This window comes from Lycium barbarum, chromosome 1, assembly GCF_019175385.1.
Source record: "Lycium barbarum isolate Lr01 chromosome 1, ASM1917538v2, whole genome shotgun sequence".
NCBI lineage: Eukaryota > Viridiplantae > Streptophyta > Magnoliopsida > Solanales > Solanaceae > Lycium > Lycium barbarum.
This window is the reverse complement of record NC_083337.1, coordinates 165,049,028-165,120,501: the sequence shown is the minus strand read 5'-3', so window position 1 is coordinate 165,120,501 and position 71,474 is coordinate 165,049,028. Positions and strand designations below refer to the sequence as shown.

Here is a 71,474-nt window from a genome sequence, read left to right as displayed (position 1 = left end):
AAAATCAATAAACATAATGTAAAGTTTACTGAATATTTATTTAGAATTCCTAATGAGAGACTTATTTTGAGACTAAGGGAGTAATTAATTTGTGGCACTACATTATAATATGGTACAAAATTTTTACACTAGCAATCTTTATTGTAAAAATATATTAAAAAGAAACAACAGAACAAAAAAGCACGTGAAAGAGACATTAAAAAGAGAAGATGCTCTTTTTGTAACCATATTTTTCGCTATGTATTTATTGAGTTGGCATTCGTCAAATCTCAAATGTGCTACTCCACTAACCATAACTTTCCAAATTGGAAAACTAAAAATTAAAGTGTCGCTATCCATCTATAATTATGATTTTGAGCGTGTATTAGTAATCTTATAAGACACTTAGCTCGCACTTAACAAATTCAAATTGAAGAGGAATCTTGGACGCGTTTTTCTTTTCAAGGAGAAAAAACAAAAATTTTCTTGCCGCTATCCTTTTGTTTTCTAATGCAGCCAAAATTATTAATTTTAGTGGTAATATGTACAAGTTCAATAGTCACTATCTCTCTTTTCTTAAAAAGCTAAAAAAATATAAAAAAGGAAATTCTCAATTGGACCAAATATTGTGTAGAAATACACCGCATTCCTTGTTTTTCGGGTCAAAAAGTATCCATTAATCTCGTAATTGGACTCACACTTCAGTGTCACTCTTTCTTTCTTTCTTACTTCCACTCTATTCCACTAAGCACTCTTCTTTATTTCTCCCTAACTAATGTGAAGAACTTTGCTATATTCGGATCCAGGTTTGTACTCTTCATCGTTCACTAACTTTACTTGCTCTTTGTGGACTTCACAGTTGGAAGTTCGAGCTTACTTGCAGTTTTTTTGTGTTGTCATTTGAAGTGTTTTAAGGTTTTTTTCAGTGGTTTATTGGTGCTTGTTAGCATTTGAGTGCTTAAGCTTTTGGTTTCTCTCTCTCTCTCTCTCTCTCTCTCTCTGCTTGCTTTTGGGGTTTATGGAGTTAAGTGAGTTTAGTGTTCTAGTATTTGCTAAGATGTTTGTTAAAGCTGATAAAGTTTTGTGCTTTATGTATGCATAATGTTTCTTTAAGAGAAAAAGAAAAAAGAGTTCTTTTATTATGAGATTTTTTTTTTTTTGATTGATAAGGGTTTAATATGAGTGTTTTCATGTATATAGGATTTATTTATTGACATTTCAAGCTCATCAACTTCTCATATCCGGTTGTGTTTTTTTTTTTTTTTTTTTCAAAACTTAGTCTATGTGAGTTTCCCAAAGCATAGGAAAGGAGGAAGGTTGCTACAGGATCTAGTCAGCCTAAAAATAGGGTGACAGCCAGCATGAGAATATATTTTGACCACTGAACTTGTAGAAGGAACAGATATAGAAGGTTCATACAGGCAACCCAACTAACTTGGGTTATAGGTGTAGTTGATTTAAACGTATATAACTTTTTGCTGGTAGAACCGTTCTATTGTTGACTTCTAATAAACGCGATTGACCTAATTCTAGATCATCTTCTGGAATCGTATAACTGTTGAAAGTGAGTGACAGTTCCTTGGAACTGTTTATTGAGTAATATATTTTGGCCCTTTGCAACCACAATTGGTGTCGAAAGCACAAAAAGAGAATCTGTCCTGGTGCTTAAAGTTTTTCGAATGTCGTTTAGCTGTAGATGTAATTTATTTTCTGCTTTTGTTTTTTGTTATTCTTTCCATAACAAGCTATCTTTGGTGTTTGTTAATTATTGCTATCTTTACAGGGTTGGAAGGCGTTTTACAGAACAGGCAAAGTTGGTCTAGGGAAGAACCAGTTGTGATATCTTGATTTCCTCGTGAACCTTCAGCTCAGAGTTCCATTCCCGGAGTAGTTAGACAGAATTGGAGAATTCAAAAGAATGGAAGAAATACACTCTCAATCAGATCATTATATGTCTCCATCTTCTACAGCAAGTAGTCCAGCTAGTAGGGTGCCATCAAGTAATTTCTTCTACTTGCGGAAACCTGGCACACTTAGACAACCAATTTCATTTGAAGATTCACCTGTTTGGGATGAGACAGATATAGAGGTCAAAGAGGACGAAGGAGGTGATTCTATTAATGCTGCGACTACGCCACCCTCCCCTTCCCTGTCAAAGGTCAATAGTGGTTCCTCGCCGTCTCCTTCTTTACCGGAGAGGGAAGTTATTACAAGGAAGATTGCAGGAGCTTCTATTGCCTGGAAGGACTTGACTGTAACTATAAAGGGAAAAAGAAAATACTCTGATAAGGTGGTCAAGAGTTCGCATGGTTATGCATTACCTGGAACAATGACTGTCATCATGGGTCCCCCCAAGTCAGGGAAATCAACACTCTTGAAAGCCCTAGCAGGTTTGTCGTATTCAATTCATAGTCAGCTTATAGAAAAGCATCCAGTTGTTTATATGTGATTCTGAGCTAGTTTTCTTTCTCTTCTTTAGGAAGGTTACCTGATTCAGCGAGAATGTATGGTGAGGTGTTTGTAAACGGGACAAAAAGGCACATGTCGTATGGTTCCTATGTATGTTGTAAGCATTTACTTTCGCTTGTGGTCATGCTTGTATTCTTAATACGGATGTCTGGACTGTGGACTTTGATGACCTGTTTTATAGATTACATTAGCTGTTGTTCACTCTGAACTGGTTTTTGGACTTTAAAATCATAATCACTCTCCTATTAATGACTACTGGTTCAGTGAGTCAATAGCCCCTTCTTTCTCAATTTAGTTCATCGACCAATCCTTTGGCTCTCTGACATAAGGTGACCTGTGTGTTCTCTTTGGCAAGAAGATGTCCTTTCACATTTGAAGCAAAACATTCATGCAACTGCTTCTGATGATGTGGTATAATTTCACGTATCCAGTGTTTGGAAATCCCTTTTCCCATTTTTTATCCCATTTGAATACGGCAATGAGGCTTTTTCGCTGGTTGAGTTAGGAGTTGCTGGTGCGAATTTAGGCCTGTGAACCCCTTCCTATTCCCAACCTTTAGATTAAATAGTTCTTTCCATCTCGACAAATGGTCCTTCTTTCCCAAGGGGTTCTGTAGACCATATTTTCCATAGGTTTGAGCACACCTACAAGCATCTCCTCACATAATCCAATATGGACATTGGATAACAATAGCTGAAATATTTAAGGTGGTAGCCTAACCACCATGTTAATATTAAAATACATTACAGTTTACTTTGTTTGAACTAGGGTTAAGAAGTGTTGGTACTTTTGGGCCTTTTGGAAGAAAACTTCAATTGAATCAAGTAGGTTGGGAAGGGGGCAGTTGTTTTCTTTGTTTTGTCAGCGTGTGCCTGCTTGACATTTAAAGTTTGCTCATTGGCAGGGATATGTTGACAGAGAAACTACTCTTATTGGATCATTAACTGTGCGTGAATTCCTATACTACTCAGCTTTGCTTCAGCTTCCTGGTTTCTTTTGTCAGAAAAGGAGTGTGATGGAGGATGTTATAGATGCTATGTCACTGGGAGATTGTGCTAATAAACTTATAGGTGGCCACTGTTACATGAGAGGCCTTCGCAGTGGTGAGAGAAGGCGTGTCAGCATTGCCCGGGAACTTGTCATGAGCCCACATATTTTATTTATCGATGAGCCCCTTTATCATCTTGACAGGTTCTCTTCTTACTCGTTTAAAAATCACAACAATTTTTATTGATCGTCATTGAGTTTACATTGACATATTCAGTATCCGGAACTGTATTGGTGATCTTCTTAGTGACTAGATCAAATTGCGTACTATGTTCTGTAGCTGCTGTAGTAGCTAAACAGCCAAATATTTAGTATGTTCTAGTTTTTCTTTCCAATAAAGCGTAAAAAATACTAATGCTCCATGTTTATTTGACGAGTAGGCATAAAAATTGATTTGCTTGTCTTGTCTTGTATGCATGTGGTGATAGAGAAAGACCGCTTCATTTATTAAACTATTGAAGTATGTCTGTAAAGTTGGGATATATCAAACTATGCTGAAAGTTTATATGATTTGAAAGGTCAATTAGTAATGAAAAAGGTCAGTAAATATTTTAGCATTAATGGGTAAAAAAAAGGCTACAAGCTTTCTTTGGGAAAGACCCGCAAATGAAGCCTAGGGTTGCTAACTTAGGGAATGTAGGTCTCTTCGAGGACTCAGTTACCAGAAGAGAATGTGAAGGTTCTTTGATTGGCTTAGTACTGAAGTTCGTCTGTCATACATGAAAGCATCAATTTTAAGGGTTGAGGGAGTACATGTCATTGATGGTGATTTTCTTATTTGATGGTCTGGAAATTGATATTTCTGTAGCATATTCAAAATCAACTGTAGGGTTCCAACTGAATGGATATCTCTCAGTAAAATTTTCCTTATTAATTCTCTGTGTTTTTGACTTGCTATTCTTTGTGATTGAGACTTGATGCTCTTGGATTTCTTCTACTTATCAAAAATAATGAACTACTCTAGTTTAGCTGATGTTTAATCCTTGTTATGATTAGCGTTTCTGCACTTCTGATGATGGTTACATTGAAGAAGCTTGCCAACTCTGGCTGCACTCTGATATTCACCATTTGCCAAAGCAGTACTGAAGTATTTGGCCTTTTTGACCGAATTTGCCTCCTATCAAATGGAAAGACATTGTTCTTTGGTGAAACATTGGCTTGCTTACAGGTAATTTTGCCTTGGTATGCTTCTTTACACTGTCCATCAGAGGCGGATCCAGATTTAAACTCTATGCATTCAAACTTAAGATTTTTAGTGTAAACCCGTCGTATTTTAAAAGTTATGGGTTCATGTCTACTATTTATTGCAGTTTTAATAAATTTTTACACATAAATTTGCGCTCCGCGTCGAAAGTTGGGGGTTCAATGGAACCCCCACCTAGCATGCTAGATCCACCACTGCTGTCCATATTGATTCAGGTAAAGGGTTGGTTTTCTTAGCAATCATGACTGCATCAAACAAAAGCATTCAATAACGAATGATATTATTTTTGCTGCAATAAGGGAGACCCAGTTGTGGGTGTGGTACTGTGGTTTATCTGAAAAGAAGAAGTCAATTGTTAGTCAGATGGTACCCTATTTTAAGAGAAAAAATGAGCCCATGCAGTTGAATTGGCTGAAGTTCTTTATTTATTTTCATTTAAAGAAGCCAAGAATGGCAATATTGAAGTAAATATTTACTAAGTTAGGATGGTTACCCTGGGGAACATGATTTTCGCTGGAGTAATGATTTGCAGGATAAGGTTGTGTCAGTTGGACATATTTGAAGTGTGAGCCTCCGATTTTCAAAGTCCAATTGTTGCTTAGAAGCTTATTGCCCAATAAAGGTCCCTACATATAGCTTCTTATACGGTTTCCTTACAAACTAGAAGAAATCAGTAAAGTTCAGTTTGTTGGGTTTCTGACAAAGAGGAAATTGTCTAGAGAAATACTGGTGAGTGGTGACAAATTTTCCAAAATGACTAAATGTTTCAGAATCCATGGATAGTGGTTGGAAGAAAGAAAAGGAGTTCCTCTGAAAATCAGCCAACGTTAACGGGGATTCAGACAGGACAGACTTACTTCAGGGGGCATGGAGGAAGATTAGTTCACCAAGCGTGTGCACAATTATGAAATACTACTAGAAATTCATAGCACTTAAGATGTTTATTTTCTGGTCATTATGTTTTGAATCAGTACTCTGTTCTTAATGTTATTGATTGTTAGAGACTAACATATCATTTAATTGTGAAGCACTTCTCGAATGCTGGATTTCCTTGTCCAATTATGCAAAGTCCTTCTGATCACTTCTTGCGTGCTATAAACACAAAATTTGACAGGATTATTACGATGTGCAAAAGCTGGCAGGTATTTGCTTATAAGCATTCAAAGCTCTTTTTGTTGTTTTCTTTAAAAGCTCAATCATAGTGGTTAAAGATAGTGATTGTTGAAAAATAGTTAGGATGTTGGAACAATTATAACTCAGTTCATTGTGCTACCCTTTTCTCCATATTCATGCTATTATTTTATTATGCTGGGGAAAGCTCTTTGAGAAAGGAACAATTTTTTTTTTATAAGATGTAAAATGGAAGTTCAAAGATTCTTGTCTGTTCTCTGGCCACCCTATCTCGTACCCCTCCCAACACAAAAAGGAAAGATGTTTGTTCAAGTTTGTGATTTTATCATCTCAACAGGATAACCATGGAGACTTATCATCAGTGAGCATGGATACTGCTGTTGCTATACGTACCATTGAAGCAGCTTATAGATCATCGGAAGACGCTGCTGCTGTTGAGACAATGATAGTGAAGCTTACTGAGAAGGTATGTTTATTTATCATAGAAAAAGAGAAGGTATATTTGTAATAACGAAACTTACCGAGAAGGTATTTTTTTTCTTTGTTGTCACTATTGACATCACGGGTAGTTACTAATGACTATGCTCAATCTTTCTCAAGACCTTTTCAAAGTGTAAAGTGGAGATCTAACTGATGCACTCTTTAATGTGACCACTAGACACTAGGAAGTTTCCCATTCTTGATATGGACCAACTATATACATAAGCTATTTATACCTGTGTGGTGTGTGCTTTGGGCAGTGATATAATTCGAGCATTCTGTTGAAGGATGCTCTTGTTGGCTTTGGTTTTTTTGACAAACTAGTTGTCCTCAATTATCATATTCTTCTTGTGTGAATTGAAGTTTTTGGTTTCATTAGGGCTAGAATGGAGCAGAAGTCTTGTCACTGTCCATTTCAAATGCTATTAATATTAGTTCCTTAGTCATACTAGCCGAGGGTCTTTCGAGAACAGCCTCCCTACCTTCCAAGGTAGGGGTAAGGTCTGCGTACACTTTACCCCCTCAGACCCCACATTGTGGGATTTTACTGGGTATGTTGTTGGTCATACTAATTTCCTTATTAGTTGCCATGTTTTCTTCACTGCCGTATTTCCTTTTCATAACTACTTTGCTTTGCTGTACTGGAGCTGAGGTCCTTCGGAAACAACCTCTCTACCTCCATGAGGTAGGGGTAAGGTCTGCTTACATTCTGCCATCCCCAGACCCCACTTGTGGGATTACCCTGGGTATGTTGTTGTTGGTCATTGTGTACTAAAACAATTTATTGTCCTTGCTATTGTCTTAGTACTCCATAAAGAGTTATTTATGCCAATGTGTAAGTTAGAGTTTCCTCCAATCTTTGTTCCTTGCAATACCAAATTTCTTATAAAGTAGAGGCAATTTGACAACCTTATGAAGTATTTTTAAACTCGACGCATTACTCCCTCTATTCCAACAAGAATGACGGGATTTGGAATAAGAGGGTCATACAATTTAGTTTCCGTCTATTTCATACATTGATTTCTAATCTTTTTAGAAAATAATTTGTCTATTTAGAAACTACATAAAAAGTCTTTACGAAGGAAAAAAAAAATACACAAAAACTACTGTAGGTCACAATCTTTTATAATTAAAACTAGCTCTAGAAATATTTGATAAAATCATTCTCAAGTAAGAAAAAGTGGCTTAAAGCCTTAAGAGTGTTCGGTAAGGAAACTTTTAGTGGTCAAATGACCATACTTACTGCCCGAGCTTCAATATAGTCTCTTATCTCTTGTTTGTATTTCGTCCTTACAGGAAGGTCCATCTATCAAAAGAAAGGGAATGGCAGGAAATGCAACACGAGTTGCAGTTTTGACTTGGAGATCTTTATTGATTATGTCAAGAGAGTGGAAATATTATTGGCTAAGGTTGATTATCTGTATGTTTCTTGGCCTTTGTATTGGCACTTTGTTTTCTGGATTGGGGCATTCCTTGTCGTCTGTCACGGTAAGCTAATAACTAAAGAACCAAACGTGTCTCTTTCCTTTTGCATATGTCTAATTCAGTAGTACATTCATATGATGTTTGTGCACCAGACCCTCCAGGTTTTGCTGTTTACACAGTCCATGAAATAATCAACTAGTGACTTGATATTGTTGTTTTTTTTAACCTGATGGTAAATATTTGCCATTAATTGCTCTTGTTTTCAGTATGCAAACTATGACATTTTTTTTTTTTTTGCCATGCAGATAAGAGCAGCAGCAATATTTGTATTTGTTTCATTCACCTCTCTGCTGGGCGTCGCCGGTGTACCTGCACAGTTGAAAGAAATCAAGGTGATGTCAGCAACTTATTCATGTTTCCTCTGGATAATGCACAAACATGCTTCTATGAAACTATTATATGTGAACGTCATGTTCAAAATGAATCCAGTACATGTGTGTATTTAAGAATCAAGGGTTGTTTGGTAGGCTGAGAGTGGACTATACACTTTCTTATGGCCATATGGTATGCCCAAGGCATTCTCTTCACAGAAATGTGATCCTCATTCTAGGCTCTTGTTCAATCTGATGAACTAAACATGGGATTCAAGTTAAAGACCCCTTACCACATGGGGTGAAATGTAGACAAATACGAAGTTGAAGTGACTAAAATTCTCAAGACTAGGGTTTTCCAATAGCTGAAATATCTGTACTTATCACTAGGAATGTGACATTTCTGGCTGTTTCAATCTCATCAGTCCTTGCAAGTTACAAGTAAGCTTTTGAACTTGATTTCGCTGAACCAACCTAATTAACATCATGATGCCTTGCAGATATACACCTGTGAAGAATCAAACCAGCATTCTGGGGCATTTCTTTTCCTACTTGGGCAGTTTTTTGCCAGCATCCCGTTCTTGTTTCTCATCTCCATTTCCTCAAGTCTGGTATTCTATTTTCTTATTGGGTTGCGGAATGAGTTCAGCTTGCTGATGTACTTTGTGCTGAATTTCTTTGCGTGTCTATTGGTAAATGAGGGGCTGCTACTGCTTGTTGCTTCCATTTGGCAAAATATCTTCTGGAGCATCTTAGGTTTTCTGTCCATACATGTAAGTTCTGCCTTAAATCTTACTTGCAAGATATGATTTACTGTAGTATGAGTTAACACTACATTCTTTGCCTTTCTCTTTGATGTAATATTATCATATTCGATTGATTGGAAAATATGCAGTGATTGGGGCTTCCTACTTTGTCGTAAGGGTCAATTTTCTGATAAGGGGAGTCAGGAAGTTGGTCATCTGAAATGTTTGCAGTTCTAGTGTTATATAGGATTCTTTGAGCAGGAGTTTTATTTAATTATCATTTGATGTCATTCGAACGGCTATCATCTCTCGTGTTTCAGGTGATAATGATGCTTTCCACTGGCTTTTTTAGAATCAGAAGTGCTTTGCCTAGACCAGTATGGATGTACCCCATTTCCTATATTGCTTTTCATACCTACTCTATGCAGGCAAGTTTGAGACTTGGCTAAAATTCTCAGTGTATGTTCTTGATCACTGGTTATCTATCAGGGAAATTATATTAATATTTCGTTTACCAGGGACTGTTGGAGAACGAGTACGTCGGAACTTCTTTTGCAGTGGGGCAGGTGAGAACCATATCTGGTTACGAGGCTCTGGAAAATGTATATGATATATCTGATGATAGTAACTCTAAGTGGAAAAATTTACTGGTACTGTTTGTTATGGCTGTTGCATACAAAGTTCTTGTATTTATTCTGCTGAAGTGTTGTATCAGGAAAAATCTCTGTGTCCACAAACTTTTCATGTGTAACCAAAATTCAATGAATTACAATTAGATGCTATACTATAGCAACTTCTGTTTCAGTTTCTTGGGTTTTATTGCTTATAAATTTGGCAATTTAGAGCATGGATATCAAATCTTGGAACAATGGGAAGCTAATTTGTCTTCTATTCCTGGTTCAGTTTATACTCAGGAATCAGCAATACATAAAAAATATTTTCATTTAAAAAGGAGAAAAATGCCCAGAAATTATTTTCCTATAAATATTTCAATTTTGATTCCTTATCACTTTGTTTCCATCAACACTTGCAAACCTATTAAGGACTCCTTCTCGACTTGGTGTGAGACTGAGTCATACGTAAAAATAAGAATAAAAAGTTTAGTTGTCAGTTGTTAACCTCTAATGATGCTATTCTAGCTTGACCTACGCAGTACGCATCAATATAAATAAAATTGACATAAGTTATTATTGCACTGCAAGTATTGAGCTGTCCCAAAAAAAAAAAAAAAAAAAAAACTATTTCTCCTCTGGATGAAAAGATTTATGCATTCCTAAAGTACATACATCAGGAAAACAATTTGTTTAAAAAATAGTTCTGTTCAAATCATTTGTTTATAAAGATGCTGATTTTTTTTTCTTTCTACCAAACGTCATCTGAGAAAAGTGGAAACTACTCCACCAATGATGTTTTTCAAAAGTTGAAAACATTACCTCTGTTTGGACGAAATGATTTTTTTATAAAACTGAAAAAGTTTTCCTATAATTAACACTTCTTGAAACAAACGCGTGAAATTGTTGATGTCAGAGTTGGGAGGCAAAAATAGAAGCAGAGGCGGATCCAGAATTTAAATTTTATGAGTTTAATCTATAGATTTTTAGCATTGAACTCATTATATTTTTAAAGTTAGGGATTCATATCTACTATTTATTACAATTTTAATAGTTTTTTACACATAAATTTAGACTTCGCGTCCAAAGTATGAGGATCGGTTGAACCCCAACCTTATAGGCTACATACGCCCCTTTATAAATGTACCAATAATTCAGAAAAAAAAAAATACTAAGGAAAAAGGAGGAATATTCATTGACAACTTCAAAGCGAGTTCCACCAAACGGGAAGAGCCAAAATAACCAAACGTCCTCACGCCAGAAGAAAAAGAAGGAAAAACAGAAATCAGAAACGAGGAAAGGAGCAGATTAGTTGATATTTGGAAAAAAAAAAAAAAAACACTTAGGTATCAATAATATATATCAATAGACAATAATATATAGATTAATTATGCATAGTTTAGTCATTTATGTATTAATTATTCTATTTTATATCTTTTATTCATAAAATAATATAAAAATTCTTTCATAACTTATACTTATGTATTCTTATTAGTTATGCATGATCATAAGCTAGTATCAACACCATTTTTAGTGTGCTGAATTTATATATAGCAACTAAAATGTTACTCCCTCCGTCCCAAAATAAGTGTTATCGGAGCAAAAAAAAAAAAATTTATCTCAAAATAAGTGTCACATTAGAAATTCAAGACGAAAATTGGCAAGCGCTTCCAATTATGGCCTTAACATTAAAAAAGTAATTCTATTTAATATTGTTCAATTCTAAAAAAATATCTAATAAATAGGGATAGTTTAGTAAATTTCATATTGTATTTGTTAATTTCTTAATGGACGCGATATTCTATAAGGTGACTCATATTTTACCAAACATTGTACTAATTTTAATAGCACACGGATGATTACTTCCTAACCACCAACCAAACGACCCCTTAATGCAATCGTAAAAGGGTAATTTGCCGGATTGCCCTTCGCTGGGGGTGATCTTTAATTTTTACCCCTCAAAATGGTGGTGTTTAAATTCTGCGCTTCAGGCAGAATTTCGCTGGGCAGATTCTGCCTTGCGATTTTTTTTTTTTAATTGAGTTAGAGTTCAAACTCACAACCTTGGTATTAGGCCAATTTGAAGGGTAAAAAGGGCTATGTGCAGTCCTAAAAAAGGAAAAAAGGAGGAAAATCCGTTGACAACTTCAAGGCGTAGATCAGAGTTGACAGTTCAACAGCATATAAAAACCCGGGTGCGCGCCAAACCTACCGAATTCCCCCCAAGTTCACACGGTGGTCCACGCATTTCTTCTTATTTACGACACTGGTAAAAAATGGACGAATATTTTCAATTGAATTTCAATTTCAGCTAACTGATACGTCGGAATCTCATGGCTGCGTCGTCGTTTCTCACCGGCGAGAGAGCTGTAGTAGCACTCTTCATTGGTTGGATTGTCTTTTCTACCCCTCATTCCCTTCTCTTCGAATCCCTCTCCCTTTCTCTCCTTTCTCTCCTTGCCCTCTCCGTTGAGATCTCCGTCGACGCCTCTTCTTCAATTCCCCTCTCTCACTTCTTCAATACCAGGTTTGCTTTTTTATTTATTAATTTTATGCTAACCACTGCAATTATTACCCCGTGCACTATTTTTTATGGGCCGGGTCGGGTCAAAATATGAGAGATAGAAGAGCTTAGGAGTGAAAACATGTGAAGTTGCAATCGCTCTGCTGCATCTTCAATTTTACGCTTTTACATTGTTGTTTTTGCTTTGATTAATGTTGTCATTCGTTTGATTGAAAATTTGGGGTTAAGCAGGCCTAATTTCTGAGTTGATTTTTTTTTTGGGTTAAATGTGGTTTTTGTTTCTTGTACTGTTTATTTATTTATTTAGTGTTGCTACTGTTTTCCAGGCCTGGTGCTTCATCAGGGATATTTTTGGGGGCAGTAACGCTGCCTGGGCTTATGGTGTCGAAGTTAGTTCAAATGTCAAGAGCAGTATCTTTAAATCATGTTGGAAGTGAAGGTAGACCACTCATTTTTTTTAGCAAATTGAGCTTTTGTAGTTTGACTACTTACATTATTTTATCGGGAGTGAATATTTTTCACCTCCCCCCCCAGTCCCAAGAAAATATTACAAGGAGTGGACCACAAAATTGCCACAATAACAAGGCAACCTTAGTTGATCATAAATCTGGACTGTGTTTAAGGATTCATCCTTCGAGTATCACCTCAAAGCGCTCAAACCTAATTCCTTAGTTCCACAACAAGATCATAAACAAACCGGAAGAAAATTTGTTGATCCCATCGAGATGGTTCTCAAGTTTCTTGAAATGGATTTTGGTTGTGTTGTGGGAACCATTAGCAAAGGTGAATTCCCAGAAAAGGATTGTCTGCTTCTGCTAATATCCCAACTCTCCTTGGTTATGCTATTATTGCTGCATCCACCAAAGTTAAACTTCCTCAGATATTAAGAATTTTGCAATGGAAAAGTGTAATTGGTTATACCATTGCTTTAGCATGTTGTCTTCACAAAGGACTTCCATTTTCAGCTTTTTGAGAGCATGCTTTTCTTTTGATTCAAGCTATCATTTTGGTTACAATCATCTATTATTTTTCTCAGCCTTTCGGAGCAAAGACATCGGTTAGAGCATTATCATATTGTGCTATAGCCTCAACTGTTTTGGCAGGTCAAATTGTTCCCATCCTTTTTGAGATTTCATATTCCTCTTAGCATGCGATTTTCTTTTTGCAAGAATGCCGCAGATCTGGAAGAATTTTCAGAATAGAAGTATTGGGGAACTAGATTTTTAACCTTTTTTATGAACTTTGATGATTCCATGGTTAGAGTTTCTACCAGCCTCCAAGAAAAAGCTCCAAAGACACCATCTTGAGTCAAATTATATTGTATCAAGCTCCTGCACCTAAGAAAGGGAGGAAGATAGTTTAGAAATTTCAGCTTGGTATGCCGTGTATGACATTGACACTTGGTTCTTTTGCACTATGAAGCTCACTGAAATGATACTCGAGCATGTGATTCCCTTGAGAATCTGTCATAGATTTGCTTAGTTGAAAATATAGATTGATCCATGTCCAAATTGACTCTGAGACCAGTCCTCTTGAATTTTGTACTTGTTGCATGAAATTCAATGACACGTAGAAACAAAATGACTTCTTATTACTTACCCTCCATCTCTAAAATGCTATGTTCGAACCACAGAAAAATCATTGTAAACTGGTTCTTGCAAGGATAACACTTGTTGATGAGCAAATAAGCACTGTTTAAAAAAAAATTGATTAATTCAAATGAAGCAGTAATGACAGTGGAAGTGCAGTATGAAGAAGGATAATTGTTCTGTAAATTGATAAGTTTTTTAGTACTACTTTTTGTATTTATGTAGCTTACTATTGCATCTCCTATCTCGAAATATTGTTAAGTTATTTTCTATTTTGTGACATTCTACATGGAAAAACCCTGTCTAGTAGAGGAAAGGTATAATCTTGCTTCTGCTTGTGTAGCTGAGAAGAAGCGTGGTTGTTTTTTTACATTTATTCACCTAATAGGTCGATTTCCATCAGTCACTTCAAAGTATTGGCGAGTTTGTATTCAGGAATTATGTTGAATCCTATCTTGCCTCACCTGTATGACTGACTTGTTTTAGTTTTGACCTTCTAACAGAGCTTGAAAATCTGCAACTACTGTATTGGGTGACATCTGCAAGTTGCTACACTGTGCTAGCTTATCTCTGCTTCATTTTTTACCATCAATCAGACAGCAAGAATTGTGTCACTTCTCGCTGTAGCTTAACTTGTATAGCATTGTATTTTGGAGTCTGCTGTGTGTCTTTTGCTGTGAAATCTCATGGTGGTAGGTCAACTTCTCCTTCTTTATGTTCACCTTTTGATTCATTGGTCAACCCAAGAAGTTGCTGATAGCTATGCATTCCTAAACAACTCTTGGTGAACTTCTCCTGTAGGGTGGTATACAGCAGCTATCTTATTGTGGCTATTCTCTCATGGATTTGCAGCAGTAAAATTGATTCAGAATATTCTCCACACTTTTCCAGCATGCGCTTCAATTGGTTGGTCATGTTACTATATTTGTTACTTTACTAGATCCCTAGCATCACAAACTACTAAATTGCGCACTTGATATGAGGGTCCACTCTGTTGTGCAAGAATTCAGTTCACATTCCCTCTCCAGTAATCACAACAAAACTAAGATTTCTCGGGATATTGCTATAGACAATGTGAAGCAATAATTGTTTATCCAGAGCTTCGTTCTGCCTGTTTTCCTGCTCCGTTGGGTCATGGTTTAAACAATTGATGGATACAGTTATGTATCTGCTGTATCCATTCCGTTGGTACATATATGTTGATTTGTACCCATAGCAGATTCGTAGCGCTGACTATTGTAGTTCCACCAGATGACCAAAAAAGGTAGTACGTAAGACTGATGTTATCAAGGCTAGGTATAATATCATGTAAAGGCAAAATACCAAATATGAAGGTGTATCAGCCGATCCTTTTCAATCATTTAGGATTTCTTTTAAGCCTGTTTTTCTTATTCTTTTCTGATGATATCTTGTAGTTGATCTTTCAGAAAGGAATGTCTAAAAATAAAAAAAATAAAAAAGATTTAAAAGTTGACAAGAAACTTTGGGCTTTTTAAACTTTTCTTTAAAAGCAGTGTGGTTCGTGTCGAATTTAATATGCCTTTTTATTTAAAATTCCTATAATGGCTCTAAAACTTGATATTTATTTGGAAGCATCTCTTGCCTTTTAGAGAAGATTAAAGCAATTTGGGTATTATTGCGTCTTTATGTTGCAGGATTGGGTTTTATTCATTGAAATTATCTTACCTGACGTTTGAAATATAATTTCGATACATTAGATGCAAGTTTGAATGCGCTCTTAGCAGTTATCTACATTAAAATAATTATTCAAATAATCACGTCATAGTTCACAAATTATTCCTACTAATAGTTATAGGAATATTTAGAGCCTATATGTAGCTAAAATGCATTTTATCTCCAATCTGTGGGATAAAGACCCTCTGATATCATATCTGATTCCACGACTTTGAACAATGTGTCGGATATTAAGTTGCACTGTTAGAACATATGTTATTCCACACAATCTTGCACTGTTAGAACACGCTTTAATTCCACACAATCTTTATTTCTTGTTATTTCAGAGATCAGAGCTTCAAAATCATTTGATGTGTCCTATTTAGTTTCCTTGTTTGATGAATGGTCCTCTATACAGTAAGTTACATTCTTATTTCTCTTCTTAGGAGAAGCACTACTGGTTACTGTTGGCCTTGTTATCTATTTTGGTGACATGCTAGCTGGTACTGCTGCTAAGGTTAGTTTCTCACATTTTACTTTCTCTGATAGTAGATGATATAGATACCTAACAAGCAGTGATTTTTCCGTGAACAGTCCCATGGGTACTTTACTGCATCTAAGGTAGTGAGTATATCATATGGAATCCAAAGAAGTGAAGTTAGTGTCATTATTCAGGTATTGTACAAGCTGTTAGTTTTCTAGACTACCCTCTTCTTTCCGTGTTAATAGAGTAAAAGGTTTCTGATTCACAGTATTAATCACGAAATGTGGGATTCAACTGGGTATGTTGTTGTTGTTGTTGTTGTAATCACGAAATGTAACTCTATGTTCCAGGGATTGATTATTGGCCTTCTTCTTTTCCCTATGCTGTTCAAATACGTGCTTCAAATTCTGGAGCGGGTCGGCTTGGCATCTTCTAGAGATAGTGCAGATAATCATATAAGGCGATCTTTTGTGTTCTACATTTCCCTCGCATGTGTTCTCATTATAGCTATACCATCATGGATGCAGCTTGTTCAAGATTTTCATGTGCACCCTTTTCTATGGTAAGCTTCTCTTCAGAACCTATTTCTGTCGGATAATTGGATATATTATGCTGCATTTTCTTATTGTGTTGCGTGATTTGGTTAATGTGCGTTTAGTGGTTTGTAGGGAGCTATATGCTCTTTCGTTCATACAGTGACTAGCTCTCATATCACTTTACTATGAATTAAATCATATATCTTTTTTTATTTTTTTTATTTTTTATTACATAGCGGGTAGGGGAAGGGGAAATGGGGGAGGGGATTTGAACCCTCACCAACAAGGTGAAAGTTCAGATAGCCAACCAACTGAGCTACTAGGTCCCTACAAATCATATATCCTTTACCTCAAGACATATAAAATGTTACTGTCTTTTGTTTATATTTTGTTTTCTGTGTCTTCTGATTGCTGCAGGGTATTGGATTTTGTTCTATCAGAACCACTTAAAAGGTTGTCGCTGTGTATCTATTGGTTGGTTGTTATTTATGTATCAGTTATCCGATTTTACAACATATCTAAGAGCAGTAAGATTGAGAGGATTCTTCTTCGAAAATACTACCATTTAATGGCTGTTTCAATGTTTGTTCCTGCTCTCATATTTCAGGTGATTTGAGATGAAATTCTTTAGGCTGTCTTATTTTTTATTTTTATTTTTATGGGAGTTGTGTTCACCATCTATATCTTTCTGCAGCCGAAGTTTCTTGATCTAGCTTTTGGTGCAGCTTTGGCTGTTTTCTTGATGTTGGAAATTATACGAGTAAGGTTCCACTGCACTCTTATCTTGTTTCTGGATATTGTAATGCAAAGAATGTTCGATGAAAAAAAAAAAAAAACAATAAGAACATTTCCAGTGTTAATTGAAAGAAGACATAAAAGCAGAATGTCTGTCACATAGATCACTGAGGGTGGTACATTGTATTCACTTTCAAGCTTGTGCACACTTTTCAAATGAAGCAACCTCGTCAAGTGGACAATAGCTTAAATTCACTTCATATACACGTCTTTTTGACTTTGATGGAGCTTTCTTGACACTTGGAATATCAATCAATCAGTATATAACTGAAGTCTGAATAGTTTGTTGCACTTACATTTCAGACATGGAAGTATGTATAATATACTTGTAAATGCGAATGTACTAATGTTCTTTTTCTTTTTCTATGTTACCTAAGTTCTTGGTAACTTCTTATAATTTGTGGCAATGCTTAAACAATTTATGACGCTGTTGACATGATACTTCACAATATTTGTCATGCCTTTTGGGATAGATATGGAGAATCTGGCCCTTGGGACAGCTTGTGCACCAATTTATGAATGCATTTACAGATCATCGTGACACGGATCTTCTTGTTGTCAGGTTTGGAATGGTTCCTTCTAGCATGAAACTAGGTGCAGCATATACCTCTTGTTAACTCTAACCATTTGCCTTCCTTCCACTTTCAGCCATTTTTCACTCTTATTAGGATGTGCGCTTCCTATCTGGTTGTCCTCTGGTTTCAATGACCGACCATTAGCCCCTTTTGCTGGGATTTTGAGCCTTGGAATTGGAGATACAATGGTAAAGTTACTAGTCCTTGCTTGTCCTGTACCTTTCTCGGTGCACTAGTATAATCCACTTCGACAGAACCCACTTTATGCTTGCTTAGAACATTGTGAATTGTGCAGGATAATTAAAACCTACCTTTAATCTCTCCTTATCTGCTCATATCTGAAAATTAGTTTTTTTCCTGGACCCTCAAGAAAATTAATTTTTGATATATTAGCTACTTCCAAAGTACGAAGGGATACTTGGGTAAATTTATTACTAGTGGAAATTTTAAGAAGTTTATGGAATACTCCACTCAAAACTTGTAAGACGTCAATTATTGTGAATCTATATAGACATTCACTTAGTATAGATACTTCTGTAACAATGCTTATATGCTTGTGAATACCTTGTATACTATTCTTGAATGATGCTGTAAACAATATCTCTTGTACTTTTTCTGCTATCTTTTAACTTTGTCAGATGCCACAGCCTTTTTTTTTTTTGGGTGTTTGTACATGTTGATGTAGTAGTCTCAATTAGGAAGACATCCTGCTAAGTTCACCATTTTATATATGCTGGTGTGTGATCTATATATTCCTTCTGAAGATCTCCTGAAATTTTGGGGTTCAAGCATGAGAGGAAGTCATAACTCTAACATGCTTGAAAAGTGATAAAATCTGGACAGGCAGTTTTCCATTAGATCACGCCTTAAAAAGGATTATATTGATGTAAAAGGATTGGTGTCCCCTGATCTCTTGGTAGAAGGCTGTCCTGCTGTTGGCCTGTGGCTGGCAGACCTTGCTTCCTATTGGCATTCTAGAAGACTAGAACAATCAAATGTGGTGAACAACAAATTCTTTTACTTCTGCAGGGGGGAAAGGAACTGCTATAGTGAAAACAGGAAAAATAGTTAGTTTGTGCAGTAGAGAATGAACTTAGAGCTGCTGGCTCATTATTGGTTGTCATTTATGCACTGTTAATTCTAATTGTAATCTTCTATCTAGGCATCAGTGGTTGGATACAAGTATGGGGTCCTCCGCTGGAGCAAAACTGGCAGTATGTCTCTGTTCCCTCTCTTGTTTCATCATTGCTTCTTTTGTATCCCCTCACCATCTGAATCTATAAATTCTCTTTGGTAGAGAAAACAATTGAAGGCACTGCTGCTGGCATAACGTCTGTCCTGGCTGCATGCTCCATTCTACTTCCACTTCTAGCTACAACTAGATACATCTTAGCTCAGGTATCTCTTCACCCCCACCCCGCCTGCTGCCCAAGCACATGTACGAATGGGAGTCTGCATGCATCCCCGTTCCGACCAAAAATTGCTCCTAAATATGCGTATTTATGAGAAAGGAAATTATGTCGTCATGCTTCTATACCATTTGCAGTTATGCAGCTTAAATCCTTTTTTGGACTGATGCTGAAGAGGCATACTTCTGTGATAACCTTAAAATTAATCCTTAATGGCCCGTTATTATCCAAATTCATGTAGGTTTCATGTCTACTTGGGGCTGAGTCCTCAAATTGATGTAGGCACTGAAACCCGTGAACTTTGCGCAACCTCACAAATTTCCCTTATATGAAATCCAACTATTGATAAAAATCTCGTTCAATGAACTCTCTGGTTGATCTTTTGATGCTGTATTGGCAATTATGCAGAACTGGTTCTCTCTTCTTTTCGCGGTGACAATAAGTGGTCTGTTGGAAGCCTATACTGCCCAGCTGGATAATGCCTTCATACCTCTGGTGTTCTATAGCCTTCTCTGTCTGTGAACACCTAATTTGCTGAAACTTTAAACTATTTTCCTGAAAGACAACATGGTGATCTTTCAACGGTATTCGTTTGAGCACACATTCTTTTTGTAGATATTACCGCTGTAGAGTTACTTGAGATATACAATAGGCTGATAGGAGAAAAGGCAAAAAGCTACTCTTTTTGTTATCTATACTAGATGTAGAATTTGTTTCGGGAAAAGTACAAGTAAAACTAGTTTTGAAATGTTGTACAGTTGTAACTTTTGCCTTTCATACTTCATCATCCTCCCATGGTATGGATGTAAATAAATAGTAGTCAATTAGAGTTTACAGGCACTACGAGAGAAGTATTTGTCGAAATTTCCATGTTAATTACTGGTATTTTGACCTTAACAAGCAGTACTTCATGATTGAGAATTCTTTCCCCGTCAAATGTATAATTATATTGAAGTGGATCATTATCTTCAGTCAATTTTGTTTTTTTCTTCTTCTAATTAAGCTGCTCACCTCTTGTTAATATGAACATGTGAAGTCCAGGATACAAATTCCTTTCGAGAAGATCAGTCATTCATTCTTGTCTCACATAATAATTTTGTCTTCGAATTAGTTTAATTTCAATCTACCGACAATTAACTGAACTATGAAATTTGTTCTCTTCTACCTTTCTTGTGTTCTTTGGGTTTCAGAACTCGGTGCTAATGCCTCAGATTTGTGCGATTTTTTTGACGACCAACTAAGAGCTGATTCTCACTTGATTTTGGCTTATCTGAGACAGAAAGTACGGGACTATAGTGAAGTTACGTTGCAAGGTCAATTATGTCAGCTCAAATTTAGTAGAAAAATATAGACATAAACCGAGGACATAGCTCATCGTGTTGAAAATATCAGAGGGGCAATGTCATCGTCCTTCCTAAACAGAAAATCGGAACATCCAAATTTGTGCCCAAGAAACCGCACACTGAATTTTTAAATGGGATAATTATATTTTTGGACTCTCAAAAGAATAATAGTCAGAAAATGTATAGGTTTTATATATAAAGTATAATAAATATACATGTATATTGTATACACAAAATATGCATATAATATTACATAATAAGTGTATAGCTTTTGTATATTTCGGCTAGCGCCCGTAATTAATTTCGAGGCAAAATAATAATAATAATAATAAAAAACTCTTTTTAGAATACTGCAAGGGTAACTTAAGCGGTAGGGAACTTGTTGCATAAGTGCCTCACAAAATATGTACGTTCTTTACCTTCTACAACAGCAACAACAATAACATATCCAATGTAATCTCATAGTGGAGCCTAAAGAGGGTAGTGTGTCCCCAGACTGTATTCGTATCTTGTGGAGGTAGAGAGATTGTTCTCAATAGAAGGTTGGTTACCTTCTCTGAGGAAATATAAAGAGGAAGAGAAATAGAAAGGGAGAAAAGACAGTTCCCAAATAGCGTCTCACCACTACCCCAACCCCAAGTAGGGCTGGACATAAATACCGAAAATCGAAAAATCGAATAGAACCGAACCGAACCGAAACTTCAACAAACCGAACCGAACCGAACTAGTTTGGTTCGGTGTTTGGTGTCCACCTTCAAAAAACCGAAACCGAAATAGCCGAACCGAAGTTTGATAAAACCGAACCAAAAAACCGAACACATACCGAAATTTAATACATTACCCAAAAAAATTAAAATAGTCTAGGCCCATTAAGTTTAAATCCGCAATTCGCAGAATTGCCCTTCTTTTGGGGTGGTCTTTAAATTTTGCCCCTCATATTTGCGGTCTTTAAATTTTGCCCCTCATATTTGTGGTCTTTAAGTTTTGCCCTTAGCTTGGATACCTGAGGTTCTGGGTTTGAACCCCCGCTCAGGCATAAAATAAAAAAATAATTTCGCAAGGCAGGGCTGGAGGGAGTGTATGCCGGATCCGGCATAAAGTCCTTAAGGAAAAACTAAAGTTATGCCGGAGGGGCCATAACTTTTCCTCAAGGCATAGTTTAGTTATGCCTTATGGGGCAAAAATTTTCCTTAAGGAACTATGCCTTATGGGGCAGACTTTTAATTAAGGCATAACCAAAAGTATGCCTCATAAGACAGAACTTTTCCTTAAGGAAAACTTTTAGTTATGCCTTAAGGAAAAATTCCGCCTTATGGGGCATACTTTTAGTTATATTTTATGGGGCACACTTTTAGTTAAGGCATAACTAAAAGTATGCCCCATAAGACGGAACTTTTCCTTAAGGCATAATTAAAAATTTGCCTTGAAAAGTAAAAATAAAATAAAAAATATATATGTCTCAAGGCAAAGTTTGCCCCCTCCGGCATAACTTTAGTTTTTCCTTAAGGATTGTATGCCGGATCCGGCATACACTCCCCCCAGCCCTGCCTTGCGAAATTATTTTTTTATTTTATGCCTGAGCGGGGTTCGAACCCAGAACCTCAGATATCCAAGCGAAGGGCAAAACTTAAAGAACACAAATATGAGGGGCAAAATTTAAAGACCACCCCAAAAGAAGGGCAATCCGTGCAAAAAAATGAAAAAACCCAATTGTAACAAGCCCTCTTTTACATTTGTATCCCTAATTTTCTACTTCAGTTGAGAAAATCAAATATGTTAAGGAAGGCAACTAGGATGTGTCTTTAGGATTAATGTATGTCCTTTATGTGTTTTCTTAATTATTCTTACGGTATGTATATAACACCTAGTAATCCTATATCATGGTTATAGTTTTCTATTCTTGTATATCCTGTTTGTTTGATTTTGATTTCAATTTATCAGTTTTATGTTTTATTGCTTTTGAGAATATGAATTAGTGTCAAGGGAATCGCTTCTAATATCATATCAAAAAAACCGAATTGAAAAAACCGAAACCGAACCGAACCGAACTTTAAAAAACCGAAACCAAAAGAACCGAACCGAACTAGTTTGGTTCGGTGTTCGGTGTCCACCTTCAAAAAACCGAACCCGAAATAACCAAACTGAAGTTTGATAAAACCGAACCGAAAAACCGAAAGCCCACCCCTAACCCCAAGTAGGATATTTGATGATACTATAGGTTTTGATAGGCCCCATCCCCAGTTGCATGCATTAAGGAAACCTGGCAGAAAATTAAAAGAGAGAGCAACTTCTGAGAAAATAAGAAAGCAACCACTGAAAAAACACAATCACTATCCAAACAAGGAAAGTGTCATAGGATGTTAACAGCTTATGTCTTTTTGAGTAATTGGAGACCCACAGTAAAGACCAAACAACAAAATATCAAAGCTTCTTGACATTTTTGCTAAAGAAAAGTTTCCTAGTTTAAGTCTTTTTGAGTTTAGAGACCCGCAATAAATACCAAACAAGAAATATCAAAGCTTCTTGACATTTTTGCTTAAGTCTTAGTGACATAAAGAGAAATATTTACCCATAGTCAATTTTTACACTAACTTAGCTTATAAAAAAATTGAAAATAGCTTTCTCTGGTGTGCCACCATGTCGGAGTGCTACCTAGAGGAAAGACTACTACACTGCCATTCCTCGTGGATTACGCACCATTTTTCAACTATTTGTTTGCTCATTCAACTTCAAAATAAACTAATTAAATAGTACTTCTTCTAAAATATGTGCATACATTAAAGTATCACCACATATCTTCGACATCAAGCATTTGATCATGAAATTTTTGCCCTCTTCCGTCCAATTAATATTCATACCTAAATGACGTTTATCAGCTTAGTAACGCACTACAAAAAAAATGACAAAATTTTGCGACAGGGAATTTCTATCGCAATGGATTATCAAAAAATCATGTTAGCTATGAGCTATTTAACTATAGGTTAACGATGAATTTCATAGCTAATCTTTTTAGCAATATTTATTTGAGATTTTGCAAGTATAATTTTTATTGACTCATTGTTTTGAGATTTTGGAGAACTACTGAGTTTTTGTAAGATTTGAAAACTTGAGTTTGGAAATTATTTTAAAAAAGCTTTTCCAATAAATACTAACAAGAAATTTAAAATGTGCGCCATGAATTAGTACATGTTCTTTATGTTCTTTGTCTTTTCATTAATGAACAGGTTATTGGGGTCGGGCCGGTCGGCAAGGATAAGAAAAGAGAAAATAATTGAAAGCAAATGGGAAGTGGAAATAAATTAAATGTCGTTTAGAAGATGAAACACTTCATTTTTAATCAAATTTTATACACGTGCCTAATTAAAATGTTTTCAAAAAGTCAAAAAATATTAGCTGGTTAGAGATCTTTTTTTCTTCTAAGATCTTTGATTAGATAAGTCATCAAACAGGGCGGTCAGGTTGCAACACGCTTGTCTAACAAAATTATTAAGATTAATTGTACTGTGGTTCCTATCCGTAGTTACACCAATTTATAAACACAAAATGTCACTTCAATTTTTAATTATCTGAATTAAATTATTTTATTTGTATAAATCTAAACACCGAGTGCAAAAGTTTCTCTCTAGGAGCCACTTTAAGAGATTGTATGATATGTTGAAGACATAATTAAGTAAATTAAAATGCATTCTTTCTAATATCTCATATTTTCTAAAAGCTTAAGCTATCAGAACACAGTTTGTTTAGAAAATATGAATTATTAGAGATAACACACTTTTATTTATTTAATTAAGTCTTCAACAAGCACCTCTCATGCAAACCCGAATTTTTTTTCATGAGCAAGCACATAAACATTCTTTTTATTGTTGTTTTTTTATATAATAGATAACTGTGACACTCAAACCTAGAACCTCTAACTACTTTGATACCAACTTGAGTTTGACTAATATGATTTTCCAACCCAATAAATTCATTCATGCATTGTAACATAAAGAGTTTCTTCAGTTCATCTGTTTGGAAATGAAGAGTCAAATTACTAAAAAGAAAGTTACTTTTAATTTAAATTTCATAAATAAGAATTTCTTATATGAATAATCTTGTCCTACAAAAATCAAACATACTTTGGAGAAGCCACCTTTTTCGGCTTAATAACAAAATCTCTACTACTATTTAAAAAAATACTTAATTCTTTCATCAAAATCTTAACACCTTCCTTCTTTAACTAAATAATATACTAGAATTTCTTAAAAAGCACATACTTCACGTTTCATAAAGTTTGGCTTGCTCTGAGCTAGAGGGGTTATTTATGATGATAGAACTATACATGAATATACTGGACCCTTATTTCTTTATCATGGCCATGGCTTCTTGTTCTTTTCCTTAATTTGGATCTACTACTTCACTCATTTGACTTGTCAAGTATTTGCTGATATTTTAAAGAGACGGTACTTTTTTTGTTCCAAGGTGGTTATCTCCCCACGCCCAGCAATATAACTCCCTGGAGGAGGTGATAATGAAGACATTTTACCAATAAACATACCAAGATCAGCTAAATGTTTTATTAATAACCAAAATACGAGAGACAAACGGTTAGAATATACAGTTGGTGTTTGATGGGAGTATTCGAGAGAAGGATATTTGTCCCTCGTCGGTAAGATAGAAGAAATTAGAAGTGTTTTTGAACACTTCTTATTTTTCTTGGTTTGAATAATTTAAGGAAATTTTGAACTTTAATCAAAAGTCGGTTATATTGTTAAGTAGTCTGAAATTAACAAGTGTTTTTAGTCACTTATCATATTTATTTTATTAATTTAAAACAATTTTCTTAATTAATTATTCCAAATGTTTTTTAATTTTTTTTTGTTGAATACACATGGGTGATTGCTGTCTTTTAAAATCTTTTAGTTCCAGCAGACTCCTAGAGGTATTATAAACATTTATATCTTCTCCAAATACGATATAGCAGGAATTTATCTCTTCTTCTCTTTCTACTCACTATAAATCATAAATTTTATCCGAAATTCGAGTTAATTGCTGAAAACTCATATTTTATTGACTTTGTAAAATTTTGGAGAAGTTCTGCCATCAACATAGTTGGGAGGCTTAACTTCTTTTAAGGACAACAATTGCACTATCAAAATCAATATATTTGTTACTTGAATTTAATTTTCTAAAAACTAAATGGAGTTGGGCCAAAAACTTCGGAAAAATATATTTTGAGAGAAATAAAAAAATACCAGTATACTTTTCAACAGTGTTTTAAAAAGCGAGGGTGTGAGACGGGGCGTTTTATATATGCCTCGGCGAGGCGTAAGCCCCGAGGCACGCCCCATGCGTGTTTAATTTTTAGTATTTCATAAAATAATATAATTACATAAAATATTTTTAAATAGGTAAAATTACATAAAAAAATAAAAGAAAATTGTAAAGCTATATATACACACACACACATAGATATATCAAAGCAATCCATTATACGCCACTTACAACTTGTAATTAAATATAAGATAATTTTACGAGTATAAACAATACAATGAAATAAAAGCTATTATAAAATGTAAATCAACTCTAACATCTTAACTTTCAAACAATGAAAAATCACAATTTCTCAAAACAATATTACTACCATACTATTCATTTTATCTCCCTATAAGCAAATAATCAATAAACTTTATCAGTATTATAATTAAAACATAACTCCTTCATGAATAAAAATAAAATTACTTTCAAATAGCGAAATAATAAAATATAATAATTTTGATACATACGACAAAAGACCAATGACAAGTAAAAATGTACAATTCGGTTATGTATTTTAAGAGAAATATAAAATGATATTCACCCTCACGATGTTCTCAAATAGTAAATATGCAATACTACGACTTGTTAATTGAGTTAAACTTGATCTTCTTATTTCTATAGATGAAAAACTATTAAGTATCATTCATTTGTTAAAGAATTATACGGATCAATGATTTTAACTAAGGAATTTAACATATAATTTGTGTAAGAACTGTTAGGCGAGCCCCGAGGGTTGGGCGTTAGGCGTGTTTAGGGCGAAAAGTCGGGTGCTTAGGGCGTAATCCTCACAGGAACTAAGCCCAGCACGTGAGCCCCAGGACGTTTTTCCAGGGGCGAGTCCTGAAACTGCCTTTTAAAACACTGCTTTTCAAAGATGCTAATTAAGTCTAAAAGCATCTTTTTTCTTTAATTTTTGCCTGAGATGGGTTCTATTGCCGTTCCTCAATGTTGTCACGCTAGTTGTACGATACGTCGTTCGGTTAGAGGGATAAGAGATAATAATTTTTGAATAAGTATGAAGTTATTTTATTATATATTTAAGTGAGTTTTGATTTCGAGATAAGCAATTTCAGAAATTGTTATATCGCAATTGTAATATTATTTTATATCATATTTAATGTTGGCATACCTAGCCAAGTATAAAACTTTAAAATAACAAAGATGTCATTCTCCTAAGCTCTTCTTCCAAAGTCCTTTAAAAAACCAAGGTTAAAATTATAAAATCAAAATTTATTTAGAGTACGACCAAATACATGTTTTATGGAGTATATATATTATACTCGGGCATATCTAATTTTAATCCAATAAATCAAACATTTATCAAAATAAATAGTAAATATTTTTAAAAATTCCATATTATAATTCCGCTATTACTTGTTTGCAAACCAAACAACCCTCAGGGTATACTTCAATATTAGCTCTTCGTTCAACCGTAAATTACTATTAGCCCTTCGTTCCACAAATAATATTCAGTGATTAATTCTCAGCATCTTTGGAGTTTTCAAACCGGAATTACTTAAGATGGAGAGTGCGCTTGTAACAGTACCTTAGCTTAGAAATTAGAATACCAACAAAACTCTGACATGCATAAATATATAGACAATAGAGATCGAGAGGTATCTAAATAATTACACTACATGAAGGATATAGATCTCCGCAACTCATATCATATAAGCTTGAGTAAAAGGATATTATACATCATATGTTTCAGTACTCACCGTCAATTATATTACAAGGACAAGGAATTGTAGAATGAGAAAGTGGGGTAATAAGTAAAGGATATTATACATCAATGTGTTTCAGTACTCACCGTCCATTATATTACAAGGACAAGGAATTGTAGAATGAGAAAGTGGGGTAATAATAAGAATCCGGAATCAAAATGACCCCAAAAAAGTGCTTTTGAACCAAAATATCCCAACAAAAAAAATGTTACAAAACTGTCTTTAGCGCAGTAATTTACTGCGCCAAAGGGTACCTTTTTTTTCTTTTTTCTTTTTTCTTTTGGTTAACCCCTCTTTCATTACACTTTTTAACGTACTTTGACCATAGATTAATCATGCTTCGAGATCCCGAAACTTCAATATTTTATATAGAACCCTACTTATTTTTGTGCGATCAATAAGGTAGGCTCAATACATCAAGGATAAGAAAATTTTCGGATTGCCGTTTTAGTGGTTGAAAAGTGCTCGAACTCCATTTTTGTTTGAAGACTTGGTGTCATTAGCTTTAAGTGTACTATGAAAACTACTTAAACTTGTTCATTAATAATAAACCGAAAGTAGTAAAAATACAATAATCAAAAAAAGAAAAAAACTTAAAATACATTCATCAATTCATGCCCTTGAGTTGATGAAAAACTAAACATACTAATATTCTTCAAATTAACAACATCATCATAAATTAAACTTAAAACTAAAATCACAACATTCTTAATCATCATCAGAATAGAAGTCCTCCATATCGTCCTCAGAAAAATATTAGCGGTTTCTTAAGACACGTCTTTTTTCAGTAGATGTTAGTTCTCTACCGGTAGATGATGCTTGTTCTTCGGCCAACTTTAGCATGTAAAATCTACATCGTCTTGCCAGCATTCTGTTGTTTTCTTTTCTAACCCTTTGTACGGTACGCTCGCAAGTTTCTGGACCTACTCGAGGCATGGTTATGGAGTACCTTGTTGGGGTTGGAGCGTTGAGATTTTCCAAGTCACGAATAAGACGTTCTAATTCGGCAAGCCGATGTGACCATTCTTGACGCAAACCGCAATAATATTCTCGCAGATCTGAATATTTCACACTGCAGAAATCATCATTACGCTCTATAAGAAGGTGGGGTTTAGCTCGTCTAGTTTGAAATCACTGGTATCACTCGAAAAACTGCTATGATTTGAACTCTCATCATCACTGCTATTTGATTCTTTTGGAAAGAGTAAAGACCAAGTTGAGTTTCTACTACTCGACATTGAATACGTTGGTAGTCTAATAACAAAATAAAGTGCTACTTCTATAGTTGCAAACCCCCATGTACCCCTAGTTTGGGGGGGGGGGGGGAGGGGTGGTCTTTATGACCCTACCTACTTACTTTGTATAAAAAAATATTAATCTTCATCGGACATCTCACAGTTCGAATCCCACATGTGGATCTAAATCTTGTGCTACCATGTACACCATATTCTACCCTAAGGAAACGTATTTGCATCCGATTGTTCTCTTCGCGAAAACGGTTAAGAGCAAAATTAAACTCTTGTGGTGTTCCACGAGGCATTGATATGACACGTTTTTTTGGGCGTTTAAGCCCTACTGACGCTAACTTTTGCTCCAGTGCTACAGCTTCCCTAACACGCCAATTCCACTCCTCTGTCATCATATTGTTGTAACGTTGGTTGTATCTCTCGTTCGGGTTGTTCGAGTATTCAAAATCTTCACCCAATTGCCATGTCCTACCCATTGCGTCAAATATGTCTCCTAGAGAAAATGATATAACATGACTAATATCTCTAAATTGGTCAAAAAATGACATAGTTACTCAAGTTTGTGTGGAATTTTGTGTGGTTGGTAGTTATTCGTCAAATTACGTTATATAACACTTGCTGCATGAAACCCAAAGTTTGATTCGAATTATGACGTTTTTCTGTATGACAGCTGAGGGTGACAACATACTGTAGTGATATAGCGCAGTAAAATACTGTGTTATGTCATAATAACGCAGTAATTTTACTGCGCTATTCTGCCAGCCACTCACATAGCGCGGTTAATTCATGCGTTATGAAACACTCCGTACTTAATTTGATTTGACATAACACTGCAAGACACACTAATTGCATGCATGTATTGGTTGAATATTCAAACTTCAAATCTTATTAATACAGATTTCGAATGAGAGAAAAAATTCTAAGTTTCATCCAATTTTTAACACAAATTCTAAGTTTCATCCAGCTTTTACATTTTGTACTCCTCCTAAATTAGTCAAAAAATGGAAGATGTTCCAAAAATTAGAGTTTCTTTATTCTGGGAAGGACAAATTATATTCGAGGAAAAAAAATTTGCGCTATGATTCTCCCCGAAAATACTATGTTAAGTTTCCACTTGACTTAAAATTCTCAATGTTGACACCCAATTTTGTCCCTCTTTTATTTAATTTACTCGGGTTTCTAAATTTACTGACGAGCTAAATACTTTATTTTTTACAATATTTTATTGCTACTACTATTAATATCACTACTTTATTTTCAACATTATGAGCATTACTTTATCACAAATGTTAAACGGTTAGTCATCGTTTCGTTTTCGGGTTTGGACTCGTTAAATTAATTACAAGACAACACTTTGTAAAATCTTTATTTTTCTACATATTAATTATTAATTATCTCCACATAGTATATATTATTAAATTAGAAGCCCAAAAATAACTAAATAGAGGAGGAAGGATCAACAATTTTCAGCCAAATTAATGGCCCAAAATGCAAATACAATATTACTTCCCTATCCAAATAAACAACCCACATTTTAATTCCCAACCCACATTATATCAGCCCACACCACAACACCCGGTCTAGCCCATTCAATACCCGACCTGGTCCGCTTCATTCCATTTTTTTTCACCCTTAACCTAAAACCCTTCAGCCGCCTCCTTCTTTCTCCTCTTCTCTCTCTTCCCCCACGTTCCTCTCCACCTTCATCTTTTCACCCACCTCTGCCACCTCCACCTCTCCTTGTCCCCCCACGCCTGTCCCCAACGTCTCTCTCTCTCCACCTCTCCTCTCTCCTCACGGTCCTTCCACTTCCCCTTGTCCCCCACACCTCCACACTCCCCTGCTCCCCACGTTGTCTGCCGATCCTTCGTCTCTCTCCCACGCTCCTCTCTTTACTCTAATACCAACGAAACCCTATAAATGTAATCCAAGTTGAATCGTTGAAGGGGGGATTTTTTAATGGTTGAGGGATACGGGACCCGAAATCAAATAAAAAAAAGGGGATTGAACACGATTTGAAGAATTTCTGGGTTTGGAATTCTGTTTTAGCCACTTATATTCCTCTGAAAAACATTAATATTCTTAAGCCTTAACACTTTCGGGTAGCGATTCAAAATAGCAAACCATATTTTTGCTCTTTTTCTCCCCCTGCTACTAAATTCGAATTCAAGCATAGACGAGTTGAGGTTCGCTCGTGTTCGGGTCTATTCATAACGAGAGTGTAGATTCGACGACTTCGACACCCCAGTTCACTGCACACAAAAGAGGTAAACCTCGATACATTTATCACTCATAGTCTTTAGTTTCTATTTTGGCTAAGACTTTTGGCTTATACTGCTATATGTTTAGTGGTTATGTAATTTCTTTGTCGTCGCATTATTTGTTTGATGTTTGGGAGCTGATAGGATAGGATATTAATCGTTAATTGAATTTGAAAGATGCCTATTGTAATTTGGATGTTTAGACTGAATTCTCAGAACTTAGAACCCATTTAGAGCCGAATATACATATGGTATACAGTGAGCTATCAAGGTAAGACGAAGGTATACATTCGATATACATCTGATATACACACCATGGTGTGTATATCTTAGGTATATCATGTATATGATTAAAACAGGCCAGAACTGCCTCTCTTTTACTCTGTTTGTTTAAGTAATATACCCTGTCATGAATGAAATCTGCTTGTTGTGTGTATCTTGGCATAATTTTGTGTTATGGGCTGAAGATTTCAATTGACTTCTTGTTCGATTGCTCATTGGATTCTCCTTTTGACTTCTTTAATTATGATTCAATATTTTTGCTCCATGAAAGAATTGGCAGTGAGCATATTTTCAACCTCTAACTAAAAATAATGTTTGCTTCAAAATATTTGATTGCTTTTTGTATGTCCATGTTCTAAAAGCTTCTTGATCACTGTTTGTTGTCATACTTGGATTTTGTTTAAAACCCCTGCATTATAGTAATGTAACGAATCCATGAAGTCCACAATTTGCTTATCCAATCTCTGAAGCCTGTCAGCTTGATCTAGCAGCCTGCACATGTTTAAAATAAGTTTGATATCTTAGTTTTTCCTAGTTTAAACTAGAATGATTCTTATCCTAGCACATAAATGTGATGGTATGTGACATCTTGACTATTCATTCACCATAATTCAGGCATAAACTCAATGAGTGAAATTGTGTTTAAATAAGTTAGCACTTCTTTGATACTGTTTCTGTTTGCTGGAAGGGATACCAGACATCTCCATTTACCATGTTTGTCATTGCCTCATGTTTGCCTTTGCATTCTCATGTCCCATGTCACCTTGGCTTAAAATGTGCTCATGAATCATGTCCATCTATGCCTTCTTCATAGTTATGAATAAAATGTTTATCATGAACCAAAAGATCGACCTTGCACTGCCTGTATTACACTGCCCTTAGCTCTGAAATCTGATTTCTTCAGATCACATCTTATCTCTTCTTGCTTATCATTGTTTTAAGCTATCTCTGCCTGTGACCAAACTGAAATTGCTCCATTTATGTTGGGCATACTTTATTCATTTCTTTGTTACTTGGATATATTATTGGCTGCTGCATATTTTTAGTAAATGTTTACTACATTTGTCTGGGTTAGTTCTTTATTTGGTACCTGTTTCGAAGGAGGATTGCTGTTTATCTGGCTGAATCACTGTTGTATATCACTTTGGCTAGACATTGTTGACTAGTGTTGGTTGTTACTTAATTGTTATGGGTTGCTGCTCAGTTACTCGTGTGGCTGTTGAAACTCTTTTGTGGACATCTAATCTGAATATGGACCCATTACATTTGTTTAACTTCTTTTTCTCATTACTCATTTAATATACTAATCACAGGCAGTCCCCTGTTTAGTGCCTATTTTAGATTTGCGTTACATATGTTGAGTTTTACGGATTACATACTAATCCTTTTCTTTTGTTCTTATGCATGAACATCGCATACGAGCCCAAGCGACTCGTCATCTCCTTCCGCACTTGGCGTTGGGCAAAAGCCCAACACAACTCCTCTCGAGTCAGCCCCCATATAGTAGTAGCCAATTCGCAGCCAAACAAGGAAATAAAAAATCTGGGCCGATGCCCAATAGGCGTGACAACAGCAGCAACACATAAAAACTGTTACTGGGCCGAAGCCCAGCTGCAAACGGATCACAGCAATCCAAATGGGCCAAGCCCATTTACATTATATCTATCCCTCTATTTTTATTTATGTGTGCATTTAACATGTATTGTATGACTAACATTTATGCTTGTTAATTAAGATAAACTTTAATAACATTAAGGGTCTTAGTTTGGTTATGGGTAGTTAATTCCACAAATTACATTCACTTCTATTTTTAAAACTATTTATAGTACCTATAACATTTATTTGAGTAATTGATTTTCAAAATAGCATGACTACATCTTTTGGCTAAGGGAATAATAATTTATGCTTACTATTTTAGAAATTTAAAACATCACAAATCTTACACTAACGTTAGCTTATTCTAAGGAATAAAAAGGCAAACTAATTCAACGAATAACTCTTTCACTTTAGTTTCTTTCCAACACTTAGAAATACATATTTGTCTAGAACAACCTTTAAAACTTTTTAACTCTTTTAAATTTTAGTCATTTCCTCCAAATATAAACATTACATGTTTATTTTTTTAACTAAACTCTTTATGCAACTATCATTTTCTACAAGTTTTACTTTAAATAACTTTAGCAATACTTACAAGGTATTTTCTTAAATATTTAAATATTTATATCTACATTTTAGCCTTAATTAAATAACATAAGTCCGGTCGGTTAACCATTGTTAATGGGTCTTAAAGGATGCCTAATACCTTCCCTTTAGATTAATTGAACCCTTACCTAGAATCTTTTGGTTTCGTAGACTTTACAATAATATCAACTTTAGATAACTACTTTAATAAACTTTAGGTGTCCTAATTCACCGTAAATAATTAGGTGGCGACTCTTTAAAACAAAATAAACAAAAAATAGGAATCACCAATATGTTGTACTTCTAATTTAACCCGGTTAAAATTGGGTATGACACTCAAAACTACTCCAAGTCTTGTATAATAGACTACAAGTTAGTAGGAGTGATTTTGATTTAAATATAATTGGAAGATATCCGATGTCATTTACGCCGCAAGGTGTAACTAGCTATGGACAGTGGTACATTCAAGACGATGGTTCTTTGACGGATTCTTTGAAGACGCCTTATGATTATAGAGAATGCATAACTTTAAACGTCCTTGAAATGTACATAGAGAAGGTCCCCATTAACCGACTTGAATTCATGGCTAGGGCTCCTCGGGGAATCCCGAAATAGACCTCGTCGGGAAGCCCCGTCTAGAATTCAGGCCAAAGTCACTCAAGCGGAAACTACTTATGAACACAATTACCCTGACATGAGTACTAATGAAGGCATTTTGATTAGCCAAATGCCTCTGGATAGTTTAAGTCAGCAATTGATGGGCAGTGATAAATATTCATTTTTTACATTACTATTATTATGTGTAGTGGCACTTGAATGCTACTAATGATGTTGATTATATTAGGGGTTATACACCTGATATGGATCATATCAGACAGTCCTCTCAATCGGGATGGATGAATCAGGTTGGAACATCCTCAGCCTATCCAACTACTCAAAACGATGGTCTTTCCTCAAGTTTCGGTGCAGTTGATTACTATCGGTACGTCTATTTTTTTTAACATCAATAGTATTATTTGATGTGTAGTAGTTAAAATACTCTACTTTCTTATGTAGGGAAAATGTGGTGGTTGCACCTAATTATATGGAAAGACCTGCTATGGATGGTTCGGATTATCCGAATTATATAGTGACATCATCCAGTTATAGCGAGGAAATACCTAATGCGGAGGAAAGTGACGATGAAAAAAGTGAGGATGAGGTTGAGGTTGGAACTAATTCTCAATATCAAGTAGAACTGTTGCAAGACATGATGAACAGTCTGGCATACCAGGAGAAACTGAATTCACAGCAACCATTTGAACAGCAAGAGTCGACCCCGATTCAGCCGCCAAGCCAATTTCAACAGCAAGAGTCGACTCCGGTTCAGTGGCATTCCGATGAGATCCCCTATCTTGATCATCTTCAAGATCGCCCAGATGTCTTTGTCTTTACTAGGGATGATGATCATATTCGGCGAAGTTTGTGGAAAGAGCCAGTGGATCTTTTAAAACAAAAGGCTAGTACTAAAAAAGGCATGATTTTCAACTCGAAAAAATCATTGCAAAGGTTGTTAAGATTTATTGCATCCAGGGGATGAGGGAGTTCAAAATTGACGATTCCACACGAAAACTTTGGCAATTGGTCTGCAAGCGAAAAAATCAAGGTTGCGAATGAATGCTCCGTGGTAAGGAAACTGCTGAAAAGATGTGGACTCTTTCAATGTTCTACACAAAGCACACTTGTGACATGGGTGACCTCCCAGATGATCATTGCAATCTAGATACCAATATGATTGCTTGTGTGTTAGTTGGCGACATTGGAAAAAACCCAAGGTATCCCCTTCGCCTAAGTTTATTTTATTTTTGATGTTAATACGATGTTCCTCGTTGCTATATGCTGATATTTCAACTTATTCAGGTTCTCTATTAAAGATTGTATTACAGCCATCCTAAAAGTATATGGCAAAACCGTTAGTAGGCGGAAGACGTATCTTGGGCGTAGGCGTGCACATGAGATAGTCTACGACAATTGGGAGGGCTCTTTTAAGAAGTTGCCGAGATACATGACGGCTTTACAACACTTCAATCATGGTACTGTTGTTGAATGAAAGCTCAAATCGAAGCCTGGTGTGCCCGGTAATATTTTTGAGTTTGTGTTTTGGGCATTCAAACCATGCATTGATGGTTTTGCTCATTGTCGGCCTGTAATATCAATAGATGGAACAAATGTGTATGGGGTATATGACATAAAGCTGCTAATTGCAGTTGGAATGGATGCAAATGAAGCTATATTCCCTCTAGCTTTTGCAATTGCAACTAATGTTTTTGGACTACTTGAGGAAACACGTTATTAAGGATCGCATGGGAATATGTGTGATCTCAGATAGAAATGCTGGCATATTGCACAATATGTTTAATTTGCAGAAGTTTCACCTGCAGATGAAGATTATTAAGCGGGCGGATGAGGAAGCCTTCCACTGGTTGAATGCAATTGATAAAGACAAATGGACATTACACCAGGATGAAGGTAGGCGATGGGGTATGCTGACAACAAACAGCTCTGAGTCATTCAATGACTTGTAGAAATCTGCATGGGGACTACCCGTCACCGCAATAGTGAGAATGACTTTTAAGCAGGTTGTGGAGCGGTTCGTCAATAGATCAAAAGAGACCAAAACACTTGCTACAGAAGGTCTAAGATGGATGCCAAAACCGTTAAAATTGTTCGAGTACCACAAATTTAAGGCTTAGCAACACGACCAGATGGAGTACAACTCTGTAGAGCGCATATTTGAACTCACAACAAGTGTGCACCAAGGTAAAGGAGGTAACGTCCACACAATTTGTGAGATTCCAAGAACATGCACATGCGGCAAGTGGCAATCATATCACATACCATGTTCTCATGCCTTCAAGTGTTTTATCGCAATGGGAAAGAACGCCTCCCCGTACATGGCTGAGGAATATACAATTCAAAATTGTGCAAAAACGTATGCTGGAAGGTTCTACCCACTTAGTAGTGAGAGCTATTGGCCACTGGATCCATTTTCAATGGTTGCAAATAAAGCATTTATTTGTAAATTCAAAAAGAAAGCATACTCCCATATTCATAATGAAATGGATGTTCCACCAGGGAGATACACTCGAAAATTCTCATTTTGCAATTATGTTGGTCATGATAAGCGCAAGTGTCCCTTACGGCATGGCGGTCAAACTACATCTCGTGGTGGAAGTACCTCTCGTGGTGGAGTAAACTTTCGTGGTGGTGGAAAATCTAGTGGTGGTGGCACATCTCGCGGTGGTGGCGGAAGATCAACTCAAGAGCTTTAATTGATGAATGTTTTTTAAGTTTTTTTCTTTTTTGATGATTGTATTTTAAAAAATTTGGGTTTGTTATTAATGAACAAGTTCAAGTATTTTCATATTGTTATGAATGATGCAATTTAATTATTTTGAGATTGGTATGAATGCTGCAATTTTGACTAAAAAATAGTACACTTAAATCTAAACCCTAAATCATAAAGAACTTAAAGTTAATGACACCAAGCCTTCAAACAAAAATGGAGTTCGAGCCCTTTTCAACCACTAAAACCACAATCCGAACTTTTGCGTATCCTTGACGTATTGAGCCCACCTTATTAATCGCACAAAAATAAGTAGGGTTCTATATAAAATATTGAAGTTCCGGAGTCTCAAAGCATGATTAATATGCGGTTAAAGTACGTAAAAAAAGTGTGAAAATGTAATAAGAGGCTATTTTGGGAAAATAGGGACTCGTATAGCGCAGTATTTTACTGCGCTAAAGGGGAGACAGAATAACCTTTAGCGCATTATTTTACTGCGCTATAGGCAGTTTTATCACTTTTTTTTTTTTGTTAGGGTATTTTGGTTCAAAAGCATTTTTTTGGAGTCATTTTGGTTCCGGACTCGTAATAATAAGAGGCTGAGATGCATGCTTGTATCTTCCACACAATTTTTCATGTGTGTGCCAAATAATCTCTTAGTAGTATTTCCACACAGTACGTTACTGCTCCTGTGTGGTCTCTTCAGAATTAATGTATCGGGTACACTAGGCACTAATAATTAACTTTCGTTCAATAGAACCATGGAGTGAGTCATCTACATGAGTTGTCCCTCGTGATCAATGCGAAGTGCTAGCTACTCACCTTTCTTAATTATTACTATTAATTAAGAATCAAGTAAATTACAAAAAGGTTCACATCATTAATTCTTGCGCTTAAGACAATCTGTTCACTTGCCTTGGTTTTGCCTTTCGATCCTAAAAGTATAGAACAAACTCATTTGATAAAGGGATCAGAGAATGAGCTGCTTTGTAACAAAAAATTGAGGCGAAAGGTTAGAAACTAGTTAGATGCTAGGAAATGATCTCATGACTGCATATGTGTAATTTTTCAATTAAAGTTAACTAGTACTGTTCCATAAATAGAGACCAATCTTAACCAAGTTGCAGTGGAGTGATAATTAGTACTCTTGCATTTCAACCACAAAGCTGCTATTACTTGTTTGCAAACCAAACAAACCTCAGGGTATATTTCAATATTAGTTTTAAATATGTAATCCATCCGTCCTAATTTATGTAATACTGTTTAACTAGAAAAAGAATTGAAGACTTTTGAAATTTGTAATATGAAAAAAGCTTTAGACATTTCTGAGGCTAGGAATATCTTATTGAGGTAAAATAAAAAAAATTAAGTTAAATCATTTTTAATTATAGAAAGATGACATTCTCTTTAGTACAAACTAATAAAAAGAATACGAATCACTTTTACATGTAACATGTTTTATTTTCAAGATTACAACTCCCATTTTAATGAAAGAAATCTGGTTATAAAAAATTTCTTGTAGACATAGAATGACCCGTTATTTCTTATTTTCATGAAGCAAATATCTCATCAGCTTGCTGTGTTTCCATTTTTATGCTTACAACGACAATTGTTTTTTTTCTTTTTCTGCTTTTGTAGAATTGTAGGTTCTTTAATGACAACAGTGATAGTGATTTATTAGTAAGGCTATAACTAGGGAATTGTAGAAGTTAAGTTCAATTATTACACGTAATTGGAAGAAAAGAGGCAGCGATATGCCGTTAATTTAAAAGAGATGTACTTTCAGAGATGAATTGGAACTCCATTTCTTCATATTTCACATGCTCTTGTCTCACAATATTTACACCAACGACACTCCAACCATGTCAACTTACACCTATCTTATCTCTGACCCTAGCAGCTTCTCATACTACAACAACAACAACAACAGCTTCTCATACTCACCACTATAAATAATACCCATAACCTACGTAACATTCTCAACAAAACGTACCCCCCAAAAAACCGAAAAAAAAACCTAGTAGCTTATTTCTCTCCTTTTTTAAGGCAGTTAAGCATCGGATCTCTTTGTTTGCTGGCTAGTTCTTAAGCATTATTTGAGTGTTGGAAGTACATCAGACTCCTTCCAAGCCAAAAAACATACTATCATAATGTCAAAGGGTAGAACAATGGGGATGAAAAAGAATGGGCTAGTGAGGAAACTACAAAAGAGTCTTCAACTAGGGAAGAAATTTTCCACGGACGATCTGCCCGAAAGGGACGTGCCGGAGGACGTGAAGCAAGGGCATTTCGCGGTCATTGCGACGGACGAAGATGAGCTCAAGAGATTTGTAGTTCCATTGAGTTGCTTAACGCACACTTTATTCTTGAGGCTATTGGAACAAGCTGCTGAGGAATATGGTTTTGATCATGAAGGTGCACTTACACTACCATGTAGCCCATGTGAGATGGAGAGAATTTTGGCCCTGATATATACGACTGCTTAGGTTAATAGCTTAACTCTCTTTCTATTGGTATGATGCTTCTGGTATTCTGATCAACAGAATAAAAAGAGAAATATATTTGAGTCGACCATTTCCAATATCTAACTCGATATTCCAGTTTTTTCTTATCTTGGCTATGATTGTGAATTTGTACAATATCATGCCTGCAGGCTGCATGTGGATGTCTTAAATATGGTGTGTGCTATAATAATAGAAGGGAGAAAGAGTTCTAGTTCGATTTTGAAGTGGAGAGAAAAGAGAAGAAAAACTAGATGGAGGGATTGATTTTAGCTGTGGAATAAAGCTTTTTTGTTACCCTAATTATTTAGTTCATCCTTCTTTTACTTTCTCTTTAACCCTTTAATTTGTTTGATAAGAAACATTGTTCTATTTGTATAATTAAATTGATTGTACTCAAAAGTTAGCTAATCGACTTATTTGAACATACAAAAAAGATCACTTAAAATTCCAACATCAAATTTACATTTTAGAACCTGTTCATTCTAAATATTACGTTCCTTTTTCTTTTTTTCCATTTGGTATTCAGTATCCGCATTAGACCTAATTAAATCCGGATCACGCGGTGCAGAGTCCATTTCGGGGCAGTGCTCCCAACATTGTTTTTTCATTCCCAAGGCTCGAACACCAGACCTCTAGTTAAGGGGGAGGATTTTGAACATTTTACAACCTATTCATTCTTAACTAAAAAAATAGAAATTAATTGTGATTAGATGTTTAAAATTAATGAAATGGGTTTGATAGCTAGCTCATTTGGCGAGTTCTCTGCCTTCCATAGTCAAGGTGGAGGGTTCAAATCTCACAATCCTTATTAGTTAATAATCCAGTAATTGGATTTTTATGTTTAGTCTGATCAGAAATAAGATATTCAAATAAATAATGTTATAGTGAATGACTATTCATCTATTGTATTTTCAAGCAAATAGGAGGCAAGAGGACCATTATAATTATAGAGATTAATTGCTTAACTAAAAAAATAGAAATTAATTGTGATTAGATATTTAAAATTAATGAAGTGGGTTTGATGGCTATATAGCTCATTTGGTGAGTTCCCTGCCTTCCGTAGTTGAGGTGGAGGGCTCAAATCCCACCAATAGAATGGCATCCCCCCACCCCCACCCCCTCCCCTTCCCTCCCTTTCTCCCTTCTTCCCTGATCTAATTCAAAAAAATATTAATGAAGTATTCTATGAAAAGAAACTTGCAATATGTATAAGCAAAGAAGTACTACCATTTACTGAGAAAACACATATATACTTCATTTTCCGAGATGAGATCAAGATTTTATAAATTATTTGAATTTTTTAGTCACAGATAAATTGATTAGTGAAATTGGCCTGGAAAGCACATTAAGTACTGAAAGAAAGGATATCACTCGATTATTTTAGAATTTTTAGGTACGAATATCATTTTGTAAGCTGTATAAGCTGATTTATGATCCAAGACTCAGAAGCAAAATACAGTTGCTCAAACAATAATTACGTTCTCAAATCCACTAAAGGCAGAATAATACTATGCAAAAGAAATTTAAGACAAACGCTGTTAATGTTTCAACTGGTACGTCAATAACAATTGACCAACCAAAGTATATATAATACGAATGTTATTAGCTACTCTTTCCGTCCAAATTAAGTATCATCTTAGTAAAAAAAAAAAAAAAACTGTCACCGTAGGAATTCAAGACAAAAATTGGCAAGTGTTTCCAACTATGCTCTTAGCATTAAAGAATTAGTCCTCTTTAATATTGCTCAATTCTAAAAAAAATCTAATAAATAGGGGTAGTTTAGTAAATTCTAAATTGTATTTATTGATTTTTTAATGAGCGCGACTTTTACTAAGATGACACTTATTTTGAGACGGAGGTAGTACAATTCAAAAGAAAAAGGGTGTAATTAACGTACAAATAGGTACAAGTACGAACAGCTAAGAAAGCTAACAGTGGAACAAGGTACTATTACAGGTACAAGGCCACAATTATTGACTTATTATTATTGTAACAACAGGAGTTGCCGACATGAGATGGATGTGTGGGCACACCAGGAGTGACGGGATTAGGAATGAGACTATCCGGGACAAGGTGGGAGTGGCCTCAGTGGAAGACAACACGCGGGAAGCGAGACTAAGATGATTTGGACATGTGAAGAGGAGAGACACAGATGCCCCAGTGCGGAGGTGTGAGAGGTTGGCCATGGATGGTTTCAGAAGAGGTAGGGGTAGGCCGAAGAAGTATTGGGGAGAGGTGATTAGACAGGACATGACGTAGTTACAGCTTACCGAGGACATGACCTTAGCTAGGAGGGTATGAAGCACTCAGATTAGGGAAGAAGGCTAGTAGATAGTATCGTTTATCCTTTCATATTAGTAGTCGCATTATCGCGATATAAGTTCTTGTGCTTTGATTTCTGCTACAATCTGTTATTTCCTGTACTTTGATTATCTTATTTTATCTGTGATAGCTACCGCCCCTTTGCAAACTGCTTCATCATGGCTTAGTCGCTTTCATTATTTTCATTTTCATATCGTTTTGAATTTCTTGGCCTTATCTGACCTCTTTTTGTGCTTTCTATTGAGCCGAGAGTCTTTCGGAAACAGTCATCCTACCTTGGTAGGAGTAAGGTCTGCGTACACTCTAACCTTCCCAGACCCCACGTTGTGGGATTTCACTGAGTTGTTGTTGTTGTTGTTTTATTATTGTAACAACAACAATAACATATATACCCAGTCTCACAAGGTCTTTGAAAGGTAATATGTACGCAGGCCTTACCCTTACCTTGTGGGCAGAGGCGGATCCGGGATTTAGATTATGTGGGTTCAATCTTAAGAATTTTAGTATTGAATTCATTATATTTTAAAAATTATGGGTTCATATCTACTATATATACAATTTTAATAATTTTTTACACATAAATTTATACTCCGTATCGAAAGAATTGAACCCCCACTTAATAGGCTAGATCTGCTCCTGTTTGTGGATACAGAGGTTGTTTTTGATAAGACCCTGGGCTTGAAAGAAATGCGATCGATGCAATATTAATTTGTTTTAAACAATATACTGGATCTACTTCCAATATTAGATGATGGATCGATGATTATGTCAAAAAGATTACGTAAAGTGAAGAATTAAAATCGAAGTAGGAGAAGCTTAAGTAGTAGAAATTGCATTGCAATTTGCAAGTAACAACAATGAAAAGATATATAAATTGATAAATATGAAAACACGAGGGATACTCTCCCCTTCTCAATGCAACAACCTTAATTCAAGTTTTTTAAATGTGAAAAAGTTGCAGTGTCGCATATATTTTGTAGTTGCTTGATGTTTTAAGTTTTCTGGAAAGTCCAGCCATATTATTTTTTGTGAAAATAGTCAAATTTATTTTCGTGAACTTAATTTGATCAAGAATAGATAGAAATATATATAAATTGGAAAAGCATTATCTATAGATCAATTAAATAAGAGTCGTTGACACGAATTTTGTCCCCTGTACTTTTCTTTCCTTTCCTCCTTAATTAAAGAATGTTCCCATTAATATATGTCTAACACAATGCGAATCCCTATTAGTAAAAGTCTTGAACAAGTACCAGATGTCGAACAAAAAATAAAAGTCCCCCTCATGTAATACCCAAATTTTCAATTATTGTACTGAGAAGGGTGACTGAGAAGATGTTTGATTGAAAACTGGAATATGATCTTTGCTCATTTAATTTGACAGACTTGGCTGCTGAATGTACAGACACCGTAATGTGGGGGATCCACTTTGGTTTTTGGTTGTTGACAAACCCATTCCTTCACTTCTAAAGGAGTAATTGTTCCTACGACTACTTGAATTCATTTTCATGTTAGACGTTTAAATTTTAGCTCCGACTTATTGGACACTTGAAATTGTTATATATGTGTCTAATAAGTCCTTAATTAACCGTCATTGGATCAATCAAACGTGTGAAGTTTGTACATTAGGTAATGAAATAATAAAACGAAGATATGTCAGCAAAGAAAAAAGACACGTAAAAGAAACTCGTGGGAGAAATGAATGAAACTTGAAGGAGGAGGACGAGGATGAGAAGGAGAAGCAGGGGACGAGGGATTTGGCTGTTTTGTGGTATGAGTCACCAAAGACTCAACAGGAGAAGTCCACATATGTGAGTTCGGTTGAATTCAATAATTTTTGTTTTAATTTTGTATTTGTGATTAAAAAACTATTAAATTTATATGTATATTAAAATTAAAATCCAATTACTAATACTTGAACTGATCATTCTAAGATCCATAACTTATAAAGTTGAAATCTGGCTCCGCCTCTCAACAGGAAAAGTGACTACAAAAAAAATGAGGAAGACAATGACCAGATATAGAAATATGGCTATTTAGAAAAGAAAAAGAAGAGGAGAGGAAGATAATAGTGGAAATTCATTTTTTAGATAATTTTTTTTTATAAAGGTATTTACTGTACACACTAGATTTTTTGTAGAAAAGAAAAAAAGATTGTCCTATCAGCTTTAAGGGGTTCAATAAACATGTACTGATGTGACAACTTTAAATGTTTAAAAGACCGGAATGAAATACTGATGATGCTAGAGTATAAAAGATGGATTTACTCTTAGTCGGAGTTCTAGTCAAAGAACGTCACATAAAATCTAAAATGTGAACCCAAAATTCGGCACTTCTTTTAGTGACCTCGTCACATATTTTCTTATCTAGTTGTCTATTACTCGTCTCCTATTTTAGGATGCTATTGCTATTTGAAGATTCAAAGACATTTTATCAAACTATGATATTTTCACATTCCTATAAGGTACTTTATAAGTAAATTTTATGAAAATTATTAACTAATAACTTATTAAAAATGATAAATAGCATATTATATATCACATATTAAACTATACTAATAATGTCAAAAAAAAAAATATATGGTAATTTTAAGGTAAAGTTATCCCCCCTCCTTTTATCTCTTTTTTTAACCCTGCATGAGATAGTTCTAATCAGTGCATATTATTGATTGTTAACCTGAGAAGTTTATTTAAAAACCTTGGTTTACATTTGTATTCAATCAACGAAATTGCAGTCGAGCTTTTATAGTTAGAAAATTCATGCAAAATGATACAAAGTTAACCAAAAAATGGATGAAAGGTTTCATCTTGAAGGTGAAGGGCGCTTTTTTTCCCTTTTGTGGTGCGTTTCTGAGTAAAAAGAAAAAAATTACAGCTATTTGTTACTCTTGTCTCTTTCCCTTCTATTAGGCGTTTGTACCTATAGTGTAGAAATGAACTCAAGGCACTAGAGGGGAGTCGATTTTCTTACCCCCAAACCTCCATGGGCTGGTGCAAGAGCATTCAGCAGAGGCTACTATATACAATGACGAAGTATCTTTGCAGGTAAAACGGTTAAAGCACCACTCAGTTTATGTTGAAACGACCACTTTGAAAACATACTTGGCAAACATATGTAATGCTCTTAAACTGAAAAGGTAAATCCATAATATCAGTTCAATCCCAAATCTGAAATACAACATACTTATAGCAATAGCATGGATAGCAAAAAAAAAAATGCTGATGTTCATGTAATGCATCAAGCTGGCTGCTATTTCTCATCTCGCTTCATGAACCATATGGAGAAAAGCCAGAATGAATTGGACAACAAAAACATTGCACCAAGCAAAACATCAGCCAGTGCAGTCATTCGGTGACCACGATCACTTCGTCTCTACGGCATACAGCTCTAGGAGTGGTGTCACTAACATTGCTAGCTGCTGATGGCCTACTTCTGATGTTTGACCAATTTCTCATCGGACTAAACAAGCCAGGAGAAGCAGACATATTATCACTTGCTAGTAATACTAAAACTTGGAATGTCCGCTTCAATCACCTAATCCGGCTCTCGCCTTCAAATGTAGCTTGAAGTCCATAATGTCACCCTTCCATCGTGTCACAGTTTGATTTTCACATACCCATATCTCGTGGGCAACCTGGTTTATGAGCCTGAAATCATGACTAACAAGAACCAACCCACCATCCCATTCATTCAAAGCCTCAGCAAGTGAGTCAATTGTCTCGAGATCGAGATGGTTGGTTGGCTCATCCAACAGCAGCATGTGAGGTTGCCTAAATGCTAACCACGCAAATATTACCCGGCTACGTTGACCGTCTGACAAGTTCTTCATAGGCATTACTTGAGCTTTACCAGTAAGACCAAACTTCCCAATTGATGCCCTCATCTTTTCCTCCTCATTCCCAGGATACTCTTTTATCATGAATTGGAGAGCAGACAAATCCATGTCAAGCTTCTCAGCCAAGTGCTGGTGGAACTGTGCAATACGCAGGTGATTATGCCGCCTAACCATACCATCAAGGGGAACTAAATCCCCTGTCATCAGCTTAAGCAGTGTGCTCTTTCCAGCTCCATTAGGTCCTACCAGTGCTACCCTTGAATCTAGATCTACACCAAAATCAAGGTTCTTGTAAATGAGATTATCAGGTGTGTATCCAAACGTCACTTCCACAAACTGCAGAACAGGAGGGGGAAGTTTGCCAACATCAGGAAACCGGAAGACCAAGACCTTGTCCTTCGCCACCTTCTCTGTAAGCCCTCCACGCTCCATCTTGGCTAGTGTTTTCTCTTTGCTTTGTGCTTGACGGGCTAGTTTGGCCGATCCATGCCCAAAACGAGCAATGTACTCCTTCATGGAAGCAATCTGCTCCTGCTCCCATCTATACTGCTTCATTTGATTCCCTTCCAGCTCCTCACGGGTTTGGACATATTGGTCATAATTACCCGTGTAGGGCTTCAACTTCTTATTTTGCATATGGATGATGTTAGTACACACACCATTTAGAAAATCTTGCGAGTGTGAAACAACCACCAGAATTCGATCGAACTTCTTCAAGGTTTCTTCTAACCACACGCAAGCCTCTAGGTCTGCATTCAGCAGAAGAATATCATAAGCATGTCAAATCTAAGAAATTGCGAATGACGATTCTAGCAAACCTTCCATTAGATGTGTAGTGTGAAGAAACAATATGTTATAGCATCCCTGTATTTCCTTTCAGTTAATAGGGAACTTCGCGTAACTAATTAGCAGAGTGAAACACAAAGACACGCCAGGAGAAATTCTGTAACCAGAGTGATATAACACATCTAAGGTCCCATAAAATTCTCTAATGTCAGCTATCATCATATTCTATCGTCCAGAATGAAGTTTACCAGTGAAATTCATTCATCCAGTTGGGCCTTTAAAAGACGGAAGAGAAGATTCAGGGTGTGGGATATTGCTCCATTAGCTCTTATATGGGTGGTTTAAAGAGAGGAATACGAGAGCTTTAGATGGAAATGAAATAAATGTTTGTACAGTTGAAGAATAGCCTTCTGGCCTTAATTTCCTTTTGGTGCACTCATGAGGTTCCTATTTATATTGAAGGATGGAAGTCTTTCGTAGAGAACCATGTAGTATTGTAGGTTCTCTCTTTCTTTTTTTTTTTTTTTGCTAAAACTCTTGTCTTCGGGAGTTTTTCCCCCATTATTAATAAATATATGGGTTCAAGAGAGGTAGAGGTAGACCGAAGAAGTATTGGGCAGAGGTGATTAGACAGGGCATGGCGCAGTTGCAGCTTACCGAGGACATGACCATAGATAGGAGGTTGTCGAGGACACGGATTAGGGTAAAAGGTTAGTAGGGGAATGGCGTGTTGTTTCGCATATTCTTCTTTTACTAGTAGTCAATAATATTTCCCCCCCCCCCCCCCCCCCCTCTCCTTTTTTCCCTGTAGTTTGTCTTGTCAGTTACTATTTTCTCTCTTTTGTGCTTTGCTTAGCATACTGTTGTGTTGCTGTCACTATTTCCCTTCCTATTTGATTGGCTTTTTTATTGCTATATTCTTAGCCGAGGGTTATCGGAAACAGCCGGGAGGAAGAGGTAAGGTCTGCGTACACTCTACCCTCCCCAGACCCCACTTGTGGGATTACACTAGGTATGTTGTTGTTGTAGTATAAATAAATATATTCCTTGATCGTCTGGATACACCAGACCAAGCATGTTGCAACACAATGTCTTACATACTAGATAAAAAATGCAACAAAAGATTTACCAAGATGATTGGTGGGTTCATCAAGCAGCAAAATGGTCGGATTCATAAACAGGGCCCGAGCAAGAGCAATCCTCATCCTCCAGCCACCAGAAAAATCTCGTGTTTTCTGTTCTTGCATTTTCTTGTTAAATCCAAGACCGAATAAGATTTCAGCTGCACGCTTCTCAGCGGTTGCTGCGTCCAATGCTTCCAAACGCTCATAGATGCGTTCAAGTTGCTCTCCACCACCATCATCCTAAAAGTGGACACAAAATGAGTCATCACATTTACCCAGAAAAAGGTGATCAAGCTCATGAAATGGTATCAGTTTAAAATTCACGGCAAAATACCTGTGCAACCAAGAATTCAACTTCTTTCTCCAATCTCAACCTCTCTTCATCGCAACTAATAACAGCTTGAAGTGAGGACATGTCAGACGCTTCAATCTCTCGTGTTAGATGAAAGATATCCATATGATCTGGGACGGGTAGTTCACGACATCCTATAGCAGAAAGAAGAGTGGACTTCCCACAACCATTAAGCCCAAGCAAACCATAACGCCTGTGAAATTAATAGCCCAGAATTTGACCACCAGTTATACTAAGGAAACAGCCATATAAAGAGATGAATAAAAATTACCTGCCATAGTTGAGCTCCAGTTCAGAATCAACTATAAGATCATGTCCATGGAAAGTAAGTGACAAAGATTCTATCTGCAAACAAAGAGTACCCAATAAATAAAACTTTAGGTCATGCATGAAAGAGAACTTTGTGTAGGTGATAATCTTTTTTATAGTTATACTAGGTTCAAAAAAGCATAAACAGGGGTGCTTCTTGTTCATGAGAAATAACAGCATATGCAACCTCACCAATCAAGACCACTGTTCTCTAACTAAGTGAATATGGGATATCTTCAGCTATTGACTGATTCTTTTTCTAACAGAGAAATCCCCGAAGGCTAGTGGCACATGGCTTGAAACTCGGTGGACAATGGGCCCAACTCACTACCTTATCCACTTAATACCAGGCTTTTTTTGGGTACGAACACGTGAAATGCGCCTAACCCACACATCATGCATTGTAATCTTACCACTAGACAAAAGCCTCGGGGTTTCGGTTATTGACTGATTGACGTTGGAATATCACACTACGCATGAGCCAATAACACCAAGCAAATTAATTGTTCTAGTGCAAACAAAATCAAGGAAACAGACAATCAAAGGATCATAAGCGTCATTATATCTATGCATGGACAAGTTGTCAGGATTAACAAAAATCGAGACAAACTCCATAAACACAAAACCAGCGAGCATGACGGAGCAAAAACCAATACGAACTTTGTAAAAACAAAACCAGAGAGCATGACTGAGCAAATATACAGTTCTTCACTTGATATTGACTTCTCATTTTGTAACAAAGCCACAACGAATCACTAAAACCTACCTGCCATCTCTTGCAGAGTAGAACCACAAGTGCATTTATTTAATCATTAAAGGGTATTACAAAAATTCACAAGACCAGGCATCGGAGTATTCATAATTCAGGTTGGTTGTTTATGTTTGTGGGTATTTCAGAGAGTCTTGCACTTCATTTTCTTTGTGCAAATTATTGAAGCAATTAGGAGTCAGAAAAAGGCTGAAGCAACAGAAACCAAGCTGGAATTAAAAGGGAAGGAGCTAGTGCACAGACTACCCTACATTTAGAAACTACATAAAGTACTACAAACAGAGTAGTAGTTATTTATAGTTAAAATAACTATTTTCATTTTTTGAAACCCGTTGTGAAAGAAAGAAAAATAAACAGTTGACTTCCCAAATAAGATAGTCATAGTGGCAAACAATTAGGAATATAGAGACAGATAAAATCTTACTTCCAGAAATTGATTGAAGTGATTTCCACTTCATTTCCAATTCCCTGTATTATTATCTTGGATTGCTATCGATTCCTTTACATATACTAACTGTTTGTGTTTTATGTTATTCTTTCCACTATTACATAAGACAAAACTGCCACCACTACACACAAAAGCCATAAACACTAGAACATAATCAACGAATCAAACTCATATAGGAAAGTACAATTATGAAAAACTAACCCGAATATCTCTGGAAAGTGGATGAGAACACAAAACGCCAGTACAAGTCCGATCAGACAAGTGAATCTCCCCTACACCATTCGTTAAATCATCGACACTGTTGCTCTCCGCCAGAGAAGCTGTTGCTGCCGCCGCCGCTTTCATCGCTGCCCCCTTAGACTTCCCTCCTCTCTTAGCTGCTGCTGCTGCCTTTTTCTGCAACTCTCTCTTCTTACTCGCATCCGATACCATCTATCCATTTCCAAAACAAAAAGCATAAAATATACTACAACAAAATACCCAGTAAACTCCTAAGAACAGAGAATTCAAAGCAGTACGAAAAAAAAAAAGGAAGCGAATAAGCTATGGCAAAATAGTATAGAAAGCATGATAAAGCAGTGTAACTATCATAAATCAATACGATAATCGAAAGTAAAAGCACAACATATATACAGCAAAAAAATACGATAATATGTGTGAAAAATAAGTACCTTGATATAGGAGATGTTAATCAGAAGATCTAGGAGTTAGAATAATCAGAAGTCTATTATTTTCTTTGATTATAGTTCGGATGATATGAGGATTTTGAGTGTAGGAGGAGATGTTGGATGAATACTTATAAGAAAACTGTGAGAAGAAGATGGTACACGTGTCGGTTTTATGGTTGAGGTTCAGGAGAATTTGATCGGTGATGCTTTGAGAATTGCGACTTTTTTATATTTAAGTTGCGTAAATTGACTAGCGACTGCAAATGGCTCGTTTATTTTCCACCCTCCGCCTAGGAGGTGTTCAACTAAAACACATGATGGTATCATATTGAAAAAATAAAGGCCAAAGTGATGGACCTGAACTTATTATCATTTTTTATTTAGATTTTTTAACTGAAATGTTGATTATTTAAATTTTTGAACATATGATAAAATGTGTCATTTGAACCCCTTGTGCCAGCTGGGCACACGCGTGCAGTGCACTGCTTTAAACAGAGCGTGAGAGACCAATTTTTTTATTTTTTTTTTTAATTTTAATCATTAAAAATTAATTTTAATAAAAACTCTATTTTAAAATCTATTTAAATAATTAAAAAAAATTGAAAAACCCAACCCATCCTCTCCAATAGCTCACTTCGCCGCCGCCGCCGCCGCTGCTCCACTTCAAAATCTATTTAAATAAATCTCCGACAAAAAACGGCACCATTTTTTTAATTATTTAAATAGATATTGAAGCTGCGGCGGTGGTGGGGGCGGCGGAGGCAGCAGCGACAGTGGGGACGGTGAAGTGGGCTATCGAAGAGGAGGGGTTGGGTTTTTCAATTTTTTTTTTTAAATTATTTAAATAGATTTTAAAATTATTTTTTCTTAAAATTGATTTTTTTTTGTTGACATGGCTTATTTTTATTGGTCTATTTTTCCATGTCACTGCAAGTGTACTGCACGCATGTGCCCTGCTAGCATGAGGGGTTCAAATGACACATTTTATCTTATGTTCGAGGGTCCAGATGGTCAACATTTCAATTAAGGGGTCTAAATGAAAAATCAGGACAAGTTCAGGGATCCATCTATGACTTTGGCCAAAAATAAATTCCAACTGATTCGGTAATTGATATTTTCTTTAATTGTATATGATTTGTTTGATATGTAGAAAAAGATTATATTTGATTTGATTTTGTGTAAAACAGAAAAGAAAAAACTAAAGTTTAACTAGATTAACAATATAATATTCATTTGGTTTTATCTTATGAGTTTTAATTTGACTGAGCATAAAATTTTAAGAACATAAATAAGATATTTGAATCTTATAATCCTAAACATGCCATGTCATTCTTATAAGGTATATCATTGAGGTAAAATGAAAATGTTTGAATTAAAAATTTATTAAATATAAAACTTTATTAAATATATTTGTATGAGAAAGAAATAGTGCTCTCTTTTTACTATCTACAGTTATTATCCGAGTAGAGAATCATTTTTTTATTGCTAAAATATTTTCATAACAGTTTCTCCTGTCATTTCTTTACAATTTCAATGATTCTTTTTGGGTTATACTACAATAGAATGAGAAGGATACATATGATTAAAATTTTACAAGAAATTAAGAATAGAATAATAGCTCAGTGATAAAATTTGTACTTTATACATTCTAATTGAGTAAATTTGTTTTTCACTCAGTCTTTCCATTTGTGTTTGCTACATCGTGCCTTTTCTTAAATAAACTAATGGAAAATTAAATATTAGTAAAGGACACTGGGGTTCAGGATTTTGTCCTTCTGCTGGTGTAAGGGAAGGATCGAATCATTGTGTCCCAATGCTCCAATATAAGGCGTTACGGCGGACGATAATACTTTTAAAGATTTTAAAAATATTTTTTGCCTTAAACATGTAATTTGATCTAATTGTGTAATTTATTGATAAAAAATGAAGAAACTAACTTATCAATTCGAAAATAACAGATGTATCATCATAGAGTCCTTTACATTTTGCACCCCTTATGTATGTAATCTTTTGTAGTTTGCACCCTGTGTAATTATATTTTACAATATGCACCTCAATCTCTTCATTTTCCTACAAACTATCAAAATTCTTATTTTTTAATTATTTTAAGAGGGTAAAGTAGGAAAAACACAATTAAAAAAACAAACAAAAATATAATTTAGATTAAATCTCATTGCTCATCCCATTATCCGTTTTGTTCCTGCGCCATCGAAAATGATTGCGGTGACTTCATCTTATCAAGAAATTAAAAGAAGTTTATTCCCTTTTCACCTTTATCTACAAGTTTGCAATTTGTCTCTCTATTGCTATTGAAATAACTTACTTACAGATATTCATACTGTAGCTAATTTATGATTAGTAAATGCCATTAAACACACCAGTGAGTACATTGCTCTTCAAATATGGTGCTTAAGAGTGTTTGACCCACTCAGGAAGGGACGAAGTGTAAGATAAAATTGTATTTCGATTTTTTCATAGATACATAGAAAGTGTATTCTGTATGACAAGACAAGCCTTTCTTAATTGACGTTAAAACCCCATTGTCTGGTTCTTAAAGGATGACTTCTTATCAAATTTGTTTCGATACTGAAGTATACCGGATTATCAATGATAGTTTTAATTTGAACCCATTACTCTTTTTGTTTAAATTGCTTAAGTAAATGATCCAAAAAATTTAAACAGCTAACGGTAATAGCATTGACGGGAAACATTGCACTAATATTAATCGTGGTTTGCATCAGCTACACATCTTCATAATCTTTCTGGATGACTTTCACGTTATTTACAGTGCTATAACTATGTTGCTCGCCTGCCTCCTATTATCGCAGCGAGTGGCAGTGATGGATTGTGGACCATGTCGATGGAGGCATCTGATTGAAAGCTAAATTTAGGAATTCAGAGAAACTTCTTTAAGGGTATGAGATCTTGCATTCTGTTCAGATCTTAATAATGTGCAAAGTTGAGACTCGCCGCAATCATTTCCGATGGCAAACAGATAATAGGATGAGCAATGTGAGAGTTAATTTAAACTATTTTGTGTTTCTTAATTGTGTTTTTCCTACTTTACCCTCTTTGAGTTATTGAAAAATAAGGGTTTTGTAGTTTTGTAAGAAAATGAAGAGATTGGGATGCATATCGTAAAAAATAATAGGATAGGGTGTAAACTACAAATGAATGCATATGTCGGGGGTGCAAATTGCCAAGGACTCATCATCGTATTACAAATCCATCATCCCGTTTGGCAGCGGAAAACTAATATCCCTAACGTAATAGTTGAAAAGTTAATTTGATATGAAAAATAGTATCAAAGTTTAAAATTCGGACAGCAAATAGATTTGATTTATTAAAATTGCAAATGATTAAGTGATAAATATTTTTTTTATATACTTTGAGATAAGAATTGGCAAACAAATTGGGTAAGAGGAAAAAAACACATAAATTTGTAGATTCAATTCCTGCTGAGAGAGCGGGACCACAGTAAATATGCACCAGAAAGGACTAAGGAAAGTGGTTTGCATTTCACAGTGTGTCCCTATCTCTGTCTCACTGAAGCAATATGTTTTATCTATTGTGGATAACTGGATATTGGCTTCACTCTAGTCTCTACAAAAGATTTCTTCGAAAACTTTCTCAGTTTTCCCCTCTTTATAGCAACGTAACATTAGGTGGTGCAAATAGTGGAACCAACAAATTGATGGACTGCTGCAACATGATTATTTATGTGCAGCAAAGGTTAAGGGGAATTATTATAAAATACTTGAACATTTGATGAATACATAATTTCATCTTTGGGATATAAACCCATCTAGTATGAGTTTATCTGTACCAACAACGCAATCTCAATGAATGGAAACCAACACATTTAGTTGGAACAAACTGTTTTAAACAGTATAAATCAAGTTCCCATAAGAATTGCACCAATTCCATATGTAAGATAAATGTCTTCAACTAGCCTCAATGACAGTTACTAATCGTCACACAGAAGTTTCACTAGCAAAAAGGGAATGGCATTGTTCATAGTTGAGCCAATTCAACAATAATCAGCTTCCCATAGCCTAATAACATATACCTACTACTCCGTATATAACTATATATAATTGACCCATATTCATCTCCAGCCCCTGTTCTTTATTTACAATTTTCATCTCAAATTGTTTCTAAAACTGTATCATTCTTCTATTCAAAAAAAGAGTATGCCAATAATCCAGTATACTCCCTCACATAATACTGCACGCATTAGGATTTTCATCACTAAAAATCTGGTCCATGTACGGATACCCAAACTGATCCTTGTCATTATGCATTCCATTATTCACCACCTTGTTGTCGCCGCCACCTTGCCCATCCTTAGCTTTTCCCTTTCCATCGCCACCATCTTTCTTCTCTCCTCCTTCCTTCTTCTCTCCTCCTTCCTTCTTTGGCGGCACAATTTCAACGTCTTTTTTCAGCTTCTTCTTCAGTTCCTCCACCAATTCCTTCATGTCAATTGAACCTATCACTGTCACCAGGTCCTTTTCATGGTCTATTTTCATCTCCTTGTAACCTGCAATAGCCATGAAAATTCCGTTAAGAACATTTAGGAAATTACAAATAAAAATCACTATTAAAATGGATGGAACAAGAAGAAGAATGTTGAATAATCTATCTCACCTTTGTTCTTAGTGATGATCTTGTGCATCTTCTCAATACATCCTTCACAGTGCAGATGCAACTTGAGTACCGTAGTGGTGACCGGAGGCTACAAGGATAATTAATTACTAGTAAGTAATTCGAGTCTCTTGATAATTAATTAGTCTCTTTATAGGAGTAAAAACATATAGGAGTATCTGTTTTTATTTAATGTGCACCATAGGTTAAAGGGACTTATTTTAAATGACATGAACATTTGATGAATAAATAATTTATCTTTAGGGAAATAAACCCATCTAGTATGAGTTTACTTAATCTATACCAACACGGAATGACATATCATAATTACCACATACACACCACACCATAAGCAGACAGTGCTAACCATTTTAATTAGAACAGGCTGTTTTAAACAATACTCCCTCCGGATAAAAAAAAAGTTCACTTAGTCATTTGCACACCCCTTAAGAAAATACTAACTCCTAGACAAAAATAGGTAATTTGACTAAACTATCCCTAATTAAATAGGTATTGAGATTTGATCATATAACACTTAATAGGGGCAAATATGGAAAAATAAGATTAATTCTTTCTTGATTTGTTAAGTGAACTCATTTTTTTATTCAAGAAAAAAAAGTTAAGTGGACTGTTTTTTTTTATCTGGAGGGAGTACTACTGAGACAAATACCCCATTGACCACAAGGATTACAGACTCCGTATGTAAGATAAATAATTGGAGTTTCGCTATGACATTTTCCATTAAACTTTAACAAATTCTGAGTATATTCATCGGAAAAACACCATTTGCGATGTTTCAGTAAAATGCGCTGTAAGCGCACGTAAATTTTGAAAAAAGAAAACTGATATACTGTGAATTAAATGATCTGATACTGATGAGTCACAAAAAATGGCTAAATTGCAGCAAAGGCAAAAAAAGACAAAACAACAACAAAAAAACAGACGGAAAAGAAACAGCATGCAACAGAATGAAAACGACGCTAATAGACAGGTGCAGAATAGTAAACATAAACAGAGAGAATATGCAGCAATACCTCTTTCTCTTTGTTCTTCTTGCCATCTCCTTTGGTTCCCTTTGTGTCATTTTCATTTTGATTCTTCTCTTTTTTGCAATCCTTTGGTAACGGAGAGATAACCTGAACTGGTTTTTTCAACTTCCGTTCCATTTTATCCTTTAGCTTCAATGGATCCACTTTCCCGATTGCCGTCACTTTATTGGCATCATTATCACAGACGACTTTTTCGACTCCTTTTAGTCGTAATAAACCAGATATTAGCAAAAGAATCAGAGACGAGAAAATAAAGGCAAAAACATAGTAGATGTTTTTCTAAAATCGAAGAACAAATAGTGATTCGCATTTCACAATAGTCGTCAATATTTGAAATCTAACTTGAAATAAAAAAACAGAGCTACATTAAGATGCAAAACAAACAAATAGCGAACAGGCAAAAATAGAGTTGATGTTTTTTTCTAAAATCGAAGGATAAATAGTGATTCGCAATTCACAATACTCGTCAATATCTGAAATCTAACTTGAAATTGAAGAAAAAAAAAAACAGAGCAACATTACGATGAAGAACAAACAAATAGCGAACAGGCAAAAACAGAGTAGATGTCTTTCTAAAATCGAAGCACAAATAGTGATTCGCATTTCACACTAGTCGTCAGTATCTGAAATCTAACTTTAAATTTAAAAAAAAAACAAAAACAAAGCAGCATTATGATGAAGAACAAACAAATAACGAAGAGTTTACAAAACAGGGGAGATAAAAAAAATTGGGGAAAAGAAGGAAGATAAAGCAGAAAAATCTAAATGCATAATTGCATAGTGATGGATTTTACCTTGAAAACTTCGAACAACTTTGATAATCTTACGGACACAACCGTCACAATGAAAATCTACTTTCAAAACCACACTTTGGTTCCCTTCATTCTTTCCTCCTTCCTTTTTCTGCTGTTCTTCACTCTTCATATCTCCTTCAATATTCTTCATGCTCTTATTCTACAAACCCCACAGTAACAGCCTTATCAAATAGTAATCAATACCGAATAATAAGAGAAATCAAGATAGGTATCAAAATGAATAATCAGTTTGAAATCTTACCTTGCCCATTGTATTCCAAAATCAGTCCTGGAAAATAAAATGTGGAAACAGAGGAGAAAACTACAGGGGTTAGAAAGTGTATATATAACGGGCCTAGGGCTAGCTAGTGTGAGGAAGAAGGGCAGTAGTTGTACAGGATGATAGTGGAGACTGGAACATTAGTACTATTTGATGATCGATATATAATTCAGTTTATGCATAAGCATTAGCAAAGTTAAAGGTCGCAAAATAGATGAACGCACACTATACCCAAAAAGTTGAATTCACACTTAAATTTCAGTAGTGACCTATTACAAACCTAATATATAAAAAAATAATATTATTTGCTTTCTGAGAGCTGATGTGGCATAAAATGTAAAAATAACTAAAAAATAGGCGCGTTTTAATTAAAATTAATTCATTTTTCTTTTTTTTTAAATACCAAATTTATATTTTTTTGATCCCACTCCCGCCCCCACCCCCCACCCGTCCCTTTCTTCTTCATTTCCCCACCCCCTTCCCCCACCCGTCCCTTTTCTTCTTCATTTCCCCACCCCTTCCCCCACCCGTCCCTTTCTTCTTCATCCCTTTCTTCCAACCCCCACCTATCCCTTTCTTCTCCCCTCCCCCTCATTTCCTCCATAACCCAAAAATGGAATTTCAATTTCAAATGGAATCTCCTCCCCCTCATTTCCTCCCCCATCCTACCCCAAATCCACAACCAATGCCAGCACCTAAACAAAATATCCAATTTCAATTTTTTTGCATCAGTACATGAAAACAAGCCAAAAAAAGAAGAGAACAAATTTCATCAAGCTATTTTCAAAGAAAAAAAAAAGAATGGAAAGGACTGCTCGTCCTCCCCCGTCACTGCCAAGAGCTCCGCTTCACCCAAATTCATGAAAAAATTTGCAGCTGTTGGATGTCCATGTTCCCCCCTTCTTCCAATTTTTTCCCATTTTTGTTTCATAAAGCTTGCCTGTCTCTTTGTGTAGATTACTGGTTATTTGAGTGAATATTTAAACATATGAGCAGTTGGATGCAAGAGAGCATTTTGAATCCAATTTGTGTAGCTTGAATTTTCTGGTGATTGAAATGATATTAGTGGTGGGTTCGAAGGTGGGTGATTAAATATATGATCCGTGCTTTGATTCGTGGGGATGAAGAAGATATAATTATTGAAGGATTTTTGGTATGACATTCATGGATTGTAGAAGTTGAACTTGTTTTTTTTTAGCATGAATTTCACATTTGAGCTGAAAATGTGATAAAGAAGCAAGGGAGGGTGGGGGAGGAGGGGAAAGGAAAAAAATATAAAATTAAAAATTAATGGGTGTGTAATGGATCGCCAGGATAGTTTAAGTGTGAAAATGACTTTTGGGGTATAGTTTAGGAGTGTTTTGATGTATTTTGCCAAATTAAAATTGAGATTTTGAACAGACAAAAAAATTTAAAGATAATTACTGAAAATTGTTACTTCCTCTGTCTGAATTTACGTGGCACGGTTTAAATTTCGAGAATCAAACAATTTAATTTTGACCTGAGTTCGGACAAGAAATTTATAATAAAAAAAAATGAAATAAAACTTATATATTTGCAAACTACATTGAAAGTACTACTCCATCTGTCCCAATTTATGTGATATAATTTGACTAGACACAAAATTTAAGAAAGAAAGTAAAGTTTTTGAAACTTATGATCTAAAACAAGACATAAATATTATAGCTATAAATCATTTCATTAATGGTAAAAGGAGAAATTTCATGTTAAATTATTTTCACGTATTATTCCTTTTTAAACAAACTAACAAGAAAAGTGTACCATATAAATTGTGAAAGAGAAAGTATAAGCCACAATAATTGATAATTCAAAATACTTAAAATACATATGAAAAAATTATGGTTAAAGAAAGATTTATTTGAATCTCGAAATTCAAAAGTATTACGTAAATTGGAACGATGGAGTAGTATGATAATAAATGAGATTAATAAACATTAAAAATGAGATAAATAAGTTGTTATTGGTTCTTCATAGCGTGGAAATGTAGTACAGTCCTTTTTGTTTGTCTTTTTCGTCAGCTATAGAGAATCGCCTTTTAGAGTCGTTTGTATGTGTCCACTCCATTTGTTTTACATGGTGTGTGACAAAGTTTTAGGAGTATTTTTTTTTTTTTAGTTAAACAGCATTAAAATTGGAGAAAATGAACCTAAGTGGCCAATAGTAGTATTGCCATATTAAAATATGATTCAAAATTATGATATCTTGGTCATTAAAATTTAAAATACTCCCTCTGATTCAAAATAATTAATGTTTTAGCCTCTAAAAGTTGATCTAAAATAATTAATGTTTCACCAAATCAAGAAGATGTTTAAATCTTTTTCTCAACTTTGCCCTTGACGCATTTTCAGTATCGACATGATAATTATGTCAACTTAAAACGAAATGAAAATCATAAACGGTTTTTTAATCAAAAGTTTTCTTTATTTTTAGGAGTAAGTGTAATTTCTTTAATCCATATGCCCCAACCCTAAAAAATCAATTATTTTAGAATAGAAGGAGTATATATCTATTCATGAACCATATGTGGAGACCTCACCATAGGTGCCAAGATTAATGCACTAGGAATAATTGCATACAAAAAGAAAATGAATTGACGAAAGGTTCATCTGAATTTCAGGTTATCATTTGGCACGTACCTAGGAATTAACCTGAAGTCATAGTAATTTAAACGGAAAATGGCCAAAAATACCCTCGAATTATTGAAAATGGTGCAAAAATACCCTTCATTCACCTTTCAGCCTCCAAATACCCTTACCATCCACCTATTGGGTCTAAAATACCATTATTGCTAACAGAATCTTTTCATTAAACACGTGACATTTTTTTATTGGTTAGCTTATAAAATTAATTAAACTAATTAACTTTTGCAATATTGACCGGATAACCCAAGTGCCCCCCAACCCCCGACCCGACCCCCCCCCCCCCCCCCCCCCGTGCAAAAAAAATATTTTTTTTGAAAAAAAAGTTGACTTTTTTTTTGCACCCCACCCCGCACCCTCCCCCTCCCCCGCACCAATACCCCCCCCCCCCCCCCGACGCAAAAAAAATTAATATTTTTGAAAAAAAAAGTTTTGACGTTTTTTTGGGTTTTTTGACCCCCCCCCCCCCAAAGCCTGCACCCTACGCCCCCCTCCCCTCCCAGCTGAAAAAAAAAAGTTGACTTTTTTTTCCACCCCGCACCCTCCCCCCACTCCCCAAACCCCGCACCCTACGCCCCACCTCCCTTCCCAGCTAAAAAAATTCCACCCCGCACCCTTCCCCTCCCCCCCCCCCCCCGACGCAAAAAAAAATTAATATTTTTGAAAAAAAAAGTTTTGACGTTTTTTTTTTTTGGGTTTTTTGCACCCCCCACCCCAAACCCCACACACTACGCCCCCCCCCCCCCCCCCCCTCCCAGCTGAAAAAAAAAAAGTTCCAGCCCGCACCCTCCCCCCACCCCCCAAACCCCGCACCCTACGCCCCACCTCCCCTCCCAGCTAAAAAAATTCCACCCCACCCTGCCCCTCCCCCGCACCCCTACCCCCCACCCGACGCAAAAAAAAATTAATATTTTTGAAAAAAAAAGTTTTGACGTTTTTTTTTGGGTTTTTTGCACCCCCCCAAACCCCGCACACTACGCCCCCCCCCCCTCCCCCCACCCCCCCAAACCCCGCACCCTACGCCCCCCTCCCCCCCGCAAAAAAATAAAAGCTTTTTATTTTGTGGAATGAACCATTTCCTTTCTTTTCGTGGAAAGAAATTATGTTCAAGTAAGCAAATATGTCCAAAAAAATCCATTTTTTGCACCCCCACCCCACCCCGCACCCTAACCCCCACCCACCCACCCCGCACCCTAACCCCCACCCACCCACCCCGCACCCTAACCCCCACCCACCCACCCCGTCCCACCAAATTATTTTTTTGACATATTTGCTTACTTGAACATAATTTCTTTCCACGAAAAGAAAGGAAATGGTTCATTCCACAAAATAAAAAGCTTTTATTTTTTTGCGGGGGGGGGAGGGGGGCGTAGGGTGCGGGGTTTGGGGGGGTGGGGGGAGGGGGAGGGTCTTTTTTTTCAGCTGGGAGGGGAGGGGGGCGTAGGGTGCGGGCTTTGGGGGGGGGGGGTGCAAAAAACCCAAAAAAAAAACGTCAAAACTTTTTTTTTCAAAAATATTAATTTTTTTTTGTGTCGGGTGGGGGGTAGGGGTGTGGGGGAGGGGCAGGGGCAGGGTGCGGGGTGGGGTGCAAAAAAAGTCAACTTTTTTTTCAAAAAAAATCATTTTTTTGCACCGGGGGGGGGGGGGGGGTCGGGTCAGGGGTTGGGGGCACTTGGGTTATCCGGTCAATATTGCAAAAGTTAATTAGTTTAATTAATTTTATAAGCCAACCAATAAAAAAATGCCATGTGTTTAATGAAAAGATTATGTTAGCAATAAGGGTATTTTAGACTCAATAGGTGGATGGTAAGGGTATTTGGAGGCTGAAAGGTGAATGAAGGGTATTTTTGCACCATTTTCAATAGTTCGAGGGTATTTTTGGCCCTTTTCCGTAATTTAAATTCATGCAAATGCACCCGTTAGCATTCCATAGCGAGCACAATGCATATATATATGACTTATAATTGACATTTTAATTCATCGGAGGATTTTGTTTTTATCAAGTCTTATGTGTAGTCTAATCCAATAATATAAATATTTTCCTCTTTGTTAAAATTGTTATACCACTTGAATACTGTGGTTCAAGGACCAGTCTGAATATAGATTTTTATTTTCACAAAAAAATAAATCAAGACTACGTTTGATTAACTGATATTTTGAAAGAAAAAAATGAAGATTCGTTTTAAGTTTGAAAAAAGTGATTTTGATAGTTGTTTTTTCACTCACGGAACTTCTACTTTTCTCAAATTAAATGCATGTCCACACGCGATTTTAACTTTCAAATATTCATTTTAAACCTTTTCTCAAATATTATATTTTTTTATGTCCAAAAGCAGATGGGTGTTTGACAGAAAAGTGAAATTTTCACAAGAAGGTGAATCTCTTATCACCTTCTCCTTCTTTTCTCCTTTTTTTTTTTTTTTTTTTTGGGAGGGGGGGTGGGTGGCGGAGGGGCTAAGTCTTTATCACCTTCAATCTTCATGATTTGCTAATATTTTATTGGATTTCAGATTTTTGGGCCTCAAGTTATGAGGAAGGTCAACAACCCATTTGTCTTGGGCCTCTGGTTGAGAGTGGTTGCAATTTCCTGTTCTATTTTTGGTATTTCCTTAAAACAGAAGAGACTTCATTGTTCTTTTTATTTCTCTTATTTTCTTTTTTGTAGGAAAATAAATAAAGTTACTTGGAAGTGTAGAACCGTGAGGTGCTCATGATTTTCCAAACGTGTTGAATCTAGAGGGAGACATAAAATAGTAAGCTTTTCACTGTAAAATTACCTGTTTGTTGTCTAAGAAGTTATTTATTGTATATTTTTATAAAACCTAACTTTGAATTTCTCAATTTACCGTTAATGACATGCTCTTCTAATAATCATACTAATATTAGGCAATGTTTTAAACGATAAATTCTACTCCTAATACCTGAAGTATGTTGCAAATTTTAATTTTTGTTACTACATCGTTCCATACACATGAAATTTATAGTTTTAGATTTATTTATTGTTAGTGACATGATCTTACCACATAGAAATGTCATGTTTTAAAATACAAGTTCAAACGGTACTTTTAGTATATGCTATAAGTAAATCTTTTATTTTGTAAATTTCATGTCCATCAAATATGTACCGACATGTAACATAAAATAAATTCAAAGAATTAAGTAGTAAAATCAATACCCGGCAAATGTTGAACAAATTTGAGCACAGTGCATGCCTACTTGAAGAGATACAATGACACTCTATTTGGCTTCTTCTTCTTTCATCACTTATCGGAATGGAGGGTTAAAGAAAACATATTACTAGAAAATGTAGTAGTATGTATTATCTGACAAATACAAATGAAATTGTGAGATTAATAATTATTAAAGCTCTGTTTATTCCATTAATATATCACATCAAAGTTTCCAAGTCGAGGCTCGCGTGGCACTAAAAATTGTTGTACGATTTGGACAACCTCCCCTATTAACATGCATATATACAATTAGACCTTTCTATAACAGTAATTTTGTATAATAACATATCATTATAACGGCTAAGTATTTTCAGAAACACTGTTATTAAGAGATTTAATTGTATTCACAGCTCGTATTGTGGATTTTGAGCTATGTGTCTGTGTTTTAAAGACTTTGTTTCATGTTTGATTCACTTTTTTAATACACTCTCTTTATTCTTATACAAAGTAAACTTTTTAATTAAAGATGGGATATTAAATTACCTTTTGTTAGTATGAAAATTACAGACTATTTATTCAAAAGTTATTAAAACTTAAAATGTGAAACGTGAAAGGGGAAAATAAATTCCCCTATCGCGATGTTGTCAGTCGATTGAAGGAATAATGGTTGATAAACATGCCCTTTTTTATCTTATGTGAATTAGCTCACCCGGTTTCTCGGGTGTAATGCTCAATCGTCACCTTCTGGGGGGGGGGGGGGGGGGGGGGGAATGAAAAGATTATTCATGTGTTTGGTACGACGGTTTAATTTTTTTTTTTTTAAAAAAAAATATTTTGTAGTGTTTGGTTGGAGAATGATTTTTTTCATGAAAACAAATATTTGGTAGTGATTGAAACAATATTAGCATACCGAGCTAATATTGGAGTATTAAAAGTTGATAGCACTATTGAAGTGCTGATTGGAGAAGTGATATGAAATTACGAGTTGAGATAGTCATAAAGAAAAATAACTTTCGTCAAGACTTAGGGAAGTAATTTTCTTATACTTTGTTGAAAAATATTTTCTTGCAACCCAATATTTGAAAGTGATCTAAACATGTAGTTTGTTGTAAAAGAATTTCAAAAAGAAAAAAAGAAGTTTTTCGTGCTCCTCTTTCCCTCAAAGTAATGGACAGATAAATTAATGTTTAACCTTAATTTTATCAAATTCTTCAACAACTTACCATATATCTTTATCAAGTTTTAACCATAATAGCATCTTTTTGTTGATAAACATGTAGGGCGTTGTAAAAAGATGAATTTCAAAACGAAAAAGAAGTTTTTCTTGATCCTCTTTCCCTTGAAATATAGTAAGCACTCCACTAGCTAGATTATAGTTTACACATAATCGGCAGATAAATTAATGTTTTATCTTTTTATCTTTGATTATATCAAGTTTTTCAACAACTTACCATATATCTTTATCAAGTTTTAATCAGCATACCATCTTTATGTAATTACAAACAAATTACTTGGTTCATCCAGAATATTAAACTTATTTAATGGTTTCCTTTTACAAGTGTTATGCATGAGTTGGTAATAACATTCTATTGGTCAATATTCTTTGTCATTCTTTACACGATTACAAAAAACTTAAAACACAGCTAACACTAGTTATGTGCTATTTTTTTTCTCTCAGTAAGAAAAGTGGATCCAAATCTAACACTTTTTAGTCCACAAACTTTGAGTCTACTTTTATTTTTTATTTTTTATACAAGTAATCTCACACAATTAGTGTATGTGTCGCAAAATAAAAACTTTCACACGATTACTATTAAACTGAAAGAATTTAAAACAGAACCTTAATGTGAAATCATTATTCAGAATCATCTATATTCAATAAGTCCAAGATAAAATTAATCCTTCACTCTATTTATGACAATGTGTTATTCTTTATTTTTCATCGATTATTATAATAAAGTAATATCAAGTAATTTTTAGACCTCACTCCCTTCTTAATTAAGGAAACCAAAACAAATTACCACCGTATATGAGAAGCGCTAAGATTAAATTGAATAACTATGGAAGCAATAGCCATTAATAGCTTGTTTGATCAAGTTTATAAAATTAACTTATTTTGAGAAATATTTTTTCAAAAGTGCTTTTTATAAAAGCATTTCTGGTGAGAAATAATTTGTGTTTAGCTAATTAATTTTAAAAACATTTTTGGGCAACAATTAGTGCTTGATCAAACTTTTAAAAAAGTGTTTTTAAGTGTATTTTTCTCAAAAGTGCTTCCGGAGAAAAACTATTTTTTTAGCTTCTTAAAAACGGTTTCTGCTACTCCCCAAAATCACTTATTTTCTCCTAAAAGCTTGAACAAATACATCACTTTTTAAAAATAAGTATTCTTTGGAAAAAAGAAGCACTTCTAGCCTCCCAAAAGCTTGATCAAATAGACTACAACAACAACAACCCAGTGAAATCCCACATCGTAGGGTCTGGAGAGGGTAGAGTGTACGCAGACCTGACTCCTACCAAGGTAGGACGGCTGTTTCCGAAAGACCCCCGGCTCAATAAAAGCATAAAAAGAAGTCAGATAAGGTTAGATAAGGTTAAGAGATTCGGATAAGAGATTTAAAGCGATATGGAAATGAAATAATGCAAGCGACACAGGTAATACAGGATAATCAGAGCACAGAAAATAACCGATAATAGCAGAAATCGGAGCAGATGACACAGGATAACCAAAGCACAGGAAATAACAGATAATAACAGATAATAGCAGAAATCGGAGCAGATGACACAGGATCAAATAGACTATACGTCATAATTTTAATTTAGTTAAAATCGACTATATGAATTTTGATTATTCATTTCGCACATTTAAAAGTGGACGTGTGAGTTTACTCGCAATGCTGACCTCAAGGTTGAATAAATAGAAGGTTTATAGAGGCAGAGTTAGGATTTGAAACTTATGAATTCGCGGTTTTAGTTTTTTTTTTCTTCAAGTTATAGAGTTCTAAATTAATAATTTGTACGTAAGACAGATACAAAGTTAAAACAAAATTATTGGACTCAACCGAACACTTCCCACACTCTAGCTGTGTCCTGGGGGCTTATGGTAATGAATTCAACAGTCACCATAAAATCACCAATAATAACAAACTCAGTGTGATCCATAAATTTGTCAATAAAATCAACAACAAAGGGTGAAAAAACAAACATTTTATATTATATAATCAAATAAATTAAAAAAAAAAAGTTAAAAAGGCCAAACATAACCATATATTTTAAATTTGTCGACAAATTATGTTTTTATTCTCTTGTTTTCTTCCACTAACACCTAATTTTCTTCAATCACCTATTGTATAACATCTTCTCCTTTTCACATTTAAAGTTCAACAATTTCCCCATCCGATGGATCCATATATTGTGAGTTCGATACAGATCCAGCCGACTCTGATAGACAAGTAGTTGAAAGTCGTTCAACTTCTTCTTTAGAGAACTTCATGTGGTCTAGTTCTAATTCATGACAGAAGACTAAAGGAGGAAGCACAGTTTTATGCCGAGGAATCAATGTAGGAATTGATGTCTCCACAGTAGGAGGAAGACGCTGTAGTGGTGGCGACTTGGTATTAGAAGAAGTAGATGCTTTTTGGGAGAGAATAGCATTAACGGAGGGCTCAACCTGCACTAAGAGCCATTCAATGGTGCGACCAGCTGATCTATGACCTAATGTTTCTTTAAGCCAATCAATATAACGAGCACATGATTCAGAAACCCGAATTCGGCGATCCTTTCCATCAACCTTCAAATGGCGATCACCAGTTCTCTTGCGACGGATATTGTCAGGACAAGGAAAAGGGGTGGCGTCCATGAAGGAATAACTTATTTTTATTGCTTTGGTAGGAAATGCATGAAGATACGTCGACTGAACTTTCTAGAGAGAAAAGAATATGAGAGTTTTAACATGTGGAGGTTTTGTTATTTAGAGTTTTAACATACGGGGGGTTTTGTTATTTAGAGTTTTAACATATGGGGGTTTTGTTATTTAACTATTTATTCTCATTTGTAGGATGTGGTGGGGTTTAATCATTTTTATTCATGATTAGCGAAATATTACTAGCATCAAGTGTTCTCACCAAACTAATAAATGCATGATATTTGTCTTCTTATATTCTATCTTAGATTCGAGTAATATATTAAAAGCAATTGTATATGTAAAGGAGTACAAGAAAATTTTAGGACACGGGCATAACTCAAGAATATTATAATGCGTAACTTATGCCCATCCAGGCATAAGTTGGATTTTGGCTTAATGCATATGCGGCCCCCTAAACTTATCATTTTTTCCATTTTGGCACCTCAACTAAGTGTTGTTTTGTGTCTATCAAATACAACCCAACTTACGTAGCATCTCACATCATGTATCATTGAAAGTTAAGTTACTATATGTATGGAATTTGACTATGTTGATAAAGATAATGCTATGCCTGTAAGATGATTATTCGTATGTGAATTCTTGATTCTGTTTGTAAAATATGTTTTGATTTTAAGCTATTTTTAGTTTTAATTTCAGTTATTGTGATTCGTAGGGTCTTGTGCCAACCATACTTGATTAAAAAATGAAACTCACCATCTATGCTATGTAAGTCAGACTGTATTTGATAGACACACTTGAGGCCAAGTTCAGAGATTCAATAGGAACAACACTTAGTTGTAGTGCCAAAATTAAAAAAAAAAAGATGCAAATTTAGAGGGTCGCATATGCATTAAGCCTTCCATTTTAATGGAACAAAACTTAAAGACCAGCCCATTTTGAAGGCCAAAAATTAAAGATCAACACAAAATAGGGGCAAAAGTGTAAATGGCCCAACTATTGATGTTTGTTGGGCTAGACTTTTCATATATTTGCTTTTTGTTTTGCACGGATTGTCCTTCAAAGAAGTCGGTCTTTAATTTTTTTCCCCTCAAAATGCTGGTATTTAAGTTTTTTCCCTTCACTTAAAAAAGTGGCGAAAAATATCCCGAGGTTCTAATGTTAAACTTCTGAATAGTAGAAGTTTAAATTAAAAAAAATGGGCGTAATATTGTAAATCACATAATTTTAATCCCTGTGTAAAATTCTCAAATTGCTAAATGAAAATATAAAATAATAAATTTTGAAAAGGTGAAGAAGCAATAACTAGAGAATTGCAAAGAAGAATAAAATAAGCAACAAAATGGAAAACTAAATATTAAAGAAAAGGGGAGCAATGAAAAAATTAAGTGGAGAAGCGATTAAGTGAAGAAGCAATCCAGAAATGAAACTCCTTGGTGAGTCTCCATATTTTATTTCTTTTCCTCTTATTTTTTTCCTTAATTTCTCAATTGTTATTAAAATTTGTTTTATTTTGATTATGTCCGCCTCTTTTTATATTTAGTAAGTTGAAAATTCAAATGTACTACATGTCAAGTTTATAATCACAAGATTCAAAGGATATTTTATTATATTATACACATTTTTAATTTAAAACTACAAGATTCAAAAGTCTATTTTTATTGTCTAGTCAAACTTAGACATTTAAATTAAGACAGAGGGAGTATATGCCAAATGAAGGGAATAAAATGACAATTGAGACACTGTGAACACGTGGGGACCTAAAAAGTAAACACACAAGAGGTAGAATTAATGTTAATCTTCTGAAATGTACACATGCTAGTCCCTGCTTATAATAAAATTTCATGTGCTTTCTATAATAGAGTAATAAAATGAAGTGTATAAGTAAAGAAATATGATAACGTAAAAGTGGAATACACGTGTACAGGTGGCAAACCAAGTAGAAGTACTTGTTAAATTCAATGGACTCACAACTGGAAAAAAAGGGGAAAAAAACCAAGTACAATTGAAATAAGTTCAAATCTAATATACAACTTAGACAACTTTTGATACAATAAGTGTAGTTGTGTTCGTTAAAACTATCAACCGGGTCCGACCGGCCGGAACCGGTAATCGGTTAGAAAACCGGCCGGTTTCCGGTCACCGGTTAACTGGGTGGAAATTTGAAAATCGTACCCGGCCGGTTAAAAATGTATTTTTTTCTTAAGTATATGTATATTATAGTATTTCTTAGTATATTGTAGGTATATTTATATATATGTTATATAAGTTTATAACTAAAGTTTATATATTTACTAACTAACAACACACACACAGATATATATATATATATATATATATATATATATATATATATATATATATATATATATATATATATATATATATATATATTAAGTTATATGCTTAAGTTATATGTATCATAAATTAAGTTTATATATTTACTAACTAAAAACTTACGACTATTATAAAATTCTAGATTGTTTTATTTTCTAAGGTTATAACTTTCTATTTTATAACTGAATGTCAAGTATATGTATATTATATAACATAAGTAGCTAAGTAATTGTAGGTACACTTAAGAATATTTATATATGTTATGTATACTAGTTATATATAAATATACTTATATATATAAACTATGTTTAAGTTATTTCTAAGTTTATAAGTTAAGTTACTATATAACTTAAGTTTTTTTTTTCTAAGTTTATAAATTTCTATTTCATAACTCAAATATGTGTATATTATAAGTAGTTAAGCATATAAGTTAAGTTTTTTCTACGTTTTTTTCCTAAGTTTATAACTTTCTATTTATAACTTAAATATATTTATACTAAATATACCTAAAATATACTAAAAATATACTTATAATATAAATATACTTAAGTTATAGAATAGAATTTTATAAACTTAGAAAAAACTTAACTTATATGCTTAGCTACTTATAATATATAATCTGTTTAAGTTATATGTATTATAACTTAAGTTATTTTTCCAAGTATATAACTTTTTGTTTTTTAATTTAAGTAGATGTATATTATAAGTATATTCTTAGTATATTGTAGGTATATTCCTAACTTAATATAAGTAAGAATATAAACACAAATAAATAGTAAATAGAAGAAAGTTCAATGAACCATATATTTTATTCATTAATGATAACATTTATTTGCAAGTTGTAGTTTATTTTAACTTGCAAATAATACATGAGCAGCAAAAACGTAGTACAAAAATAAAATAAAAAAGTTTGAATCATTTCGCTAATCTCCGCAATATTAAATTCGGTCATTGAGATATCTTCGAAGTCTTCTATTTGGTCTCCTCCACTTGCTATCAAATCTTCAATCTCTTCCTCTTTGCCTTCCACCGCTCCTAAGTTTTGGTTGCGTCGCTCCAATATAATTCAATCGCAAATGCAAACAAGTACTTGCAAGCTAAATCCGGATAATGAGTGTCTATGGTATCCAATTTGTTGTCTTCCTTGGCTAAATGCACTCTTCGAAGTCACGGTTGATATTTGGACCGTAAGGATATCTCGAGCCGTTCTTGAAAGTATCGGATGACTCGCCTTGTATTTCTTCCACCATGGTAAGACGTCCAAATCATCTAGTTGAGAGATATCCACATTAGGCTGCATCAAATAAAGGTGAAATTCATCAAAGTTTGCATTATGAGAAGGAGTTAGATGTGAATGTAAAACTTTTAAATTCGACAAACCCGACAAGCCCTTTTTGCTACTTTGAAAAGTACTAGGGCGTGGAGCAACGGGTGTAGCACTTTCCTCCAAAGTAGAATAATGAGTAAAAGCTTTTCTAAATTCGGCATCAACCGCGAGCTCGGCGTCAATTAAAGATGGTTTAACTCCCTCAGAAATTTCTAAAAATTTATAAATTTATCTAACCAATCCTATAGTATAAGGCATTTTAAAACAAGGATTTAAAAGAGAACCTAATATAAATAAAGTTGGGATGGGAAAAAAATACTTCTTAAATTTTGTTGTCATAGAAAAAATAGCCGCTTGATAACCAGATTTATCTTTATACTCATATAAAACTCTAGCTATTTCTGTTAAGTAGGCTAAAATTTTGGTTACCGTGGGATAGAATTATCTAGAAAAGGCAAGAGTTGCATTATAAAATTTTTGTAAAAGTTCAATACTCTCCTAGCATCTACCCAAACGTTATTATTTATCCACTCATCACTTTCCGTATTGTGAAAGTTGTGAAATTGTTGTATGGGATCCTATAATCATATGCTTGTTGTAACATAATGTAAGTGTAGTTTCACCTAGTGTCAACTTCTACTTGAATTTTTGTAGGTCTAAGGTTATTTTGCAAACAAGAATGCTTAAAATCTCTCATTTTTTTCTTATTAGCATTACAAAAAAGAAAAGCAACCACATTTCTAACCCTTCGAATAGGATCTTCAAAATAATCAAGACCATCTTTAACAATCAAGTTTAAAATGTGACAACTACATCTCACATGAAAAATATTTTCTAGCAGAGGGTTTAATTTCCTTTTTAAAAGACCAACCGCCCTTGCATTATTAGAAGTATTATCTAAAGCAATACAAAGTTAAAAAATTTCATAATAGTTGACATTGAATCCACTAAAAATTTTCCGTCATGACGACCTTTACCTTCATCATATAAATAAGCTATAATTCTTTTTTGCATCACTCAATTATTATCAACCCAATGACATGTAATAGCAAAAAATTCTAACTTGTTAAAACTAAGACCAATATCGACGGTAAGAGAAACACTACGATTTAAAGAATTAAATACATGACGCAAATAAAATCTATATTTTTTATATAAATCAATAATATCCGATCTACAAGTACTTTTAGGAATACCCTCAAACCCAAACCCGAAGAAAAGAAAAATGGTAGAGTATCAAAAGCAACCATTTTAGCTATGTCTATACAATCTTTTTTCTTGTCATAGCTAAAACATTTACCGGTTCGTGGGTCTATTGTTTGTTGAATACCCCCCATATTTGAACCCGTTCGCTCTCCCCAAACATCCTTATGTTTAGTTCTCATATGATTCGTTAGTGAACCCGTTCCACCATCCTTACTAGTTTGTTGCTTGAAAGTAAATTATTTTCCACATATATTACATATAGCTAATTGTCTTTCCTTATCTTAGTTAATTGTCTTTCCTTATCTTTAGTCATAA

General features: G+C 34.9%; 6 protein-coding genes and 1 pseudogene across 8 annotated transcripts; 4 read left to right on the top strand and 3 right to left on the bottom strand.

Annotated features, from left to right (window-relative positions):
• The first annotated feature begins 625 nt into the window (after positions 1-625).
• On the top strand, positions 626-9,656 carry LOC132604711 (ABC transporter G family member 3-like). Of its 3 annotated transcripts, none has more exons than XR_009568839.1 (12): positions 626-785; positions 1,763-2,369; positions 2,459-2,538; positions 3,353-3,639; positions 4,492-4,663; positions 5,728-5,841; positions 6,168-6,296; positions 7,607-7,798; positions 8,041-8,127; positions 8,607-8,879; positions 9,205-9,280; positions 9,371-9,559. XR_009568839.1 is itself a non-coding variant. In XM_060318247.1 (12 exons), exons 2-12 carry the CDS (start codon positions 1,898-1,900, stop codon positions 9,626-9,628), a joined length of 2,172 nt encoding a protein of 723 aa, XP_060174230.1. In that variant the 5' UTR covers positions 626-785; positions 1,763-1,897; the 3' UTR covers positions 9,629-9,656. The 3 variants fall into 3 exon arrangements, 2 of the variants coding, with proteins under 2 accessions (XP_060174230.1, XP_060174231.1); XM_060318247.1 differs by having other exon boundaries at positions 9,173-9,280; positions 9,371-9,656; XM_060318248.1 differs by lacking the exon at positions 626-785 and adding an exon at positions 833-948 and having other exon boundaries at positions 9,173-9,280; positions 9,371-9,656.
• Positions 9,657-11,635: 1,979 nt separating this feature from the next.
• Positions 11,636-19,849, top strand: LOC132604678 (dolichol kinase EVAN-like). Its single transcript, XM_060318246.1, has 14 exons — positions 11,636-11,990; positions 12,314-12,426; positions 14,080-14,268; positions 14,378-14,482; positions 15,697-15,767; positions 15,845-15,925; positions 16,085-16,296; positions 16,688-16,877; positions 16,965-17,030; positions 17,539-17,627; positions 17,714-17,828; positions 18,803-18,854; positions 18,938-19,038; positions 19,458-19,849. Exons 1-14 carry the CDS (start codon positions 11,797-11,799, stop codon positions 19,569-19,571), a joined length of 1,692 nt encoding a protein of 563 aa, XP_060174229.1. The 5' UTR covers positions 11,636-11,796; the 3' UTR covers positions 19,572-19,849.
• Positions 12,433-14,072, top strand: LOC132604695 (mannose-P-dolichol utilization defect 1 protein homolog 2-like; annotated as a pseudogene).
• A 19,029-nt stretch (positions 19,850-38,878) lies between the features above and the next one.
• LOC132617567 (auxin-responsive protein SAUR50-like) lies at positions 38,879-39,196 on the top strand. Its single transcript, XM_060332605.1, has one exon. It carries the CDS (start codon positions 38,879-38,881, stop codon positions 39,194-39,196), a length of 318 nt encoding a protein of 105 aa, XP_060188588.1.
• A 5,469-nt stretch (positions 39,197-44,665) lies between these two features.
• On the bottom strand, positions 44,666-50,041 carry LOC132604662 (ABC transporter F family member 1-like). Its single transcript, XM_060318245.1, has 6 exons — positions 49,831-50,041; positions 49,361-49,591; positions 47,905-47,978; positions 47,616-47,826; positions 47,287-47,521; positions 44,666-46,120 (listed from the first exon to the last, which is right to left on the bottom strand). Exons 2-6 carry the CDS (start codon positions 49,589-49,591, stop codon positions 45,063-45,065), a joined length of 1,809 nt encoding a protein of 602 aa, XP_060174228.1. The 5' UTR covers positions 49,831-50,041; the 3' UTR covers positions 44,666-45,062.
• Positions 50,042-53,672: 3,631 nt separating this feature from the next.
• Positions 53,673-56,959, bottom strand: LOC132626228 (heavy metal-associated isoprenylated plant protein 3-like). Its single transcript, XM_060341034.1, has 5 exons — positions 56,580-56,959; positions 56,318-56,477; positions 55,509-55,723; positions 54,478-54,565; positions 53,673-54,370 (listed from the first exon to the last, which is right to left on the bottom strand). The coding sequence occupies exons 1-5, from the start codon at positions 56,586-56,588 to the stop codon at positions 54,045-54,047; spliced, it is 798 nt and encodes a 265-aa protein (XP_060197017.1). The 5' UTR covers positions 56,589-56,959; the 3' UTR covers positions 53,673-54,044.
• An 8,841-nt stretch (positions 56,960-65,800) lies between these two features.
• Positions 65,801-66,286, bottom strand: LOC132617560 (transcription factor TCP11-like). The gene has a single exon (XM_060332595.1). The coding sequence runs from the start codon at positions 66,284-66,286 to the stop codon at positions 65,801-65,803; it is 486 nt and encodes a 161-aa protein (XP_060188578.1).
• Positions 66,287-71,474: the final 5,188 nt, after the last annotated feature.

Bases quoted from the DNA above. Each gene is read 5' to 3' on its own strand.
- LOC132604711 (XM_060318247.1), top strand. From the start codon at position 1,898: ATGGAAGAAATACACTCTCAATCAGATCATTATATGTCTCCATCTTCT. The intron at 8,128-8,606 runs GTGATGTCAGCA...GATGCCTTGCAG, and splicing joins CACAGTTGAAAGAAATCAAG to ATATACACCTGTGAAGAATC. The intron at 9,281-9,370 runs GCAAGTTTGAGA...TTCGTTTACCAG, and splicing joins TTCATACCTACTCTATGCAG to GGACTGTTGGAGAACGAGTA.
- LOC132604678 (XM_060318246.1), top strand. From the start codon at position 11,797: ATGGCTGCGTCGTCGTTTCTCACCGGCGAGAGAGCTGTAGTAGCACTC. The intron at 12,427-14,079 runs GTAGACCACTCA...ACCTTCTAACAG, and splicing joins AAATCATGTTGGAAGTGAAG to AGCTTGAAAATCTGCAACTA. The intron at 19,039-19,457 runs GTATCTCTTCAC...GCAATTATGCAG, and splicing joins CTAGATACATCTTAGCTCAG to AACTGGTTCTCTCTTCTTTT.
- LOC132617567 (XM_060332605.1), top strand. From the start codon at position 38,879: ATGGGGATGAAAAAGAATGGGCTAGTGAGGAAACTACAAAAGAGTCTT.
- LOC132604662 (XM_060318245.1), bottom strand. From the start codon at position 49,591: ATGGTATCGGATGCGAGTAAGAAGAGAGAGTTGCAGAAAAAGGCAGCA. The intron at 47,827-47,904 runs GTAATTTTTATT...TTAATTTCACAG, and splicing joins CTGGAGCTCAACTATGGCAG to GCGTTATGGTTTGCTTGGGC. The intron at 47,522-47,615 runs GTATTTTGCCGT...GTCCACTTTTAG, and splicing joins TTGAATTCTTGGTTGCACAG to GATGATGGTGGTGGAGAGCA.
- LOC132626228 (XM_060341034.1), bottom strand. The intron at 55,724-56,317 runs GTAAAATCCATC...TACGACTAAAAG, and splicing joins AGTTGTTCGAAGTTTTCAAG to GAGTCGAAAAAGTCGTCTGT. The intron at 54,566-55,508 runs GTATTGCTGCAT...TTATCCTTGTAG, and splicing joins AGAAGAACAAAGAGAAAGAG to CCTCCGGTCACCACTACGGT.
- LOC132617560 (XM_060332595.1), bottom strand. From the start codon at position 66,286: ATGGACGCCACCCCTTTTCCTTGTCCTGACAATATCCGTCGCAAGAGA.